The sequence below is a fragment of the Bombyx mori genome, chromosome 17, assembly GCF_030269925.1.
Source record: "Bombyx mori chromosome 17, ASM3026992v2".
NCBI lineage: Eukaryota > Metazoa > Arthropoda > Insecta > Lepidoptera > Bombycidae > Bombyx > Bombyx mori.
The window spans coordinates 3,810,593-3,882,681 of record NC_085123.1 but is presented as its reverse complement, the minus strand read 5'-3'; the positions used below and the strand labels follow the sequence as shown (position 1 = coordinate 3,882,681).

At 36.2% G+C, this 72,089-nt stretch overlaps 3 protein-coding genes and 2 long non-coding RNA genes across 6 annotated transcripts in view; 2 read left to right on the top strand and 3 right to left on the bottom strand.

Moving 5' to 3' along the window:
* LOC134200510 (uncharacterized) overlaps window positions 1–336 on the bottom strand; it is a 1,808-nt gene extending 1,472 nt beyond the window's left edge. Inside the window, exons 1-2 of the long non-coding RNA XR_009975467.1 lie at window positions 230–336; window positions 1–24 (exon numbers count right to left, since the gene is read on the bottom strand). The exon at window positions 1–24 is cut by the window's left edge and continues 166 nt beyond it. This is a non-coding gene — a long non-coding RNA (uncharacterized LOC134200510). The remainder of the gene's footprint in view (window positions 25–229) is intronic.
* Window positions 337–27,788: 27,452 nt separating this feature from the next.
* LOC110384726 (uncharacterized) lies at window positions 27,789–49,260 on the top strand. 2 transcript variants are annotated; one of them, XM_062673298.1, is made up of 17 exons: window positions 27,789–28,012; window positions 28,089–28,209; window positions 29,941–30,070; window positions 30,220–30,531; window positions 31,290–31,434; window positions 31,702–31,837; window positions 32,707–32,841; window positions 33,480–33,580; window positions 34,259–34,347; window positions 36,115–36,239; window positions 37,264–37,375; window positions 38,886–39,032; window positions 40,668–40,771; window positions 41,106–41,210; window positions 42,374–42,582; window positions 43,046–43,176; window positions 46,615–49,260. In XM_062673298.1, coding segments are annotated over exons 1-17 (2,610 nt in total). In that variant the 5' UTR covers window positions 27,789–28,010; the 3' UTR covers window positions 47,121–49,260. The 2 variants fall into 2 exon arrangements, with proteins under 2 accessions (XP_062529282.1, XP_062529281.1); XM_062673297.1 differs by having other exon boundaries at window positions 34,244–34,347.
* Window positions 49,261–49,622: 362 nt separating this feature from the next.
* LOC101740899 (uncharacterized) lies at window positions 49,623–53,268 on the bottom strand. Its single transcript, XM_012690380.4, has one exon. The coding sequence runs from the start codon at window positions 53,072–53,074 to the stop codon at window positions 51,755–51,757; it is 1,320 nt and encodes a 439-aa protein (XP_012545834.1). The 5' UTR covers window positions 53,075–53,268; the 3' UTR covers window positions 49,623–51,754.
* Window positions 53,269–58,099: 4,831 nt separating this feature from the next.
* Window positions 58,100–62,879, bottom strand: SOCS2-12 (protein; the record flags this gene model as incomplete). The annotated part of the gene is given in 3 exon segments (NM_001256992.1): window positions 58,100–58,425; window positions 60,412–60,557; window positions 62,578–62,879. Coding segments are annotated over 3 exon segments (774 nt in total), but the record flags the coding sequence as incomplete, so codon positions are not given.
* A 7,996-nt stretch (window positions 62,880–70,875) lies between these two features.
* LOC134200418 (uncharacterized) overlaps window positions 70,876–72,089 on the top strand; it is a 3,599-nt gene continuing 2,385 nt past the window's right edge. Inside the window, exon 1 of the long non-coding RNA XR_009975339.1 lies at window positions 70,876–71,786. This is a non-coding gene — a long non-coding RNA (uncharacterized LOC134200418). The remainder of the gene's footprint in view (window positions 71,787–72,089) is intronic.

Sequence of the window (72,089 nt, the reverse complement as noted above, 5' to 3'; positions counted from 1 at the left end):
AACGTTCTATTCAAACGAAAACGCCTGTAAATCACGCTAATATTAAATAAGAAACTTGCTGAATGTTCGCGTGTTTTTGTCATTCAATACCTTTATAAAACGGGCACGAGCCATTGTGGGCGCTGGTATGTAAGTGCTTGTTGCATTTCGAAAGGTGTTTTAGTTGAAATTTGTTATGAGATTTTGTGGTGAATTCTAATTCGACATTATTGTAATCGTAGAGTAATACCTTAATTAACAGTGTCCTTTAAATATAAGTGACCATAATGTCGGAAGAGGCAATCGTCACTGTCGCAATTAAAAAACCATCTTATCATATACTATAATAATTAAGTTGTAGTTGAACATAGTATTGACCTAACCTGTCAAACAGTTTTATTCTGTTTTCAAATTAATCAAAACAATTTCAATGCGATCGGAAACTTTTTATAAGCATTTTTTAATCCGTCTTTGCCCATGGAGTTGCCACTTAGTACACAAAAAGTTAAATCTGAGGCCACCCACTGAGGAAATCCGGCGAGAATTTATTTTTTATTGCCCGTGTAGGAAGACCTGACCGTCGCATGAGGTCCATGAGGACTTCAGCTATGCCAGGGGCAGAGCCAAGTCGCTGCCTACCAACGGACTGTGTCAGTGGTGTTACGTCGTAAGAAAATTTTTATATTTTGTTTTCGAAATTTCCAGGCACCTACGTTGTGATCGTTTCTTATCGGATGTTCCAGAAAGAAATTGATTTCCGGTACCAACGATTACCTTATATGGTCATTGAGAAGCTATTACTAGTTAAAGCGCGCGGTTTTCATTCATTGTAACAACCAGATATTTTGTTTGGTTGTGTGTAATTATTTTTGTATTAATTTTATATTTTAGAATTTTGTTACGAGGTAACAGTGGGTTAGTTCACACGTCCAACTCTTAATCGACGAATTCGACGTGAAAAGGAACTGAACACAATCCTACTTATTTAGCCACAATGACTCTATACAATCCAATTCAGATTTCGACCACATGTCTCAAGGTGGTAGAATTAATATCTCATTTAAAGGGTCCTGCGGTCACGTAACAATCTCTTACAATAATAACTTGTACAATAGTCAAGTGTGGCCAATTTTGAACCTGGAACACTATGTATAACAAACACGCCTACTTCTAAGCCGCGAACGAATACTGACCACAATAATAGCAAGATCTATAAAATTAAGTATAATAGAAGTTAGAAGTATATTTAACTAAATGATGTTTTTTTTTTATGTTCTTCAGAATCGGCATAACTTATCAGCAACGTCACAAATGTTATTCACATCACAACAGCGAACCTATTTAGTGGAACGAGATGTTTTTTAAACAAATATAATACGATTAAAGTTATTAAGATGTCGGATTAAAGCTGCGATGTTTTTGTACGCCTAAATCATTTTTGTGGTTTAACCGTTTGATGTTATACTATTTTAATAATGCTATGTTTAATTTATGGTTGTTTTTTTTTTTAAAACGCTTAAGTTACTCGAACAAACAGGTCATGGGATGTTAAACAAAAATTCCAATCAATGAAGTTATTTATCATCGATGAATAAAACGTATTAGCTGTTATATGTTAAGAGCCAAGTCGACGTACCAAAGAACTGCTGGTTGGAAGTATTGTGAGCCTGCACGGGTACATACCACAATTTGTCTTATTCTGGCGCGAAGCAATCACGCGGTCCTGCATGAAGACAGACGTGGGACAGTCGTTACACGATATAATCAAGACTTGAACCTCATTTCTCAGAATGATGACACTCACCAAGTGATGTCCATGGGCTGACTACTTAAGACAAAGTGACCGTGAGCTCGTTCACAATTTCAAGTCAAATCGCCAATTATGTAAAAAAATACTACCAATCAGACATTCCATAAATCAAAAATGTTTTTTGCCACGACCTTACTTACTTACTTGCTATTATTGCAATGCAATCGAAATTTCCTACAAAAAAAAAAACAAGTTCACACACATCTTAACAACAAATGCCTATCTAATTACGAATATCATCACAAATACCGAATTAACAGACACGTAATTATTTTTTGGAGGAAAAAAATTAATTCACCACCCTATTACACTAAATCACTGCGTTAAATTATTCGATATTAATTAAACACGTTGCTCGAAGTCAAACCGAAGAGAAATCGTCGCGTACCTACACGTATCTACTCATTAAGAAGACGCTTCAGAATTCATAATGACTCAACCGGGTATTCAATTAATTAATCGATTCACAGATTCTTTAACGATACTATAATTTTTTAATATCGATGGAGCATTTTTTTTTCAAACGACTTCAAATTTATAAAGCTTAATTAAGTAAGCATGTGGTGTTATATGGGTGTATCTGTCGTTGGCTACGGGCATGCGGAGTAAAATTAAATCATGATGTTTCAGAAGAAAGTTTATTCTAAAGAGTATCTGATAATTTTGTTCCAACTTAATTATATCCAAGTTCCCCTCTTCCGTCGAAAATACGGACACTCAATCAGCAACAAATGAAAGTTTCCATCTAGAACGTTCATTAACTACATTAAAGCAAAATTAGTGAAACCGGAATCTGGAGCCAGACAGCAGTAACTACCTTTAGTCTCCTTACACCTCGCAAATATAAGGAAAATTATGTAGGTATACTATAGGTACATTACTTGAGACGTAAATAAAATTAAGTAAAAGTCTAATTACATAAATCTGGTATTCATTTTTTTTTACGAAAACAAAGACCATGGCCTAAATGGCAATTTACAGTAGCATGATAATATTATCCCGGATTTTTTTTAAATAACCTCGCACGCACACACGCAAAGACGAACACGCGAACACGCAATAAAACTACTTTTGTCCCGGCAATAAAACATGCATCCAAAAGATTCTAACGTCTCTGTGACTTACAGATGATATCTTAATTGCCCGAGATGAAGCTTATTAGTTTAATGAGTGTTCTTGGCTATACCATTGATTTTGTACGTAAATGATTTGAGTTCAGATGCTCTTGAAGATAAGATGAATCATGGAATCGGGGTGTTAATCAGAAAATATAGGTTTGTAATCAATCTTCCACAAACTACCACTAGCTTTTTACTTAATTAACAAACTCTAATCAGAAGTGCTTGTATGCATCGCAAATTCGAATGATGTATGCTTGATTATGAGAGTCTGGAACAAATCAGTTTTGATTACGATCTCACTCTCAAAAGTCGGCCGCAGTGTTCGCGATAATGGCAACGGACTGCGGCAACATTAATTATTATAAAAGTATTTCATTTAGACTTTTCCTTGGACGTATCGTAAGCCCCCATGGGTATGTTAGTACCTACCACCATCCTACGTATTTCTGCCGTAACATATGAGCTACCTTTTTAGCAGTGGAGATTTCACCACAAAGTCTTAAAGTAGAAGGTGGTATTGACGTTGTGGTGTCTATGGACGCCAGTTGTCACTTTGTCCCATGGTGGCCCCGTCTGCCTATCATAGACAACAAAAATAAATATATTATTTTTCGGTAATCGGTTAAGATTGTCTCCGGTCGTTACCAAGTGCCGATGTTTAACGCTGTCGTAGAATGAATTAATTTTCTAACTAATCCTAAAAATATATCGTCCATAAATTATGTCAGATATTGCCGTGTGTCCGAAGCCCAAACCCTATCGTAGGGACGCACGTTTATTCTGATCATACAATTTTATCGATTTTATTACAAACTAAAAATCAAACCGCTTTGCTTGCCGATTATGTCAAACTCCACAGCATCACCCGCTAGGTCTATTTGAAGAATTCCTAAAAACTTCATTGAAATCGGTCCGTCCCTTTCGGAATCTGGAGCATACATACATACCTAAATAGGGGGACCTATTGTGTCATCAAGCTATTACCAACATGAGATTGTTTTTCAGAATATTTTTTTTCAAAATGTCACCTATCTGTCAATTGTTCGATTACAGTGACGTCATTGAAATAATGAAATCTAAAATTTCTCGTAATTTAAAGAAAGAAAGAAAGAAAGAAAGAAAGAAAGAAAATCTTTATTCGCCAGAAATATAGTTTACAAGATATAGGACATAGCTTCATATATTTCGCCTGTTTAGGCATGCGAAAATTTAATTTATTTTTATATTAATTATAACACAAAATTTACTAAATCTATCTATTTTTACATTCTATCACTTCTTATTCTAATATTTTATTATGTACAACACTTATCATTTAAAAATTCTTGCACACTATAATAAGCCTTGTCTATTAGCCATAAATATAATTTTCTTTTAAATTGAGTTAGTAGAAGATCTCTTATGCTGTTTGGTATCTTATTAAATATTCTGATAGTCATAGGATAACAGTTTGTATGGTAGTAACGAGTATTTATACTTGGTAACATTAGTTTAGTAGGGTATCTTGTATTAAATTGACAGTACTCGCCACACGATTTATATAATTGTGGGTGCTTTTTAACAAACAAACAACATTCTTGTATATATATGGATGGTACAGGAAACGGAAAAGGAAAACAAAAATATTCCAAAACTGTAAACTAAGAGGCAATTAAAGGAATCGTGTCTGATTCGCCTGGATTTGTACGCATTCAAAAAGTCACAGATGGTTTTAGGGTAGGCAGAAGGTTGGCTCTGCCTCTGGTATTGCTGATGACATCCAGTGGGCCGTATGCTCGTCTGTCTATAAGGGCAATAAAAAAAACGGTATTTTGATGCCCTAACTAGGTTTTGTAAAACGAATGTTGGCCCAAAGAGGGAATTAAAAACACAAATCTCAGCTCGGTTATAACTAGCGCTAATCATTACGCTACCCGGTCAGTCAAAATGTTGCTACATAGATATTTTTCAAAATTTTATCTAAGCCTCTACTAATGTGTGCTATCTATATATTAATACGTGAAGCAAAAACTTTGTATCCCTTTATACGAAAATTGCGCGGACGGAGGAGTATGAAATTTTCCACACTTATAGAGAATATAGAGAAGAAGTGCACAATGCTAATATTTTTTAAAATAATGCATAAAAGATACATTAAATCAATAAAGAAAACATTACACACACTACATGCCATGTATTTGACGCACACACGCATGCATACCTACTATTTATTGTCAAACTTTTGTTCTTGATGTCTATTGTCAAATTGAGAATAGATTAAATATTGTTTGACTTTGTTAATATTTTTATAGTGTAGTCTTAGCGAAATTTGTGATTATAGAAGTATAAAATACAATTATAGTGGTGTACAAACTTACAATTCCAATTAATTATAGTCGAATTTCGACTACTGCGGGACCTCTAGTGTATTATAATTGTGTATTATATTTAATTCAAAAAACACAGTTACAACATAAAATATAGTTCATATACACTTACTTCCATTTCGGAAGTTGTTCATACATTTATTTCGATTCCTAATCTAAAACAAACAACATTCAGATCGCGTGACATTTCACTGTATTGCGAAAAAAAATAATAGGTTTTTCCTTTTATGACCTATATTTTAGTTTTTTTCATTTGTACACGGTATCTGTTTTTATTGTCGTTACCTATATATTGTGTTTTCTTTTGTTTATTTATCCAAAAACAATACTAATTAGGCGTAGTGACTAGTGATATTGTATAACGTAAGAAATCTTAAAGCACAGCGTTGTGTTGATTGAGAAGACTAAAAAACTTAATTGATAAATTGGTTGAAAATTTTTCACAAAATAAAATGCCTATATCTCCGATTTTTTAAAGCCAAAGAAAGGAATAGGTATTTAATAATAATATGTATAATATATAAAATAATATGTATAATTTTCCAAATAAACGAAAATACTATAATAATATACTTTATCGATATACTATAGTGACCATCCCTTAACGGGACGAATGAGACGTTTGTGTAGATTAAAATTTATGTCTTTCAATAAGACTACAGGGACCTACTACATGATAAATACACGTTTATTTTTTCTCCTACAGAATTAAACCACTTTCTCGGTTTAAATGACTCGAATTTTTATGTTCTTAACTATGTTTTACTAGTTTTGGTGAATGTATTGTACTTAATCCGGTATCCGAATGGAGGATTGATTGCAGTCAAACATATTATTATGTTCGAATCCGCGAACGCTATGTTCGTTAGATATTTATCAAACGAGTTCTTGGCCCGCCTGGATTAAGTTATTATTCAGCTTATATATGTTTTATCTTAAGTTAATGCCTTAAGATGCATCCGAGACTAAAAGATTTTAAATACCTTTTGTACTCATGTAGGATGACGTTCATAAACAATTAATTCATATGGATTTTGTCAATTTCTTTTCTCAACTGAATGTGCAAATTAGTACTACCATGCAACATATTGGCATGGACATTGAAAATTTTAAATCTGACTTGTGTCTTTACCGAATGGTATATCACTACCATGAATTCAAAGCACTTAACTATTTAAATAGGTATGTTTATAATAGTATTTCAGTGAGCATATCTTCGGTTTGTATGTACGATTTTGATTTCGATTGAACCGGGAATCCTCATTTAGAGCCAATTTATTTATTAATTAATCATTGATTTATCCGATCAATATATTTTTTTATGTAATAACACTTTTACGATAACTTACGTTCAGTTCGTTACAAGTCAATCCGATGCAACGTGTTCGTATTAATTTGATAAGCCGTTACGAATATAATTTAAAGGCGATCGCTATAAACGTCTCTGTTATCTGTGTCTCCGAAATAAACAGAAAATCCTTGTTTTATTGTACCTACTTTCTAGAAATTCGCAAACTATAAAATTCCGATACAGTAACGCAAATATGTATTATCTACTTTAATGTTATTTACGACGTTTTACCGCTGACTTATGAAACTAATCCGATTTAAGTTCATTAAAATAATAACGTTTAATTCAAATATTAAAATAACACCATCTACTCCATTTCCATACAACCAAACAACTAATAAATTATGTTGGTTAATATTTATGAAATGTAGGTAATGGAATTTTTATTAAGAAAACATACGGTATTTAAAATTTTAACACACAAGCAAAGCAGGAGTAGTAGTTTTGTTACACGATCGGTGTAGCTTCGTATGCAATTTGACCAAAGCAAATAATAATATATTTAGTTAAAAATACCTTTCAATAGTCGGTAACCGTACTCGTCGAACTCGACAAAGAGTTCGCCGTGCAACCTAACCCATGAATCAGCTCGCTGAGTTTCTCACCGGATCTTCTCAGCGGGTCGCGATTCCGATCCGGTAGTAGATTCATTCGCGAAGCAGCTGCTCTTGAGTTGTTAGGTCTCCTTCGGAGGCGCTCGAGTAGCTGTTAGCAAATCCCACCCCTTCTGGCTGAGCCTTTGCTCGCCCACCTGTCCTGGTGAAACTGGAAAGGCCTTCGGGCCACCAGTAATCCTTCAAAAAAAAATATCTTTCAATAGCAAAGCAAAGTAACAATGAAATTCGTCTTTTTTAACCTATTGATACAGTTCGGAAAATTGTGGCAAAATATTATTATTTTTTTTATCGATTTTTAATGGGTGTGGAAATTATCACGTAGGTAGTACTGATCATAGATACCTACACTTAATATTTAAGATATCGGACGTTACGACTCTTCGAAAAGTACGTTCCAAGATTGCGTTAGATGCAAAAAAAAAACATGCATATCAAACCTAGCTAATAAAAACATGATAACACTGTGTTATTCTTATTTTGTTTCACTCGATCACTGTTTTAATACACTTTAACTATTAATGCAAAAAAGGGACTACGACTAGTTTATAAACCACATCACTGTTTATAACTTTCTTAAAAAAAAACCAATTATAATTCTCCGGTCTATTTTCAATTTATCTACGACATTTTCTTCTGTATCGCGATACATTCACAACTTATATCTAATAAAGGTGTTTTCTGTCCCGAATAGCCGCTGGCAATGCAAGCCTGTTGTTATTCCTAAAACTTCCTTTGCCTATAGGTATAACTGGGATGGTGGCAAGCTCTGGTATTTTTATGAACATTTTTTAAATTATAAAAATAAATAATAATAAATAAATTATAAATAATTTATAATTAAATACGTTAAATTTATACTGTTTAATTAATAGCTATTTACTAATATTTATATTAAAACTTCTAATAGACTTAAGAACATAAACACAACGAAGTCGAATATATTAAGTGTATAATCTATGCAACGAAGCTCAAAACATTCACTACCGGTAAAATGGGGCGATTAGGGATTGAAAGGCGAATCGGGAAAAAACCGGGAAAATCTTTCGACGCTCAATATAAGTTTTAAATTCGTTGCAAAATCTTCCATTTTTTTGTAGTTTAATAGTAGAATGTTGAAAGTTCACAAAACAACTCTGAATATGCATGATAATAGCTGCTAACTTATAAAAAATCGCGTTTCAAATTAACTTCCTGTGGTGGTAATTATTTTAGTGCTAACTTTGCTCTCTTTTATTTATTTGATAATAATAGAAGACGACTATGATTTATAAACGTTATTTAGTGTTTGAACCAGCATATATATTAAAGGTAAGTCTCAGTTGTTATTGGTTTTAATGTATTTGATTAAATAAAAATACATGTAAAAATCTGTTGTTTTTGGGGATATTGGGGACGAGTTAGGTACAAATAACAACGAAAAAGGGGTCAATTGGGATGAGAATACGTGAAATGGAAACGACCTAAGTATAAATAGGTACAGGTTTGTAGGGTTGTCTATGTAGTTATAACAATATTTTTTAAATTTGTTGGTAAAAATCTGGTTTATTGAAGCGAAATTGGGAATAAGTCTTTAGTTGAAATAGATAAGCAATTTAATATAAGTAAGTCGATTTTGCAGAGACATGTAACAAGATCAATGAAATCTCAAGGTGGACAAAAATGTCTAAGTAATACATAATAAAATATTTAATATTTGTTCAAAGTGGAGGTATTCATCTGATTAATCCATGGAATAACCGACACACCTAATCTCTTAACCCAGATAGAAATATCAGCCCCTAAGTACTTACCAAGAACGGAGAAATATAAACCGTTTCTAAGAAAGCCCACTATATATGTATAAATATATATATATATATATATATATTGTTGTTACTGCACTGTCGATTGCACCTATAATTGAGGTGATGTCTGCCATGTACTTTTGTCAGTTTTTCAAATTTTTTTATTGATGATCACTTTGTTGGTGCAACTAAATAAATAAATAAATTAAAACTATATATAACAATAAAAGTAGTGCCAACCCTAGCAAATTTCTCATTTCGTCCCAATTAACCGCAATTTTCGGGTAAATAGGGATTACACCTATTTTTGCATTTTTTGCTTAAACTGGAATGCTAGTTGCATAATTTTAAATTAGACAACAAAGATGCCCCCAAGACTCAATCATTTTGATCCTGATATAGCATTATATACATCAACAACTACCTTAAAATTGCTCATAAAGTTGGAATTTGTCCCTAATCGCCCCATTTTACGGTACATTTCTGTCAAAAAAACTGTCAAGCAATGAACATTTTGGCGGGAACACGAAAAGCAAAGAGGTTTTGTTTTAAAAGAAACAAAATCGCTAGGCGTGACTTTACGGGTTCTCGCAAAAAGGCCGCCGAAGTCTCAGTAAATTCCCACCATTTTACTCGTATTTCATATCGTTTGTTTTATTTCATTTTATCTCGTCTCGTCTCGTCCGATCGCGTCACGTCTCGGCTCAACCTTCGTTTCATTCAATTTCATCCCAATTCAGATAAATTAAATTCATTTCATTACTAAGATCAAATTTTGTGAGCTAAATTAAAAACACTTTCTCTCATTCCGATGGGAGACAAATACAGACTATAACTTTTTAAAGGTTACATTAGTTTCAATGATAAGTATGAGCTGAAAGAAGACTCATAGTCGAATATAAATAGAGAGAGTCCTTGGATTTGGATTAATTATACTTTCAATAAATGTCGACAAAGGTATTCAATTTATGATACTTCCAAAGTATAAGATCTCTCCTGGAAAACTAAGTAGGATATCCCTTAAAATTCTATACAATATTTGTAGGAAACAAACGGAAAACAATAAAGTCAAAGAGCCACATGATCAAAACACGCCCTACTCTATTCTATGTTCGGTTAATTGAGCAATATAATTTGACACCTCACGGCGTAGTGAATAGCCAATTATTAATATGGGCCCTTGATTAATTGTGATATCAGCATTTAATTTTCGTGTTAACACTCACGCGGCGCGCGGCATACCCCGGCCATTGTGCGTTGCGCGCCTTTGTGCTCCGTGACGTTTCAATTTTGAATAAATTAAATTTCGAACGCTTCGTTTTTATTCTTTATTTTTTGTTCGAAATGAACTCACGGCCTGTACTAGATAGCCTCAATAAATTATTATTGTCCTTTTATGAACAGAATTTAATTGTTTGTGAAGTTGTTTACTTTTATATTTCATAGGTTTTTTTTTCATAGATCGAATTTATTATAACGACATTAGTAGTTTAAAAATACACTGACTTTGTTCGATGCTATTACGATCTAGCTTAAACAATATTCAGGAATTTTATCATGACAATTACTATGTAGGTAATGTTTTTGTCGTGTAACCACTTAATTTTATTGACTTTAATATTTTTCGTGTAGAACTGGCGTATCATTATTAACACTTATTTGTCACATATTTTATAATAAATATAATATCCGGCTCGGAAAATATGGGCATGGGGCATCGTTATCGACTACATGCCTCGATGTGTATCTATTATGAGTAGTACTTACTATCAATACCCCGGTTATTGTTAGGTTGATTCTAATAATTAAAATAAACGGAATAGTACGAACATATTTTTTTTTAATCTAGCAAAATAAAAATAAACTCTTAATGTCGGATTCCAATCGAAAACTAAATACTTTTTACAGCCCCAACTTATAATAAAGCTACCAACACGAAAAATCAATAAAAATATAATTAAACAATTTGTTTCACTGAACCAATGAGGTGAACCAATTATCGCTTTTATGGCGGCAATTTGGAAGATGGCCGCGCTCGTTTCAAATTTCGAAAATTCGAAACTCGCATTGGAACCAATGAGTTCCATCCTAATTTTATTATGGCCGCCGTTTAGAGAACAGTTTGTGAATTAATAAAATAACACAATTATTATTGTTCTCTTTCATTTATTGACACGTTTTTATTAATTATATTTATGTAATGAAATCTTTCAGAGTAATTATCAATTTCATGACATATAATGAATTCGGAAACATACACCGATGATAGCACAGTAATTTCTATACTTTGTTACTATATAGTGGATTAGTTACATTACAAATTAACAGAGTTATATAATTTTCTTATTAAGGATAATTAATGACCTTCAGACCAGAGGATCTTATATGATAATAGTCTATTAATCTTTACTGTTGTGGGACCCCGGCACAATACTTCTGGAGTAACAATTCTCTACTCCTATCACAAATTTGAACACACCGACCACCCTCCTGCTGAATTCGGCTCCAAATAGGTGCTTTGTTCTAGTAGTAATAGCAATATTTCAATGGAACTTCAATTTCTAATTTTATATACGAAGGATCGGAAAAACAAAGTAATTTTCGGCGAAGTATCTTTTTTTTGCATAGATGGGTGGACGAGCTCACAGCCCACCTGGTGTTACGTGGTTACCGAAGCCCATAGACATCTACAACGTAAACGCCGCCATACTTTGAGAGATGAGTTCTAAGGTCTTAGTATAGTTGTTACAACGGCTGCCACACCCTTCAAATCGAAACGCATTACTGCTTCACGGCAGAAATAGGCAGGGTGGTGCTACCTACCCGTGCGAACTCACAAGACGTCCTACCACCAGTAATAATCGCGACCCGCTAAGAAGACCTACTGAGGAAGTCAGTGGTTAATAATATGTTTGTAACAACAATTTTAGTCGAAGCTTATTCATGAACTGATGTTACAAATTCAACTGGTGTTGGAACAAGTTTTTCGTAAGTTAAGTACTATTTTTTATGTTTTGTTTATTTAGGAAATGTGAAATATTTACGTGTGCCAGTTAGTACTTACATAATTCGTTAACTGTTGTTTATGCTTAAGTTAACGAAATATGAGTACATTATTATATAGCTTTCCACTTTTTGCCTATAAATGACCAAAGATTCATTAGGTATATCTTCGTAATAAATAAACTCGGACATTACAATGCATAATTACACTACTGCCAGTAGTCCGGTAAATAATTCTTCAATTACCAACCACGGCAAGCTGAACGTTTTAAAAATACCCACCTCGTTTACTGGCAACACTTACACAATCAACATGTCACCTACATAACATCAACGGAATTATACAATGGTTTACAAGTTAACAGAGTCACAACACAACGAATCAATTTCATTCACGCGAGCCGATCATTAAAGTTGAATTAACGCTGCTCTGTGCGCTTCGTGAGAACTCATCTCATTCGTTCGCTCTTACGTTCGCTCACGATCTGCTAATAGGGTGTGCATAAATGGTTTGCACCGTAGTTATAGTACGCGGAAAACTTAAATGAGCTTCGAGTGAATTCAGTAGCTAAACATCGACCAGCTACGCTTCAGTCTTTTTTTCTTGAACGACTTCTATAAACATATTAAGCTGCTTATACTTTTTAGGGCGTTAGTATAAATTTGTATGTTTTGATATTTAATCTTCTATCGAACTAGAATTTTTATTCTTTGTTGATGATGGAAATCCGCAGATACCACAATTTGAATGAAATTAACTTTTGAGATATTCCATCGATATTAAGCTTTGATGAATCAGCTGTAAAATGCATAATCGATTTTCGAGTTTTCTTAAACCCTCATAATTAGTCCGTGAAAGGTTTTTAGAGTAACAAGAAAAAATGAGCCATCTCGAGAAGACTGGCAGATGTGAAACATTGATATCATTTTGTACAGGTATAGAAGCATAAAAGGATAGTTTACGACAGGAAATTCATGTGGTATAATGAAAAATAAAATATTAATATTAAGAAACAGTCGCTTGCGTATGACAAGGCGTCGCCACACCGCACTGACTACTACATATAGACTGTATATATACATACTATAATATAGCGCGGCGATGCGATGCCACGGCATGCGTCGCCATGCTAGCAATCGGATTTACGTGCGGCTAATATGCATACCGCCAAGAGAACAAACAAATCTGTCCTCGAGCAACTTCGTATAGAGACGAGACTGTCGACCAGACCATTTGCTACCAGAAGGTTCTTGGTTACTTTGGTCACATTGCTCGGCGGCCACCAGACAACCTTGAAAGATTGATTGTGGTGGGTAAGGTAGAAGGGAAAAGACCCGCCGGCCACCAAACCGTTGGTCGGATCAGATAACTGCGCTCACTGGACTCTCTGTTGCGAACGCTCTGCGAGAATCCGAACACCGAAGCAAATGGAAGCTGACGGTACAAAGAGCCACGAAGGGCTTTCAGGGACACGGCCTTCAGCAATGAAGTATTCGACTAAGAAGAAGAAGGATATACATAATAATATGTTTCACATCAAAAACTAAGTTGAGCACCACATTGATAAACATACAAATTCACAGAACAATTAATTAAAAATATTTTGCAATGCACTTATTCTGTTATCTGTTATTAATATTTAAATTTAAAACCAAAACTAGAATCTTTCGATTTCCGAAAACCCATGGTTACCGCATCATATCCTCAAATGTCAATCGTTTGAGACGTTCCCATATTAATTCAGCGGTCTATGTCACGTCACTGACAGCTCGTAATGCGAACGATTTGTCCACACGACTGTACATGTCGTTACACTATTCTTAACGTCTCTTAGCGTACAATGTGGAGTGAAAACTGACACTCGTTTAACATAGAGATGTTTCAATTTAGAAAGTACCTTTTTTTGAGTTAAGTTTCAGGAACTTGATTGCTTGAATGTTCTCGTATTCCAAGAAATTCGTTGACTATGCGTCCTTCAATCAAATGAAATTGTGAAACCGCTAAAATGTTAAAGAGTAATATTAAATGAAATTACTGTGTGGTGTCAGTATCAACACCACATCTCTCCTGTGGACGTTCGTAAAGGATGACTAAGAGATTATTTATTTCGGTAAAGCTATCAGAGTATTATACCGCCGTACCGTGATCACTAACCAGCATTTACTGGTAGCGGTATAAACCAGTAGGCATTACCTTTTTGTCTATTTCAGCCAGGATGCAGTCACGCATTTCGGTTTGAAACGTGGAATCTGTTATACTATAATATATATTTGAGACTGAGAGAAATTGTCTCAAGGTATGCGAAGACAATTACTGCTAAATACTTAACACTAGATGGAGCATAAGCTAGTTCACCTATCCATGGAGTAAAAAAATTACAACGAAACTCACCCAACAAAACACGTACTTTTTAATTACCTACCTCAAGTAAAATGAATATGCAGCTTATTAATTTTTCCAGTAGCAATCCAAAGACAATAATGCCATAAACAATCTTGTCTTTCCACATCAATAACCAAACAACGGGCGTTAACAGTTCAATAGACAAAACAATAGGATTTTTGTTCGTCTCCCGCGCTTCGTCGGTCGTTCTCTCTCGCTCTGACGCGCGTAAATTTGAGTGCGTGCCTCTCGCTCGTATTGACATGTTAATAAAGCTTTGATGGCCGTCCACGCCCCTGTACATATTTCTTGCGGTTCCCGCCATTTACGTTTCCCTATTATCGCTTACCCGCAAGAACCTGCGACTGTCGAATGGGTTTTCATGCAAAAGTAATTTTAAAGTCCGCAAATATATTACGACGAGAATGATGCATGTCCTTATTTTGGTTTGTTTTCAAATGGTTTTCTGTACGATTTATAATATATCGAAACTGTTATTGATATCTCGTTCTAAGTCTGAACAGATTAATTTAGTGATTTCCTACGAATTCTTTGATTCAATCGGTTTAATGAACTGTTCTGACTTTTTGGCGGGAACACGAGGAGCGAAGTGTACGATTTTGTTGTTTGTTAATTTAGATTTTCTTCAGGTTCATGTAATAATGGCGGTTTATTACTGTCACACTTATGCGAAGCAGCATTGCGTTTTCTTCACGAAGACAGGACCGGACCTGTCGCTGGCGACTGTCGTGGATACGATGCTCGGCCGCACCGTCCACCATCTCGCAGAAGGTGGCGGAGGAATGGGAGAAGGAGAGCTCTTCTTCCCTCTCAGCACCGTACCGCCGCCGCCGAGCCGGGGTTCAGAAGAGGGCCCGCGGACATAAGACTTCTTCAAGAAGGGCGTTGAAACATCACCGCAGGCAGAGATGCATCTATACCTACCTACCTACCATCGGTATGTATTTTGACTGATAGAAATAAAAATTCACTTTAACTTTTTATATACTAAACGGCAATTTCGTGGGTAAAGAAAGACCTAATATCATCACATGTAGTTTAAGTATTTAATTTTTTTATAACAATATTATAGTCATATGCAAATAAAGTCAATACTCTAAGTTTAGAACATACTAAAATGTTTTATTAATCAGTATAATTATATAAACATTTAGAATAAAAAATGGAACACCGATTATCGTAATTAGTGCTTCGTTCGCATTTCACATCAAACCTTTAAGTATGTATCACAAAAAAAAAAAACTAAGCAGTTGAGTTGGTAATCAACGCGCAATCAATCACATAACCCTGCAGGTAGCCGTATGAAAACGTGCGAATATCAAGTACTTTATTAATGTAATCATGCGATACATTTCTATTAGACATTAATCTGAGCAGAGGCGTCGGACAGGACCCTAACTACGTTTTAATTACCGACCACGAGCGAAACAAGCTGAATGCTTGTAATAATTACAAGGACCGCGCCGCGCCGTGCTTCCTTTACATCTAATCGTCAAATAAAATCCCGATTTAGGCAAGCTCATAAAATTTCGTTCTGGTATTTACCTGTGTGTAGTAAATACTATCACTGTCTCGGTCCTGACATATATTAGCAAATCTCCAGTCGGGTACAGGGGAAAGTTACAACGCGATAAAAATATATTGCATTTTAAATCAACTTGCATATGTGGCACCACGCATCTTCACTAAAGCCCAGATTTAGCTGTTGGTTGGTGTTTTGGGGTTATTAATTGAGATTATGCTATTTTATAGTATGTACTAGTCAAACCCGGCCTTGCTGTCCGATCTTTGATATGACGTTCAACCGATTGCTTTGAAAATTTCCTAAAAATCTAATTAAAAGTCGTTTTGAAGTCTATATGAAACATACACATACACACAATATAAATACTTTTATACTATAGATTTGTCAGCTAAAGTTTTGTCGTGGATGCCGTCAGTTCAATTCCAGCCAATCGAGTGTTGCCGTTGTTCAAATACCGCAAGGAATTTATGATTTTTTTTTAATTTGATTTTAAGAAATCCTAATGAAATTAAATACTTAACACATATTCACGATGAAGAAATAAAATCGTTCCATAACAATGAAATCATTTAGAATAATTATAATTTGTGTAGTTACTTTTTTTATTGCTTTCGATAGGCAGACGAGCTTACGGCTCATCTGATGGGAAATGATAACCGTCGCCCATAGACATCCAAACTACATCAGTGACTCAGATGCGCTGCCTATCCTGGCCTGGATGGGCAGCCTTATGTATGTTACACCGGCTACCCTGTCCTTCAGATCGGAACTCAGTATTACTGTTTTGCGGCAGAAATAGACAGGACGGTGGTACCAACCCGGGCGGGCTTCTACACAGAACCCTACCACTAGTTAAACTGGTGGTAATGCGTCTTATGAGTCCCCATGAGTAGGCATCATAACCCCGCCTATTTCTGCCTTAAATCAGTAATGCATTCCGGTATTAGGGTTGAGAAAATACAATCAAACACTAAATTAATGATAACTCGAAATGTTTTTTGCTAAAATTAAAAAGTATACTTACTTTAAGTATTTAATATAGTTGTAAAAGGAACTAAACACTTACACGGGAGAGTGAGATTCGGATCAAGAAATGCAAACGCAGCACAACAGAGGCGGATTGACGCTTCCACGAGCTAGCCATACGATTTCTGGTCAAGTTATAACAGTAATTAGAGACGAAATTAGCCCTCGGGTGATGTTCGAGTCTGTTTAATAAGTAATTAAACAACGGGAAATATAACACATCATGGCTACGAGTTAATTGCGTGTGTTGTTTGTAGTTTTGTGTCACTACTTATTAACATTCTTGTACCGCGGCTTTTGAGTACCCAATCAATATACACGGGCTTCAATAGCTCGGCTGTTTAGCACTGTTAATGAGATTGACTGAGAATTGACTGCGGCTACTTAGATATATTAAAAACATGTGTATAGAATTTCTTTTTTTTTTATTATGCCAATAAACCATCTATCACAAACATCAAATTAAAAGACGTTCACTAAATGCCGAAAAAATGTGTTTTAAATTCTAATAATACTGATAAAATGATATCAAATTAAAATACCCAAAAAATAAATATAGTAAATACTTCAAATAAATAATTCAAATACCTTTTAGCACAAACAATCTCTAATAGTTTGCTCAAGATTATAAGCAAATCAAAATAATAACCTCAAAAAGGTTAATTAGATGAGTCTTTGATAATGCCAAACTACACAACTGTATTTGCAACTTCGTGAGAACTCATCGATCTATTTATTCAAACACATAAAACGTTTTCGAAAAAGAGTATTGAGTCGTTAAATTTTAATTTTTTGTTTCTTTAACACATTCACTGCCGTGTAGTTCACCGGTGCCCTACGCGGTGCACTGAAGTAATTATGTCGATTTCTGTTACTAAGCGCCTGGATTGCCTAACTCCCGGTCACCGTCCTCGTCGAACCCGTCGCTTGCGACGAAGGGCTCGACGAGCGAATTAACCCATAGACACAGCCCACTGAGTTTCTCGCCGGATTTTCTCAGTGGGTCGCGTTTCCGATCCGGTGGTAGATTCTGCGAAGCACTGCTCTTGCTAGGGTCAGTGTTAGCAACACTCCAGTTTGAGCCCCGTGAGCTCACCTAAACACATTAGGGCGAAGCTGAAATAGCCTCTCAAGGCTATCAGACATTTTTTTTATTGTTTAGATGGGTGGACGAGCTCACAGCCCACCTGGTGTTAAGTGGTTACTGGAGCCCATAGACATCTACAACGTAAATGCCCACCTTGAGATATAAGTTGTAAGGTCTCAAGTATAGTTACAACGGCTGCCCCACCCTTCAAACCGAAACGCATTACTGGTTCACGGCAGAAATAGGCAGGGTGGTGGCATCTACCCGTGCGGCGTCCCAAGAGGTCCTACCACCAGTACACGGCAGTCAATGTGTTAAGATTCTCATACATCATATTTTCTGGTTCACGTCACAAATAGCTGTCTCTTTCTTCTTCTTCCTAGCATTTTCCTGATCTAGTGCCCGGGTCCGCCTTCCAATTTAAGCTCCTCCGCTTTGCTCGCTCTTGAGCAAAGCTGTCTCCTGCTGAACGAATTTTAACTTTGTCCCATAACAAGTCAATTTACCATGTATTACAAGTTTTAAGCGAAAAATGCGTAATTTACATGTCTGAATTCACTTATGGAAAAACCAGGACCCTGAAACAGCGATACTTTAAGATCATTATTTTTTTGTATTAAAACTATAGACATCTTGTAGCGGATGCCCCTAAACTTATACGTTGTTAAAGTTAAGGCATTTAATTATTGTGTAGCCAAACAGTGAAAATAAAAAAAAATACAAGTCTTTATTTGTTAGAGACAAAATTATTAAATTTTAGCTATTTGTGGTTTTTACAAGATCCTTTATTCAAAATAAAATATAGGATAGTTATTGTTACTGCCGTCTACAGGAGCAATGAAAAACTAATCGAAGTGAAGCCATCTAGTGACCGACGCCCGTAGACATTTTTGTGTAGTGCTTGAGTTGCTTACCTATAACTAATTTATGTGTATTATCTATGGGACAAACAATTAAATCCGGCTGTATGTTTTGACATAAGATGCAACGACTGTGCGATTCACATAAGAATGTGCAGCAAACTTCTCTTAATACACTCGCGACAAACATTTACTGGTGGTATAGTACCACCGCATTAGCACCACAATTCTTAGATCTTAGACCTTCAAACCAAAAACGCGTTGGAGCTTGGTACAGCCATTATAAAGTACAATTGACACGTCGACCTATCGTCTTATGACGGATGAAGAAATCACTTTGCGATTTCTGTGAGCTCCGAAGACTAGTTACTTAAATAGGTCTTTCTATTCACATAAATATATTTAAAAAAAACCTAATTTTCTGTGCACATTACTCAGAGCATTCAAAGCGGCGAACGTTATCACGGGCGGTTTATCGTTTGAGATTGTGTCTAAAGCACCTTTAATACCGCGGCGAATGACCATGAATTATCAAATAAGTCCAAACGTTGAACGGCCGTAATGTGGCCGGCAATTTGCCCGTTCAACTAATAACAACTAGACTATATCAATAAACAGTTTTAGATTCAAATTATCATTCATATTCAAATTATCCGATATTATCTCGGGACGAGATAAACAGGGCCCTGAAACTGCGATACTTTAAGACAAATATTTTTGTTGTATGGAAACTAGCGATGAAGCAACTCAGGCACTCAACAAAAATGTTTACGGGCGTCGGCCACTAGATGGCGTCGCTTCTATTAGTTTCTCATTGCTTCTGTGGATGGCAGTAACATATTACCTATCCCATATTTTATTTTTAACTAGCGACCCGCCCTCGCTTCGCTTCGGAAACTGTAATTTATTATTGACTTCTCCACTATTTAATGGATGTTATTATACATATATACCTTCCACTTCAATCACTCTATCTATTAAAAAACCGCTTCAAAATCCGTTGCGTAGTTTTAAAGATTTAAGCATACATAGAGACAGACAGACAGATATAGGGACAGAAAAAGCGACTTTGTTTTATACTATGTAGTGATGAAGGATTTTGTAAATTTTTACTACAAATAGACTTGTATGATTTATAATTTTTTTAATTTTCTGTGTTTAGTTAAACAATAATTAAATGCCTTAACTTTAATAGCATATAAGTTTAGGGGTATCCGCTACAAGATATCGCTAGTTTAGATACAAAAAAATGTTTGTCTTAAAGTATTGAAGTTTCAGGGTCTTGACAACAACGACTACATCTCTAAACTACAAAATACAGTCCGGTTCGTTTACACGGCTGTAGTTTTCCCTCGCTCACTAATTGCTCGTCCGACCGTGAATCCAATTAGCTTTGCGCCCGTCCTGAATTTATTATGTTGTTCTTGTTTAGTTCGCGAACTTTTATAATTGAAACATAGTTCGAAACTTGCCTCTCTAATGATCAACACCTCAACATTATTTTCACTAATCGGTCTATATTCAAGGGCTTATAAATATTAACTTGTCTATTATCTAAACTCTAAGAAATTTAATGTTAGTGGACTTTTTGAGACTTTTTGTATATAGTAATGGCTTTATTTTGTTCATTTAGTGTTTCATCTGGTTTTAGTGTGGTGCTTATTAACTACTTAGCACCTATGAACAAATATGGGAAAAATAAACAGAGTCTGGACATAGCTTCTCGGGCTTTTCCAAAAACCACAATTTTACACCAATTACACCATCGTTTAAGTCTCAAATTAATCAACTTCATTTCATTTCGCTTCATCTAATTTTTCATGCTATAACAAAATATATGAGGAAAATGTAAGACTTGGCTTAAAGGACTCGTAACCAGCCCATAAAATCTTAAAAAACTAGAATGTTTGTAAACTACAATATAGTAGTACTCTTCTTCATTGCGTTCATTCATTAGAGCGTAATGTTCATTTGATTTACTTATTGTCAAATTATAACATTTTACACAGAGCTTTTTATTTTATTTTATATCACCAGAAAAAAAGCTACGGCTTGTGTGATTGATACCGCGCGTACTGTTAAGAGACTGACTCCGTCTATATTAAAAAAAAAAAAAACCGGGCGCCCTCGCACCGTCCACCCTGCCAGCGCTGAGGAGCCAAAGAGGGGTCCCATTTTCGCGCTCCTCAGCCTCACGAAGTGCCATAACCAAGTCGCAGAACCCGGCCATAGCCTCACACGAACTCCAGTCCTCTACCGTACGGGCGACGACAGCCCGCAAGGAGAGGTCCTGCCCCAGCACCGCAACGAGGCTTTGCCGCGTGTGCTCCCACCGTGGGCACGTTTCTAGCGCATGCCGAGCGTCTCCGAAAGAGACCTAACAACTCAAGAGCAACTGCTTCGAGAATGAATCTACTACCGGATCGGAATCTCGACCCGCTGAGAAGACCCGGCGAGAAACTCAGCGAGCTGATGCATAGGTTAGGTTGCACATCGAACTCTTTATAGAGTTTGAGGAGTACGGTTACCGGGGTTCCTAAGCCTGCTCCTAGTGTTAGAGCTGAAGGCGTCTAATGCAAAGGTTATTGGATCTGATGGATCCGTAAGGTCGTGTCTAGGGCGTTGACGGTGACTGGCTCCTGCGTGATCAGGAAGCCCGGATGTGGCTCCCTTCCGTAGACTCTCCACAGATACCTGCCGAAGCATTGCGGGGCTCAGCCTGGCAAATGCTAACACTGGTCCTAACAAGAGCAGTGTTTCGCGGAATCTACAACCGGATCGGAATCGCGATCGGAATCGGAAGATCCGTCGAGAAACTCAGTGGGCTGTCACTTACCTTAAACAAATTTTAGGTCACGTTTTGCACAAAAATTCAATATTTTTCTTTGTTTTTTTTTTTTGAAAGTACGGGTTACTGCTCTTGGCGCCGAGGCCTTTCCAGTTTCTCCGCGACAAAAGGGCGAGCAAAGGCTCAGCCAGGAAGGAATTTTCTTTAGACAATTTTATTATAGTTCCCCGTTATAGGTCCGCATTTACAATACAAACCTAAACAGTTCCAATGTACTAGACATGTTTACGTTGCGTATTCAAATTCTAGCTGGTCAAGGTTCATCGTGCTTTGGAGTATTTACTAATGATTGCAAAAAGAATGAAAATTCAGGGAAAGGTTTCAGGTTTTACTTGTTCACTCAGAAACTTGTTGTACTGTAAAAACTGAAACCTTAGAACTCATATCTCAAGGTAAGTGGTGGCATTTACGTTGTAAATGTCTATGGGTAACTACTTAACACCAGGTGGACCGTGAGCTCGTCCACCCAACTAAGCAATAAAAAGGAAAATGCTTTTTGAACATAGCTCAAAACAGTCTTCTGTCATAATCACATTCATAGAGACTTATAGAGATGGGTTGATTTATTTTTCATAGTCCTAGCCGTAGCCTTCATATTTACAATAGAATCCCAGTATTATTATTACTAAATACCGTCTCTAAGTGTTGGTTGGTTGACACAGCATAAAATGATAATAAGTACAGAAATCGCTTTGCTCGTACAATCCTAAAATCTGTAGTTATAATAATTAAATTTACTTAGAAGAGCCCATAGATTATACACTTAATATATTTGAGAGAAGAGCCTCTTTAGTGAGTAGCGGCTTTGCTGTGCCCATGGTATCACTGTCGTCAATGAGAGACCATGGTGAGACGTAGCCTTGTCCATAGATAACACACATAAATTAGTTATAGATAAGCAACTCAAGCACTCAACAAAAATGTTTACGGGCGTTGGCCACTAGATGGCTTCGCTTCAATTAGTTTCTCATTGCTCCTGTAGATGGCAGTAGCATATTATTTTATTTTATTCTATATTTTATTTATAAAGAAGGTTTTGTAAATTTTCAGCAAACACAAATTGGTAAAATTTAATAAATTTGTTTTTAACAAATAAAGACTTCTATGATTTACTATTTTTTTTATTTTCGGTAATTTTATATTTGTCTTAAAGTATCGTATTCAGGGCCCTGGCCTTGTCTGTCTACAGTGACTATAATAAAAAGTCTAAATATGTCGTTGCAGTAGTTATAAAAATAATGGACCACTTGGTGGGCACATTTTTATTATCTTACACATTGTCATAGTCTTGTAAACAAGTAAGCGAGTTGCACCTACCTATAATGTTCTTTGCAAACTCCGCGTAATGTTTCAATAAGTTGAATTCACTTACGACGCGACATCTATGGTTGAATAGAATTTCTGGTTGAGTTTTGACATTCAAGTTCAAGTAGACAATTTTTCGCCGGTAGAGGGCAGATATTCACAAAAGAGTGTTCCGAACTCCTATTACAAAACGAAAAAAATTTATGCTCCAAAAAATCATGAACCGAGCAAAAAAGTGATAACGATAGAGACTAGAATTCCTATGTATGTAAAAATTCCAAATCAAATTTCCTTGATTCTCGTGTGATCAACGTAGTATTTTAAGATTCAGAGCCTTTAGAGCCTTTAGATCCAGATTCAGGGCCTATTAAGTTTGCTACTCTATGAAATAATCATAAAAATTACAAAATAAAATCGTAGTGTCCCGTTGTAGACTGAAAAAAATTAAAATACTACAGAGGCCACACAAAGAAACAAACAAAACTGAGCCGTTGTATCCGAATTTTAACTGTAGCACAGTTATTGTTTTGTGCAATTGTGAGAATGAAATGTCTACTAAACTTACTGCATGGTGAGAAAGTTATACCTTTTTTCCTAGATCGCAAATTAAATTTTTTTCAATGTGTTTCCATCTTAGTAATGTAATACTTTTATTTATATTATATTTATAATATTTTTGATCAAGTAAAAAATAAAAAATGTGTGCGTGTACTAGTGTACACACGTAAGAAGTGAAACTTATTTATGGCCTTATTTTTCGAAAAATGATCTACATGCAACTTTCTAGAAATTGGTTAAATAAAGTTAAATTAGATAAAGTTTAAACAAAAGGATTTTATTATCATAGACATGAATACAAAAAAGATGGCGCGTAACGGAAAAATGTGACGCGTAACCGAAAAATGTGACGGTAAATTTTTTTCCAACGCCGATAAAGAAGTTTCACTTCAATAACGAACATTTTTTTTAAAAGCCACACTTTTACTATTATTGTAATCTGTCCATAGAGTTAGTATTTTACTTACTAACTCCATGCATTATGTGTATAATCTATGCTCCATGCGGCACGCTATGATGGCCGTTTTGACTTGACATAATATTACAATAGTAATGTGAAATGTCAATTTATTCTCGAAAAAAATATAATGAAATCTATGAGTTTTTATTGCAAGTAGGTAGTACCTGATAAAAAAGGTTTAATAAAACAAAAAGATAAACGCTTACTTAATATATTTGAACGATCTAAATATTGGAATGAAAATGAATATAAATACTTTGTATGCCCATGTTATATGCAATCCTGTGACGATCGTATCAAATTTCATTTTTGTTAATTTTGAATTTCAAAAAACAAATGCCGACTTGTGTGGTAATTATCAATAATTATAATATTAAAAAAAATAAAAAATATATGTTCTCGGGAGCCTAATATATATAGTTTAGAAAACAATGTAATAATTAAAATTTGTGTCCTAAAATAATATATTCGATAAATTTTATAACTAACTGCACGTCACTATTGACAATAAAGAACAGCAATTGAAATTCAAATGTTTTTATTAGTCGTATTACTATTAATACGAAACTTCATGAGTAGGCAAACGTCAAAACGGCCATCTTAGCGTGCCGGTAGTATAGTCATCTGAGTATTTCATTAACCACTAAGTGAATTTTTTTTTTATTTTTTTTTTTTTTTTTTTTCCTACCTAAGCTGATAACCCTAGCGGCTATTTCAGCGTAACCCTAACTTTAGTAGGTGAGCTCACGGGGCTCAAACCTGACGATGTTGCTAACACGAACCCTAGCAAGAGTCGTGCTTCGCAGAATCTACCACCGGATCGGAAACGCGACCCGCTGAGAAGATCCGGCGAGAAACTCAGTGGGCTGTGTCTGAGAGTTAATTTACTCGTCGAGCCCTTCGTCGCAAGCGACGGGTTCGACGAGAACGGTGACCGGTGCTTGAAGTACCTAAAAGCACCGTTAGTGGATCGGGAGGATCCGAGATGACGTGTTTTGGGCGACGTCGACTGCTTTCCATTCTGTCCGCAGGATCGGGAATGTAGTTACCGGCGGCCACGATGAGAGGGTTCTCGTGTCGTGCCGCTTTATCGAAGCGGCGCATGGACGCCGACTGAAGATACTTACTGATGGACTCTAAGTCCAGGTCGTCATGGAGGTCGACGTTCCTGACGAACCACGGGGCTCCGACGGCTATCCTGCAAAAACGGGATTGAATAATTTGAAAGGATTTTAAGTGTATGCGGGCCGCGTGAGCGAACACTACACTTGCATAGGTCATGACGGGGCGTATGCAAGTTTTGTAGAGTGTCACCTTATTTCTAAGGGACATTTTACTTCGCCTACATATCATCGGGTAGAGACGTCCTAGGATGAAGGCGGCACGATCGCGTACCGTCTTGATGTGGGGGCGGAATGTCATCCTACTGTCGAGGGTGACGCCTAAATATTTGACCTTCGGGGCCCACGGTATGGGCTGGTCGTACATCGTGATTGGGCGAACGGCGGGGGCGGGGGTGTTGACGCGCCTAGTCGGGAGAGGGATGCTCAGCGTGGTGTTCGGAGGGCGACCCCTTTTGAAGAGCACCGCTGTGCTTTTCGTGGGGTTAATGTCGATGCGCCACTTCCGGAACCACTGTCCCATGGTGGTAGCTGCGGTCTGAAGTCGTCGATGAAGCAACGCCTTCTTCCTACACGAGTAGTAGATGGCGGTGTCATCGGCGAAGAGCGCCAGATGGGTCTCCGGAGACCGGGGTATATCGTTGATATACAAACTGAATAGTAACGGGGAGAGGGCGGAGCCTTGCGGGACTCCGGCTGTGACGTGACGGGGCCGGGAACGCGTTCCCTCGACTCGATATCGGAACGAACGGTTCGACAAGTAGTCTCGTATGATGAGCACGAGTCTGTCTGGCACTCCCATGTTATACAGTTTGTATATCAAACCGTTGTGCCAGACTTTGTCGAACGCCTTCGCTATATCGAAGAAGAGGGCTCCTGTCGGAATGGGTTTCCGCCTGTTCAGCCCTAGTAAGATGTGCTCCGTGAGGCGGTGCACTTGATGGACGCACGAGTGTCTGGCGCGGAATCCAAACTGCTCGTCTATAAGAATTTTGTGAATTAATGAATGAATTAATTAATTATTTATCTATGTATCCACCCACTCAAAGTAGAATCTTGACCGAAAGGTCCTAGTTACCAGGTCATATAATCCCTTATAAAATAGTACGGCAATACTCAATACCTACCTTATAACGGGGTGATTAGGGATTGTAAGGTGAATGGGGAACAACCAGGAAAATCTTTCGACGCTCAATATTAGTTCTAAGTTCGTTGCAAAACTTCCATTTTTATCATGTAGTAGTAGAATGTTGAAAGTTCACAAAGCAATTATGAATATTCAGTGTGGTTTTTAGAGTAAATGGGGACGTGTAAGGCACAAATAACAACGAAAGAGAGGTCAATTGGGATGAGAACAAGTTGAATGGGAGCGACTTATGTATAAATAGGTACTGTTTGTAGGGTTATCTATGTAGTTATAACAATATTTTTTAATTGTGTTCGTAAGAATCTGATTTATTCATGATGTTTTTGTCTAAAACTTTTATTTAATTATTAATGCAGTGTTATATTATTTTTTGGCAAATATTTATATTATCAGTTATGTATTGTTTTACTATTTTTAGATATGCCTCACGTGTACATATCAGAGTGCAAAGCCTTATATGATATCTGATCCCTTAATATCAAAAAGAGCAATAGAAGCATGAAATCGGGAATAAGTCTTTATTTGAAATAGCTAATCAATTTAATATAAGTAAGTCGGTTTTGCGCAGACATGTAACAAGAACAATGAAATCTCAAGGTTTACAAAAATATCTAAGTGAAGAAGCACAAAAATACATAATAAAATATATTAATATTTGTTCAGAGTGAGGGTATCCACTTGATTCTTATGACTTACCCATAATAATAAAGGGTTATTTAGACCGAATTGGCGTAAAAATATTTAAAAATTTAAATTTTATTCGGAATATCGGAACTTTATTATTTATTTCACAATTTAGAATGCTCTTAATTTATAATGCTCTCGTACGCAGTACCTTAGAATATTGCTGCATTGTGTGGAATCGTTAATCCTTATGATGAGATATACAAAAAACGATTGGAAAATGTCCAGAAACGGTTTCTATGGAACTTTTCTTACAGCTAGAATCTGGGTTGGAAGTTACCCAGCTATGGAGACATACTTTGCTGCTTTAATCTAGACTCTCTTCTTAATCGGAGGATATTAATGGGTGGTATATGTCTATACAAACAAATCCATGGAATAACAGACACACCTAATCTCTTAATACAAATTAAAAAAAAAGGTCACTATGTTGGTGCAACTAAATAAAGAAATAAATTATTTAATTAAAACCCAGTGGTGCCAGCCTTAGCAAATTTCTCTATTGACGCCAGTTTCGTTCCCATTAACCCCAATTTCCGGTGAATAAGAATATCACCAATTTTTGCTTCTTTTGCTTAAACTAAAATTCTAATTGCTTAATTTTATATTGAATAACAAAGATACCCCCAAGACTCAGTCATTTTGTTTGATCCTGCTAAAGTTAATACTGCATTAAATAAATACCAATTGTTCATCAATTTGGGATTTATCCCTAATCACCCCGTTTTACCGATACCTACATTTAGCATGGTGTGATGAACTGTGATGGTATAGTTTTCAAAACTTTCAAAGTTTCAACACATAGCCGCCTTTGAACTTTTATTATCCAAGATTTGCTAGAAGTATTACATACATCATACATGATATGAAAATAATGCTGACTTATCATTAATTTTTAGCCGAATAACATTATATCGAGAAAGTTTTTTGTTACACCGCCAATAGACGACGAAGATGTGAGTATACATCCGAATGATTTTAATTTTAAATTTTATTGCCTTATATATTAAATTATTTTCTATTACACTTTAGGAGTTACGTTGATTTGGCTACGTTAACTATGCACCGTAGAAACGAATTAGAAGGTAGAATAAATATGTTCCTAGAAAAATGTGATCATGCAATCAACGATATAAAAAAAATGAAGACGAAGGTATGTTTATTTTAAATACTTCACTTAACGCTTGTTAAATTCAACAATCAATCAACAAATCAAAGTAGTATTTAGTACCGTTATAATATTTACTCATACAAGAGAATATTCCTTTTTTTTTTCAATTAATTTCTTTAAATAACTATTTTTAAGTGAGGAAAATATTCTTCCTCATGCTCATGTGTGAATCATTATCGCTCCTAGAAGTGAAGTCTATCTGGCTGGTCACTTTTCGTTTAAATTAAATATAGTAATTGTGAATGTGATTTTATTTGTTTATTAAACTTTCACATTTCATTAACTGCATACACATTGTCGGGTACACAGAAAAATTTTTTAGTATCTTTCAAACAAAAAAAAATATTGATTCTGTGGAATTGTTTTTTTCCACATTAACTTAAGATGAAGTTATGTTTTGAACAGCTTGTAAAGAAATAAATCAAGGGGGAGTAATAGAACTAATGTAAAATTTCCTCGATCTTGGACACTAACTATAAGGGTAATCCTAAAGAAAACTTTAAATAGCAATGACATTCATGAGGAAATTGTCGAGGACGACTATGAATTACTATTTTTTCCTATGAATTTTTTTAGACCAATCATAGCTTTTTTATTTCTTATGATTGCAAATGCTCTATGTAGAAATATTCCATTATTAATATTTTATTTGTAATTAAACAACTTATGTGAGCTCAAATAGAGATCATTTTTAAATTATAAAATGTTTGAAATTGGGAAAAATAAATGTCTGCAATCTAAAAAAAAGATGACCTTAAACAGCTATTTAAATTCTTCACAATTCTGATGTATCACAATAACAAGATGTAGGTAGGTTGATGGTAGGGTTAAAAACCTTACACCTTACTTGTTGTATGATCAAATATCTGAGAAAGTAATCTACACCTATAATCATATCATAATTTAAATTATTACACCCATTATTTTTCTTAAATGGGGGAAAACAGCCTTATTAGTAATTTTTGTTAATTAGCAATTTCTAATTTAGTTCCATTTCATCTATACTTTCAACAAACTCGAACTCATCACACTATGTGATACAATGTTCTGCTCTACATCACCTAAAATATACATCTACTGCTCCAAATTTACGCATACCAATTATACATATTATATACAAATGATTTGATGAAAACGCTCATAACCTACATATATTATAATTATTACACATAAAATTCAATTAACAATTTACAGATTAATATCAAATTAAAGCAATACTCAAACTGCTTAATAACCACAAACTGATCTATTATGTAAATTGTGAATATTATGTGTTGTATATCCAAAAACATCAATCTTACAAAACTTGAACTTTGAATTGAATAAAATACTTTTACAATCATCATCAATACAGACAGACATCATTACATTTGACACAGCAGATATTGACATAGCTAATTTGAAAAAATATACAGCTAGAAAAACACTAAAGCGTATATGAGATTGATATGGTACAAACGCAAAAACATCTGAGCAAGTAAGACTTTAATTTTGTGCTTATAATTCAAGTTTTCAACTAGGTGTATATTTTCAGTTAATATCAGTTTGCAAGGTAATATTTGGTGAGGAAGTCTGTGTGTTGAGATCTTCGTTAATAATGCGAACTCAATCAAATAATAATAAAAATTTAAAAGGACTGAACCCATAAATATGTATATATACCAATTAAATAAGTTTCGAAACCAAAGTAGTTTTTATTCTGATATATTTCAGGCTCAAGGATTTGTTCTACAACTCAACTGTGACCCGGCGGAGCTGAAGGAACGATTCTTGAAATCCATGAAACTACTTGACGAGTTTACATATCTCATAACAGACTTCAATCTAGCTACTGGCCAAATAGGTAATGTTTAACAATCTGATCAGAAATCAAATGCATGATATACATATATATATATGTATTTACGTTTGAAATTATATAAATCATTATTAATCTTTGTTTGATTAGCAGTTCATAACCAGAATATAATTTTAACTGTTTTTGTTATACAGAAGACTTAGGCAGCTCAGAATACACACCAGTGCCTGATACAACACCGAAGTTACTTCCAACACCTCAATTACCAACGCTTAACTTATTAGATGCATTAAGTGAACCAACTCCTTCTACGTCACAAGCTAGCATGAAAGTGACCCACACGAAAAAACCTAAAAGATTAAAAAGCATTAAAGACGATCAAACATTGATCACATTCTCGAGTTCATCTTGCTCATCGGAAAGTGTTCCTTTAGTGAAGACTGAGGTTGTAAGCAAGGAAGTGCAGTGTGAAATTGTTTATGAATTGGAAAAGTTAGACATTGAAGGTACATTATCACTAAGATAATCATTGTAACAATTTTTTTTACTTTACATTTGTTGTTTACATTTGTTGATAGTTATTTATTCATGAGTTTTCCCTATTCTAAATTGATCACTACCTTCATTAATCTACATTATGATGCAAGTTATAAAAATAGATCTAAATAAAAGATAGTGAGTTCAATTTAAATTTATAAAGTCTGTTTCTTCTCTTTCTCTTCTCTTTTATTTTGGATAAACTACTAACTTATTTATGCATTTGATCTGCTATAATTATGGGAGTGAGCGAAACCTGCTGCAGGCAAATCCGCAATTTGGTGGTGAGGAACTGATAGCAATGCCATCTACATATATCCAGTATTGATTCTGATAGGTTAGGCAGCGGCTTGGCTTTGCCCCTGGTATTGCTGAAGTCCATGGGCGACGGTAACCACTCACCATCAGGTGGGCCGTATGCTCGTCTGCCTACAAGGGCAATAAAAAAAAAAGGTAGTTCTACACACTGCTGATGGTAAGCCTAGGTACCACCCTGCCTATTTCAGCCGTAAAGCAGTAGTGCATTTCGGTTTGTAGGGTCGGGCAACTTTTGTACTATAAAACTGATACTTAAAATCATATCTCAAGGTGCGTGGCGGCTTTTATGTTGTTTATATCTATGGGCCCCAGCAACCACTTAACACCAGGTGGTATGCTCTTCTAACCATCTAATCAACGAGAAAAAAGACTGATCATGACAGAACCTTATTGCATGTTATGTTAACAGATAATCAATCACAAGTATCCCAAGAATCCTGCAAGTTGCCAGCTCAGTCGATGTTAGAAGTTGATAATACCTACTCTGGGACAATCATGCACGTAGATGGATCTTCTTTTTGGATTATAACCGAAGACACTGATATAGTTTACAGGTTAAGATTTTAAATATTTTACTTCCATACAATTCCCACATAGGTACTCATACTATTTTTAAGATATGATATAACGCACTAAATGAATTTTGTGACTAATCTTATTTTCTTGTTTGTAAAGTAATTGATTCTGGATTCCAATTATAGTCATTAGTATAAATAAAGAGTCGATTAAAGTTCCCAGCTATTAAAAGAAAAAAATCCCAAATTAATTCTAAAAATCAATAGATTTATATATTATAATGTTTTTATAATGTTTTTTTACAGATTAATGTTAGAAATGACAGAATATTATACTAAGAATTACAGGAAAATGAATCTAAAAGAAGTGAAAATATTAGCGTATTGTGCTGTGTACGATGGAGATTGTTATTATAGAGGGCTTTTTCTAAATTTGATTGAGGTAATTTTAAAAGGAAGTTATATAAAAATCTGTTGTGAGTATATAAAATTCAACCGAATCTTGTTTTACTGCAGGGAAAACCAATTCCGTTTAATTTCCTGTCCTGTTTCTGTTTAATATGGTTCCATTTAATGTGATAAAACAAATGTGATTCAAATAAATATGTTAATAGTTATATAAAAAAACCATATGGGAAAAATTTGAAAATTTCCTGTGCGCTCATTATTTCCATAGCTATTGATTATTTAAATTAAGATAAAACTGGGCCAAACCATTCTACAGGTTTTTTAATTAACACAAATTGAACGGAATTAAATTTCTGAAACATAAAAAACGTGCATACACATTTTATTTGAACTATGAAAAATCAGATTTATGTATTCAAAAACGATAATATCAAAACATTGACCAATATGGATACTAGACCACAAAATCATAGCAATACATAGAAAAAATAAAAAAGATTGTGTGGTTTTATGAAACCACAGTAAAAGTGAATTTTTTTTTAAATTATAGACATTTAACTCTGACAAACAATATTTATATTAAAAACTGACAAAAACAAAAACAAAATAGCGTGGAGCACTGGCACAAATGAGTAATAGTTTATACACTACATGGTCAGCTGCTGCGAACTATAGGCGCCGCCATATTGGCCTTGGCTGCTCTGACGAGCGTCTTTCACTTTATCCCTACTCCGCGGCCGACCGTCACGCGACATGCAACACACAAACGAAAAAGTTTGAGACGATGTAATAAAAGCTTATTAACCAAAAAACAAACTTCCATTTGCAAAACTTCAATAGAGTAGTAGTAGTAGAGTAGCAATAGAGATCTGTAAAATGTATTTCATATAATTCCCCTTCCAGGACGGTACGAACACTGCAGAGGTGTACATAGTGGACACGGGAGAGACGCGGTGCTTCCACATAGATAGTCTTCAGCCACTGGTATTGCAGTTCTGTGATTCGCCTCCGTATGCACGGTGCTGTCATTTAGCTGGGGTAAATATTCATGGCTTATACACTACACGGCATGGTGGCCGTCTTCTGAGTCGGTCTCTTCATTGTTGAAGGTCATGTCTAATTTGAATGTGGACCACTCGATGCACAATGCTTCCCCACGTCTTCCTCGGCGGTCTTTATAGCCTCGGTTATTATAATTTAAATTTTGCGGATTTGTCTTTTATTACGCGATGTTATTCCTTCACCGGAAGTCAATCGTGAGCATTTGTCAAGTATGTATTTCATTAGAAAAATTGGTACCCGCCTGCGGGATTCGAACACCGTTGCATCGCTAGATATGAATGCACCGGACGTCTTATCCTTTAGGACTTCCTGATTCTTCATATTATTATTGTATGCCCCGGTGGTAGAGCAGGTTGCGGCACACGGATTGTTATTACCATCCTGCCTAAATCTGTATTAAACCAGTTCTGTGAACTAGAGTGAACCGGCTTGAATCGATGTGAGTGACGGCATTCGCCTTTTGATCTCTATGGACACTTATAAACACCTAATACCAGATAGGATGTGACAGCTTCTCTGTATGCTGTTAAAAAATAATAATATTACATTGCCTTCAAATTGTGGTTTAATGTTGTACGTAATACGATTTTGTTAATTTTTTTCATTCATTACAGGTGGATCCAATTAACTATAACGATATGCATCTCGTCGAGAAACTTGAAGAGTGCATGAGAAATTACATAGGAACATTATGTAAAATTGAAATTGATGACAAGTTAGTAGTTATAATATATTTTAATGTAGGTACTACTGTATCGGCGGATAGCTTTGCTAAATTTAGACGTTTCCAATTATCTCAAATCTCGAAATCCATAAACTAATTTGAATAAATTAAAAAGTCTATGTAAGCTCGTATCTGACTGCATCAGTGGCTAAGAGCATAGTACAAACATTATTACATTCAATCAATTTAAAGGAAGTAAAGAAAAAAAAAAAAAAAATACGTTAGTTCGCTGCTGTAACCAAGGATTATATGGTGAGACATCTATACATATAAATAAAATTGGAGTGTCTGTTTGTAATATTGAAATAACCGCTTTTTACTACATGCATATGAATATACAGTAAAATATATTAATTAACTAGCTGACCCGGCAGACTTCGTAGTGCCTCAATCGATAAATAAAAGACCTTAGCTTTTGTATAAAATAAACTTAAAACAAACAAAAGGAATCCGTCCGACGGGGGGACATCAAAGGAAAAACAAAATTATTATTTTTATTTAATTCCGAGCATTTACAAATTTATCTACCTTTTAAACCTTCTCTGGACTTTCACAAATAATTCAAGATCAAAATTATCCAAATCGGTCCAGCCGTTCTCGAGTTTTAGCGAAACTAACGAACAGCAATTCATTTTTATATATATAGATAGATAGTCATTCTGTTCACAGCTCGTCGGAGTCGCTCGGCGTGTACGTCATACTGCCGGACAACCAGACACTCAACCAAATAATCGTACAACAGGAATTTGCTAACGCCAGTAAATATTGTTTTTTAAAATATATTTAGTAAATGCTTAGAAACTTCTAGAGACAATTATATCAGTTTGCCTTATTCAAAATTGATTGATGTTGCCGGGTGACGATTGAGTTGTGAATGTTTCATGTGGATAATTTTTGACAAGAACTTTCGTGGACATAACTATGGAGGGTCTAAAGTAAGTAGTACCATCTTGTATAGGGGATAAGTTGAGAAAGTGTCCCCCTGTAAAATCAAGTTATTGTTGGAAGACTCACTGAAATAGCACTAGTGTAAGAAGTAGAAATTATATGAATATAGCAGTTTTAAACAGTGTAGTGTGCTGGATTTAAGTGAAGTGTGGTAGTTTATGATTCTGTTTTTTTTAATCTTTCCACTTGCTACTGTGGCGCCACCTTCATTGGTTCCTTTTCGGTGAAAACTTTTTAGTACACTGTGATTGTATGCTGTGGCGCCACCTTGCTTGGTTCCCTTTTAGTGGATACTTTTTAATACACTGTGATGGTACTCCTTATTTCTACCCTTGATAGACGAAACGAAGGCGCCTTTCGAGTCTTCGTGCTGGTAGCCTATAAATAAATTGACGTTAACTTTCATGATATTCAAAATTATCGCGAGATTTACAGCTCAAAACGCGAGAATGAGAGACTATAGCAATATACGTAGGTAGGTATCACCGCCCTGCCTATTTTTGCTGTGAAGCAGTCATCTATTTCAATTTAAAGGGTGTGGCAGCCTTTGTTCATTATTGGTATCTATGAGCTTTGATAACCACTTCACACCATGCGTCCGAACTCTTCCACTCATCTGGGCAATAAAAAAGAACATCCCACCGCCGACCTCTCACAGACGCCGCCACACTCCTCACCTGCGATGCAGTAGGCAGATAAAATATAATCGGTTAATAATAATAAGTAGTCTCCTGTGAGAAATTGGGGGGTGGAGGACCTCGGTCCTTTTCTTCTCCCCTTCTTCCTCTCAGGAGGCGCCGGAGTCGACATAATCCGGTCCGTTAGTTACTCCCCTCGACCGGGTATTAGACATGTGTAAGTAATGCGAGTGATATTACTCCGGTAATATTACTCTACGATGTAATGCAACATCACACTATCACCCAACATGTTTCTTTCTTTGTCGTGTAATGTTGCTTAATACACGAACGGAACCGAGCGAGCGAGACAGACCGATCGACGCTGCAACGCGAGGGCTTGACGTGGTGCTACAGCACTACGCAAAATAAATGAGCAAGCGACACGGAATTATTCCTAGTGATTTTGAATCGTATGCCCTGGCCGCTAGGTACATTTTTATACCTATGGTACGTCTGAATTTTAGACCGCGCCGTAACAATGCGTCTACTGCTCTCGTATATTGACATTATCGTCCAGCTCAATTTGCAGTCTAAGTCGCCATATGAAATCCCACAATAAATTATATTAAGTAAAAAATAAAATTATTATATTATTAAGTAAGTCAATCTCTGTCAAGTAATATAACAGTGTATTCCAATATTAAGTATGAACACATCACTTAGGTAATGATTCGGGTGTATAGATACAATGTATTCGTCACAGTATCTATTGAACGCACCGAGTAATGTTAAGAGTGATGTGTAATGTTTTCGAGTAATATCACCTGTCTGTAAAAGTGATGTCATATCACATTACATTGGGAAGTGATGTTTTGCGCAAGTCTACTGGGTATCCGTAAATGGATAGAAAGGCAGCAAAAATTTGAAATGCTAATTTAAAACTTTTTATTTGATCAGTCAACAGGCCAGTTTCTCCCGCGAAGCAAGCGCCCGCGGTCCACTGCCCGCCCGAGCTGGTGAACGACAGTTCCTTAGACATCACGCACTGTCCTGAATATGAGGACCCCGTTGAAGCAGTCACGGTACGATTATCTATATTTTAATGCGTGAAGCAAAAAAATTGTATCCCTTTTTACGAAAATTGCGCGGACGGAGGAGTATGAAATTTTCCACACTTATAGAGAATATAGAGAAGAAGTGCACAATGCTAATACTTTTTTTAAAATAATGCATAAAAGATACATTAAATCAAAAAAAGAAAACATTACACACACTACATACCATGTATTTGACGCACACACGCATGCATACTATTTATTGTCAAACTTTTGTTCTTGACGTCTGTTGTCAAATTGAGAATAGATTAAATATTGTTTGTCTTTGTTAATATTTTTTATAATGTACTATAAAATACAATCATAATAGTGTACAGACCTACAATTCCAATTAATTATAGTCGAATTTCGACTACTTCCCGCAGTAGTATTAGTACCTCTAGTACCTCTAGTATTATTTAATCTGCGTTACAGTGTGTCGCCTATAGATATAATAACAAAAAAAAGTACTTAATTCAAATATTTCAAATTAAATTGAATATATAGTAACATAGGATTCTGAACTATGTGTACGGAAGCTGAAGTTTGCGTTTTTTTCCTATATATACTGAAGACTTTGATAAGCTATATCAGCGTTACTCTAGCGTGTAGGTGAGCTCACGGGGCTCAAACCTGACGACGTTGCTAACACGAACCCTAGCAAGAAGCTTCGCAGAATCTACCACCGGATCGGAAACGCGATCCACTGAAAAGATCCGGCCAGAACTCAGTGGGCTGTGTCTGTGGGTTAATTTCATTGGCGAGCCCTTCGTCGCAAGCGACGGTTTCGACGAGAACGATGACTGGTGTCAGCCGCTTGCCTATAGATGCAATAACAAAAAAAATGTACTTACCTAATTCAAATAAGTATCTGAAATTAAACTTAATATATAGAAAAATACGAAATCTAAACTATGTATACGGAAGTTGACGTTCAGGTACTACTATATAGGGGCCGCAATATATATATCTTTAAATAGTGTGTCATAGGTTTTTTTTTGTTTCGTGCCAGGGTTATCACAATCGCGACGAAGCGGACATATGCAAACACTACAAAGGCGGTCCGAGCGCGACCTGCTTCAAAGGAGCGAAATGCAAAAAGAAACACATCGTCAAACATCCAGGTACGTTCCCGGAACCAGTTTATTTTATGGCTACGTGGAATACGTATTAAATGAATGCAAACAGCGCAGGACCGATCTTTGTGGCGAGGATTGGGGGAACCCTATGCCCAGCAGTGGACGTCTGTGGGCTGATACAGAGAGAGCTCAACGTGTTCATTGCTCTCGTCCATCCATTCGACTTTATCAGGTAATAAAAGGTATGTGGGAGGCTTAAACGACGGAGGGAAGATCTTCCACCGAGCGGGTGATATTGCTCGGTGGACCGACGGTCCGAATATTGTTCGGAACTTGTATATTATATGCAAGCCTATCTTGATAATGTCGTAAGCGAGATTCATGCATCTCTCAAATATCTTGCGTTGTATGATGGCTACCGGTCACAGGTATAAATGTAGATTAAATATTATATTTATATTTTTGATATTTGATATATATATATATATAACGAATCACGCACTGTCATTATTCCCTAAATTAGGATTCCTTGTGTTATGGGTACCAGAAACTGACAAAAATACACTTGTATATGTTTTACATAGATAATAAATATCCTTTTTTATTTTATTGCTTAGATGGGTGGACGAGCTCACAGCCCACCTGATGTTAAGTGGTTACTGGAGCCCATGGGCATCTACAACGTAAATGCGCCACCCACCTTGAGATATAAGTTCTAAGATCTCAGTATAGTTACAACGGCTGCCCCACCCTTCAAACCGAAACGCATTACTGCTTCACGGCAGAAATAGGCAGGACGGTGGTACCTAACCGCGCGGACTCACAAGAGGTCCTACCACCAGTAAATAATCCTGACGAGCCAATCAAACATGTTCATCACACGAATGTTGATCCGGTGTGGAGTCGCACCTACGACCCTCGGAGCAAGACTGAGGGGCGTTATCTGTTGCGCTACCCAGTCAGTGTTAATTTTACGATACCGACAAGATGTTTCGTAGATGAAAAACGAGTTTGTCAAATGAAAATTGTGTAGTGAAGATACGTAATAATTTGTGGTAGATAAAGTAATTTGTTAACAACACAGTATCTTACGGCCAACGAGGGAACTGGAACTAATAGAACTAGTAAACTAATAATATAATTATATATATTTACTAACGATCGCGCCACGTTAACTGGTCCCGTGCTAAGTTCGTAAAGAACTTGTGTTACAGGTACCAGGTAACGGAAATAAATGTAACATTTTTATTATACACATACATATATATAATATACATCCATAATCCTTGAAAATACATTTTATATTTATCATACAAACATCTTCCCTTGGCGGAATTCGAACCCGCGACCCTTTTGTGTAGTGACCGTTTTGATGATTGATGATACGCTCCACTCTCAATACTTCAGTCCACGTTGCTATCCACACAGTTGAGGGTAGGCAGGAATGGCGCAGGATAATTCAGGAGGAAGTTGTTTGAGAAGGCCACGACCTTCAGCCTTGAGGATTATCGACGCAAGAAGGAGGAGGCTTGACGATGACCAAATTTTCTTCCAGACGGTTGGACGCTCGACCGTGTGGAGGTGGTCGGTAAATGCAAGTCAATCCCTCTACCGGAGCCCGGCACCTGGCACAAGGTCCTGGTCACGTGCGTCTGTCACTACGACCGGGTCTACTTTCAGATCATCGATAACAAGGAACCGGGTAAGTTTTTTTAAAATCTATACTTCTATACTACAGTGTGCGTGGAAGCGCTAGTCACCTCCTGAGGTATGTGGCGGGCTGAGACTGGGAAGGGCGTGATTGACAAGAAGCACACGATATTATATTTAAGTGCAGATAAATCTCAGGATAACATTTTAGAATTAATGTAATGGGTACCAATTGTAATATTGTATTTTTCTATTTCCTGGTTAATAAACAAAAAATGCATATTCAAAAGTGTTTATTATATTTTATTATTTACGATACAAAACAATTTTAAAACCATATTAATATTTCGTTATAAGTGAATAAAAAAACAGTATTTATTTATCAATTTTGATTTTTTTATCAAAAAAAACTGATGAATTTTGTAACACCCCCGTGTCCAAATCATCAATGTGGATTCTCTTTTTTATTTCTTTAGGTTTTCGTGGAGAGCTAAATTTTGGTTTTTCCAACAATTCCCTACAATTCTCATTACGCTCTGAGAAAAAAACTTTTTTTTATTATTTTTTTATTGCTTAGATGTGTGGACGAGCTCACAGCCCATCTGGTGTTAAGTGGTTACTGGAGCCCATAGACATCTACAACGTAAATGCGCCACACACCTTGAGATACAGTTCTAAGGTCTCAGTATAGTCACAACGGCTGCCCCACCCTTCAAACCGAAACGCATTACTGCTTCACGGCAGAAATAGGCGGGGCGGTGGTACCTACCCGTGCGGACTCACAATAGGTCCTACCACCAGTGATTACGCAAAGGTTTGATTTTTATTGCACGATGTTATTCCTTCACCGTGGAAGTCAATCGTGAACATTTGTTGAGTATGTATTTCATTAGAAAAATTGGTAACCTTCTTAACCGCTTGCGAGATTCGAACACCGGTACATCGCTCGATACGAATGCACCGGACGTCTTATCCTTTAGGCCACGACGATTTCAATATATAAGCAAATTGCTTCCACTACATCCATTCTCAATCAATGTTGATGCCAGACTCTCGCGCGTACATATTCTGTCATGTGAACGCTTCCATTGCGCGGTACCGCGCGATCATATAAACTTAGCCTAAATGCCGCCACCCAATTTGAGATATGAGTTCTAAGGTCTCATTATAGTTACAACGGCTGCCCCATCCCTTAAATTGAAACGCATTACTGCTTCACGGCAGAAATAGGCAGGGTGGTGGTACCTACCCGTGCGAATTCACAAGACGTCCTACCACCAGTAAAAATTATTTCCATGATAATTTTACCCGATCTTCTCTTATACTCCCAAACATTACTTTTTACTGGTGGTATTTATGTTGTAGATGTCGATGGGCTCCAGTAACTACTTAACACCAGATGGGCCGTAAGCTCGTCTACAAATAAAACTAGCAGTGTATAGTTTCAACATGGAAATTCGTAAAATTTATAGAACATACCCCCCGAGACTGTACCGTGAATTTGGTTAATAATTTCATTTCCATTAAGAAGTCTTCCAGTTTCACCAGGACAGGTGGGCGAGCAAAGGCTCAGCCAGGATGGGTGGGATTTGCTAATAGCTGCCCGAGCGCCTCCGAAGAACTACCTAACAACTCAAGAGCAACTGCTTCGCGAATGAGTAATGGGATATATTTGATTTGTTTACAGAGCAGATACCTGATTTCGGTGTGGTGCTGCCCCCCGCGACGCTGGAGAGCCTCGTGCGTGACATGAATAGCCCCGCCGCGCGCATCACATATAAACCTTTGAAGGTATACTTTGAACGGTTTTATTTTTTGCGTTTTACTCCTTGAGACTCGAAGTGAATGTTTCAAGAGGTTTTAACGGGAACGCTCAAGTGCTGATTGGTGTCAGCCTAGATTTTTTTTCTTACCTAAGCTGATAACCTTGAGAGGCTATTTCAGCATAACCTTAACTAGTAGGTGAACTCACGGGGCTCAAACCTGACGACGTTGCTAACCCGAACCCTAGCAAGAGCCGTGCTTCCCAGAATCTACCACCGGATCGAAAACGTGACTCACTGATTAGATGCGGCGAGAAACTCAGTGGGCTGGGTACGTTAACAAATCGAATGTTGTTCTATAGCTAACCCCTGCTCCGGGAGAGATGGTGGCTGCATTGTACCCGCTGGACGACAACTGGTATCGAGCCAGAGTGCTCTCACTCACCCGACCCGACCAGAGCGTGGAGGTATGTTTTTTTTTTTAATTACCCTTGTAGGCAGACGAGCATACGGCCCACCTGATGGTGAGTGGTCACCGTCGCCCATGGACTTCAGCAATGCCAGGGGCAGAACCAAGCCGCTGCCTACCGTTGAGTACTCTCCACAAGCCTCGTTTGAAGACATCTCATAGCGCTGTTTCATTTATAAACTGTTATCCTGAAGTGGCCGGTTATATTATGCCTTCAGCCATTGGTCCCTCAGTAGTCGTAATTCGACTATAATTAATTATAATTATAAGTTTGTACACTATTATGATTCTATTGTCAAAGACTTCTATAATCACAGAATTCGCCAAGACTACACTTTAGACAAAATATATTAATAAATAGAAACAATATTTAGTCTATTCTCAATTTGACCACAGACTTTACGCAATAAGAAAAGCTTGACAATAAACAAATAGTATGCGTGCGTGTGTGTGTCAAATACATGGTAGTGTGTGTAATGTTTTTATTTTTATTGATTTAATGTATTTTTATGCATAATTTAAAAAAATATTAACATTCTGCATTCCTTCTCTATATTCTTCATAAATTTGGCTAATTTTATACTCCTCCGTCTGCGCAATTTTCATAAAATGGAGTACAAAGTTTTTGCTCACGTATTAATATATAGATTACTCCAAACAGATCTGACGTGAAACAATGCACGGAGGATACACAATGACGACTTTTATTACTTGTATTGGTTAGGTCAATTTTATAAAAGCGCAATATTTGAAAATAATAACACGCACTTATAAAAAAGTAACTAACTAACAATAATAATTATCGTCACTGGCCAGTACAATCGTCAGGCGATATGACGTAGGCGTCGTACGATGTGGAACTCATTTCTAGAACTTTATTTAATTTGTAGTCTCCTTGTTATTGAGGAATTTAAACAACAACATTAGTACATTACTGTTCAATCCATTTGTCTAAAATTTGATATAGAATAGTTTTCATGGTTACACGGTTACATAGTCTTCATGGTAGCGGCATATCTCAAGGTAGGTAGCGCATTTACGTCGTAGATGTCTATGGGCTCCAGTAACCACTTAACACCAGGTGGGCTATGAGCTCGTCCACCCATCTAAGCAATAAAAAAAAACCTATTTTCTAACGAGTTGCTTAATGTATGATCGCAGGTGATGTACGTAGACTACGGCACCGTTCTGTGGGTGAAGGAGGACCAGATCCGCCACCTGGAGGCCCGGTACACGTTCCTGCCGATGCAGGCGGTGCGGTGCGTGCTGGCGGGCGTGACGTGCCCGTCGCACGACTCGCAGCACTGGGCCGCCGCCAAGCGGGTGCTCGGCGAACTAACCCAGGACAAGCTGCTCGACGCCCATATCATGTTAGTGCATCTATACTAATATATAATAAATCTGCAGTGATTTTTACGGATGTTCCGTTATAACTACTGAACCGTGTATCCGATTGACTTGAAACTTGGTATCCATGTAGAAAATACATGTACTTAATTGATAGGCTAATAATTATATGAGTATTGGACTCCCTACACCAGTTTCCGGGGGCGTTAATGATGAGAATCTTTATGGGGGTGAGAAATAATAATGTTAATTTTAAAGGCCCAGCGAAGCGGACGGGTACAGCTAGTATTTTATAAATTTGTAAAATCTAGTCGGAGACTGTGAGAATGAGAATTTGTGACTTTGAATACAATCCCGTTGCCCGAAACCCCTTAGAAAAAATTCAACCTACAAATTATCCATCGCCCCCATGATTGTAGTGAGCAAAACCGGTAATGTGCAATAAAAAAAAATGTAAAAAAAAAATATATGTATTATATTCCACAGATCTCGGGACTACGACGAAGTAGCAGTCGAATTGTTCAACAGCGACGGCTACAGCATCGCGGAGCAACTTGCAGCTCGAGACATGGTCGACCTGGTAGAATACTCTGTGGTCGACGACACGAAAACGCAATGTAAGGTTGTCGCACCTTGACCTTTATGTACTGTGGCGTCTGTAGTCGTTAGACCTCGATATTTTTATACAGATAATGACATACATGATTCAAACCTGACTCATAGTAAGGTAGCTTAGAACTATTTTTAATCTAGATTTTTTTTAGTATTAATGCCTAGGAAATATATTAAGGCTTTTGTAATTAGTTCAATTCAGTCAAACTTTGAGCGTCAAAAACGGATGGTGCACACCCATGTTTAGATTATCAATAAGAATGTATTGTTTTTTTAGTTTATTTTCTTCATAACCTATAAAGTTTTTAATCTTGTTTTAATGATTCATTTGAAATAAGATGCGGGTTATATTGCAATGTCTAGACAGAACTCTGCAATAGGCTAGAATGTGTATATTTTTTAATTTTCTAGTTGCATTTCGGATTCAAATAAAAATCCTATTGTATTGTAATAAAATGATAAAATATGTTTTTAATAATAGTATGAATACAATCGCGTATACGTAATTTAATATTGTATGTGCAAATTAGGAATACGATGTCTCAAATTGCACCAGATTAAGCTTGAAAAATTGGTCGAATTGGGTAATTGGTGGCGGTAGGGCTTATTGTGTGCCCGCGCGGGTAGGTATAATAGCCGGCAAACTTCTTGAGCATTTGTTGACGTAGTGGGGGTAAGTTTGCGCATGGTACACTCACGCGCAAAAACATTATTTACTGTGCGTCATAATGCAATTAAATTATTAAAATCAACATATGTATTTATTTATATATTTATGAGAACATCAACAAAAAATATAGGTTAATAATGTAATAATTTAATCTTGGGGTAAAATAAATATTCCTTCTATTAAGTCAAAACTAGAGCTGTTGCCAGGCCTTGGTTAAGTTGAAGCGAAGCTGGTATTTGTATTTTTTTTTTCGTTATCATAATCTTGACCATCATCATCACTGTTTTTATCACCCGAGTTGCTATCATCGTGATGAGTCGACATAGGGATCATCGGTGTAGTTTACAACTCGGTCGGTTCGGTCTACTTTTTTGTCTATAATTAATTATTTTTTGAAGATATTCGATTCGTAGTAATCGAATGTAACTTTTTTCAATTACCACTTCCGATTATTTTCTGTTTTTTTCCATCTGAAGCCTAGCTCTTTCATAATTCGTCGTAAACTTCATACCGAGCCATTAAAATTTATATCTTCTTTAATTTTTCGAAGCCTTTCTACGGTACGGAGTTTCGCTGCTTGTTATGTAGTTATTATGATTACATCTTTTTATTACAGATTTTTTTTGAATTGAATTGAATTGTCGCGGCATAGTGTATTTTTATAAAAAATCAACAAACACTCAACAAATAGCAATGGCAACAAAGTCAACCAACAATTATAACAAATAACTTAACGATTAATAACGATAGATTTTTCACTGTACGCAAGCGTACTTTTGGGAGCAAGCGGAACGAGGGCGCGGTGCGGGGCGCAAGGTTCGACTGATCTACCAATAACGCGCTCGATACGATTTCCCCTGCCGTCGCGCCTCACCCTCACCACCAAAGTGATCTAAAATTCGGTTCTGCGCAGTCAAGGTCATTTGCTCAAGAAGTTTGCCGGTTACTATACCACTATCCTGTTTCTAACGTGAAGCAGTCGTGGCTTAAATAATGAGACACTCGTTGCACAATCTATTGGAAAATTCGACCTCATGTCTCAAACCCCCCGTCCCTGCCTCAAAGGTCCGCTCAACTTCAGATAGATTGTGAACTTTGTCTTAATAGTGATTATGCAAACGATAGTTCGTGACAATGTAAGAGCTCTGGAAAGAGACCGCTCAGAGACTACAGCTTTCCGTCTCTTTCATTTACTGACATGTGACGTTTCCAAATGTCACGAAATGTGTAATATATTCATTACCCACGATTATGTATTTAGTAATAAATTACACGATTGTCCAATTCTATAATGAAACATTTTTACATGGTAAAGTATAAAATTATCAAACGCGGTGCATTTCGACATAATGAATTACAGTTCAAAATATCTTAGCGATTCTGAATTATTAATTTGCAATATATTCAAGATCAACAAAATATGTACCTGACGAATATAAAATTAAGAAGTTGTAATAGCAACATAAAAATGCTTTTAATAAAATATTAGTTTGAAAATGTTTGAAAAGAAATTGCAATATATTTAAAAAAAAATATCGACGGGTGGATAGGCTATTTGGTTTTAGCGACATTTTTGCAACTTTACAGGAGATCCATTTAAAGTTTAAAATTTGAAATATCTCACAATAAACTTAATTCAGCTATTTGAAAAGAGTAAACTTAATTGAGAATCAATCAAAGACATCGAACTGTTGATGCTAATACCAAATAAAACCTTTGATTACAAGACAAATGTCGCGTATTAATTAAGCGAAATGTCGCTCTCCGAAACCAATCTGTGGGTTTTGAGTTTTTTTGCCACGGCAACACTGGACGCCGATTGACGCGGGCATTTGTCACATCTCAGTTAGCAAGATAGATTCGCGGGTCGACCGCGCCGCTACGCCGATCTCATCAGCACCTACTCTCCCTACCACATCCTCACCCTGAAACCTACTATTCTAAGGCGCGATACTACGAGGTCATCGGTTCGTGGTGAGTGATAAGCTAATAATATATTAAGAAAATACATTACAGCACCGCGCGATCGCGGCACGTGTTTGACAGGCCCCTCGTGCTGGTCTCCGGAGCTCACCAAGGGGGCTGGATTCGGATCGAACAATCGCTTCAACCAAATTGCCTTTCACCCCTCAATATTAAGATTGTGTAATCTTGATAGGGCGTCTCAGCTGCGTGACCGGTTGGGGGCGGTGTACGGCTATCTGACATTGTTGCGATGGGGTCCGAAGTGGAGAATGAAGTGATTCATGCCATCGGCCTTGACGTGGACCAGTGTCAGGAGTACGCTGACTCCATTCTTCTGTGGGTGGCCGATATTAAGAAGCAGTCGTCTTCGGGTGGTGATGGAGGTTCGGGATCTTTGTCAGGGGTCATATCACGTCCCCCCTCCATCGACCTGTTGATCTTGAACGAGTGGGTCGGCTTTATAAATTTATTTGACAGCCTGGTCCACGATCGGTCGGACCTGACTGCCTCTTACAATATGGCTCACCTTCAGAGGGCTCTGCGGGGTGAACCTAGAGAATTGGTGGCACACTTGCCTATCACCAATGTAGCTATGCACTCACACGCCAGATCTTATTCGACCGATACCAAAATAATCGACGGATTGTAGACGCTCAGCTGGCCAGGCTGTTTACAATACCCAAGCTATCTCGGGCTTCCAATATTAGAACCGAGGTTTTGAATCCCGTTACGGTGGCCACTAAGGCCTTGGGCAACTTGGGTCTACCGGTAGACTAATGCTCATACCTGCTATTCTACATTGTTGCAGGCAGGCTGCCGGTGAAGGCGCTCGCCCGGCTCGCGCAGCAAAGCCGTACAGGTAGAAACGATCTACCTACCCTGGCCAATCTGTTGTCGTTCCTGGAGGCCGAGAGCCGTGGGTACAAAAATATGCCGTCGCCCTCCTCTGGGTCGCGTAGACCGGGTTCAGGCCACGCCCTTTCGAGTACTCAGAGGGGAGGGGGGAAGGGCAAGAAAGGACGATCTCGCCGTCTGTCCGCGCTCATGGCAGTGGCGGAAAGCCCGCAGTGTAGCTTCTGCCATGAAAGCGGGCATGACGTATCATCGTGTCCAAAGTTCCGGTCGACGCGCATCAAGGGCAGACGCAACATCGTTGCCCAGCGACGATGGTGTTTTTTTTGTTTCGGGCCGCACACGGCAAGCGTCTGCACACACCAGCAGCTGTGCCCGAACTGCAACGGTCGGCACCATGCCCTGTTGTGCCTGGAAAATTCGGTCATACGGGCGCAGCCAGCCAGCCTCGCCGACCGGTGAGGGTACCGATCGTGACTCTCGCCAATGTAGAGGCCTGGGTGGTCGGGAGGTGGTTTCGGTGGAGCCAGACTTCGGCCGGCCGGCCGAACCAGGGTCGCCAGCCGGGACTTCAATGGGAGGATCTAGCACTTGAAGCATCGGGGAGAGGCGCCTGGAGAGTGGTGCTGCGGGCCGGTACTAGCCAGGTTTTGGATTCGGATGGCAACACTGTGCTGGCTCGAGCTCTGTTATTATATTCCGGTGCGCAGGGCAGTATTGTCGAGCGATCTTGCAGTACGGTTGGGCAATCCTATTTACAATTATTCTCATTTTATTCGTAGGGTGGGCAATGTTAAAATTTCGGACGTTACCGGTCAGTCTTTGTTTATTTTCTCACCGAATCCTAACCCTCGCTTACGGTTTAATGTCTCGGCTTTGGTGATGCCTGAGGTCGTCACCCTCCGGTAAAGTTGAGGGGCTAGCGGACCCCAAGTTTGACACATCGGGGCCAGTAGATATTCTACTTGGGGCAAATGGGCAGCTCGAGGAAGGCAGCGGGGACTCGACACTTCTCAATAGAGCGACGCATGAAGCATGACTCGGTATTCCGGCAGAAGTATGTGGAGTCTATGCGGCAGTATGAATCCTTAGGTCACATGTCTGTTTCTAAGGTAGACTGGAGTGCTACGGAGCACTGTTTCCTCCCGCACCATGCTGTTTTGAGAACTCCTAACAGTAAAATTAGGGTTATGTTTTACGGTTCGGCCGCGACCTCCGGCGTCTCGTGGGCCTGTCGTACACGGCACTGCGATCGCACGGTCCTTCGTGCTGGTTTCCGGAGCCCTAGGCTCACCGAGGGGGCTGGATTCGGATCGAACAGTCGCTTCAACCAAATAGCCTTTCACTCCTCGATATTAAGTTTTTTTTTTTCTTTTACTTTTTTTTTATTTCCCTTGTAGGCAGACGAGCATACGGCCCACCTGATGGTGCGTGGTTACCGTCGCCCATGGACTTTAGCAATGCCAGGGGCAGAGCCAAGCCGCTGCCTACCGAACTTAATCTCTGCTGTTTATCAATGTATAAACCATATAAATAGAATGTTACACATTAAAGCCATGAATAATGCTGTAGTCTTACTTAATATAATTAAGAAGACTTGCAAGCGCATTTATGTATCTAAAATCGGAAGTTTTCTTATAATTTCAATAGCTCTCAGAATTTTCTCGTTTTACATCGGAAAGGATGAAAGTGATATTTTTTACAAATTGAACAAGTGTACATAGACTGATATATAATTGACATATTAATATTGTTTCATGAACACCATATCGTTATATAGTTTAATATGTTATGTAATATTAAATAAAATAACTATCATACAAGAGTATAAGGGGACAGTTTGATCCATATTCGATCCAGACATTTGCATCGTGTAGATCTAGTCTTCGTAACTTCAAAAAGTAGAAAATTACTAATTTCCTTTTAACTGGTAGATACAATGCCTAATCTGTACTATGCTGGTCTGGAAAGAGTACTCTTCGGGGTGGTTTCATAGCACCATGACTGTCTTTCTTCATCATGAAGAGTCATGTGCTGCGAATAGCGGTTTGCTTGTGTCCCCAATATAATGTCTATGGGCGATGACGGTAACCATTCACTACTGGGTGAGCGATATGCTCATCAGCTTTTCGTGAGGAAAAAAAATACCTCAATTGAAGATGGTAACTTTGAGACTGTACTGCTAGTTCAGTCTCCTAATTGAAGCCAGTTCTCGCTAATCGCTAAAGCCAGTGTGACAGATGTCACTTTTCATGACAATGAAGAAAGTTAAAATAGTGTTTTTTCTATCTACCTCACATAGCTCTTTCTCTAGTTATCAGTCATTTTGATATTAAAAAAGTCAATTCAAAGGCTGAAATAGACGTTGTTGTAACTATGAAAAAAGTTGTAATGTTGTTATTGAGATTTAGAATTTTAAGTATGTACAATAATAATATTAGGTATAATGAAACCAAATAATTGTAATAAATTTAAATATAAGGAGAATATTCGCCGTCAGTATGCAACGCACACTGACTTTGTGAATAATAAATACAAAAAAATATTTTTATACTGAAGTCATGTTTTGTATTTTGTTATCAAATAAAAAGATATAAATCTGTTTTTTTTTTTGACAATAAAACCACAAAGAGTTATAATATCGTTTGTGAAACTGATGAAAAGAAAATTGAATCTAGTTACTATAAATTTCATTAAATTGACAAATATTTATTATGTGAATCAATTAGTAAGCTAATTTCTCAGGGAGTTGCAGAAGATGACAGGACATTTAAAAAAGTTCATTTTGTAATCATAATGTCTTAAAAATAGTATTTATTAACAATGGACTATTACAGTTTACCTGTTGTTAAGTTATTGTTAACTTGATATTAAAATATATCAATGATTGTTAAGATACATTTCCTCCATACATGCAAATTACTTGGTTAAATTTTAATGAAAATTATTAAAAACAATAGAAAATTATATTCTCGATAACTTTATTTTGAAGCAAATAAAATACATGTTTTTAGGGTTACAATAACTTTATACTACTTAAACTAATAGTAATTAATACCTATACATATTATAAATGTGAGCTTGCACGGTTGTACGTAATCACGCAATAATTCCTAAATAGATTTGGATTTAATTTCACACAAAGATTGTTTTTAACTGGATTTAAAGCATACTTTTTTGATAATAAATGAAATAAATATCCAGGACAACGACGTTATCCGCTAAAATAAACGACTCTTTATGACTGCTTTATGCATCAGAATGTTATTTACTTCTCTCAAAACGGAATATGTGTAATTATTTCTGAATTAAAATTTTAACGCGGGTGAAACCGCGGAGCACGTTCCACATATATCTAATTTAAGGCACCGCTAATTACATTTAGCACTGAAAATGTTCACATACAAAAATTCGAAAACTAATAATGTAGCACTAGCTTAAATATTTTAAAATTTGTTACTAAACAACTCAACATTAATTAGGTTTAACACATTTAACTAGGTACAATGCTGAGTATTATAATAAAACAATGAGTTTATGATTAGTGAAGTCTGAGCCTGATTTGTTCAGGTCCAGTTGATTTTAGAGAATAGTTATAATTTATACATATATCTAAAATACTGCTCATTTTATTAACGCTCGAACATGCATATTAGATGGGCAGAGGTGATGAGTAGTAAAAATGACATTACCTAATGTGGATAAAGACAAATATGAGATAGGGGGTAATGGTAGATGATACTGGGACTCGTCAAGCCAATATAAAGCTTATGCCTGGAATAATGTAAACTAAAAGGAGCATTACTGAATATTTTGCGGTAGGCAGCGGCTTGGCTCTGCCCCTAGCATTGCTGAAGTCCATGGGCGACGGTAACCACTCACCATCAGGTGGGCTAGAAGGGCAATATTTTTTTTTAAATATCGATGCAAACGAGTAGTGTTCATTGGAGGCATTGATATATACATCAAAATACAATTTCATTGTATTCAACATAGACTACAGGCCTTTTTTGCTATATGTACAAAATGTGCAGAAACATAACTAATTATTAACTACACATTTGGTTAGTCTTTTATGCAGTTTTCTACACCAGTCTCGAACTATGTGCATAGCAGTGGCCACTGGTGGATGACGGGGTAATGCCCTGGTTCATCAAATTCATAATCTCAAGCATTCAACAAACTAAGGAAGCTGGTGGACTCTTTTATGAACTAGGTTAATGATTACAAATATTTATGGAGAGAGAACAAGAAAGGCATACAAAGACCATCGAGTCTTAAAAGGTTTTTACACCCACCCACAGGATAACAACCATTCACAACTGGCAACCCTTCAAACCAAAATACATGATTTGCTTCACATAAAAAATAGGTTGAACAGTAGTAACAACCCATGCTGACTCCCCACACAACCTAACCAGTAAAAACTTAGTATTTAACTATTAGTGCTAAACATTGAACACACAGGCAAGAAAACCACTAATAATAATTAAAATTAATGACTAGTCTTAGAAATATCTGGTGCCATATAATTTACGGCGAACATTTGGCATTCACATCTAATATCCAAAAGATTATGATTACATATCGGCTACAAACAGTTTTGGTAATTCAGATTCTAACCTAATTACTCTAACAACAGAAGTTAAGTGCCAAGAATCATTTGGGTTTGAATTTTTTGCATTATTTGATTCAGGTGCTGCAAATGTGCTATAATAAGATATTAACTCGTGTGAGTGATCACTGTCCAGATCAGCAATCATTAATGATTGTTCTTGATATTCTAAGTCTGGCTGACATAGTGGTAACTGTGAATTTTTGTCTACCGGCCCACGTAGACATATCTGCACTAGATCAGTTTGACTCACATTCACATTGTGTGTCTGTAATCTATCAAAAGAGACTAACACAATTCTCTCAGATATATCATAGACTGTAAAGTTAGGGTACCTAACAAATGATGTTATTGAGTCAACATTTACTGCTGGTCGGTAATAAAACGCTTCATATGGATCCTTAGGGCTCTGGTTCTGTATATTGTATCTTATTTCTTTGGCTTTCAGTGCACTACTTGCTAAGTGTGCACTATTCCACTGTCATAATTTCAATACAAAACCTCGTATAGAATTGGCGAAAGCAAAAGTACTTGGTTTCATTGCAAACACATAATTTGCTGTGTACTCCCAGCTGACTGTACTGCTGCCGTTTCTGTCCAGCAATAAAGTTAAATTCACTTTACATGAATCAGGGCATTCTCCAGAATTTTCAACAATTAGTTTGCCTGGACCGTTTGAATATAGAACACGGGTATTTCCAATACTTTTCTTAAAATTGATGTTAACTTTTTTATTAATTGGCTTCGCATGCTTAGTATGATTTGCATGCTCAACGGTCACCAGTTTTTTATACAACACTGAATATTCTTTGTCCCTTACAGCTTCTGTAGCACCATTCTTGCAAATATATGAGATTGTTTCAGAGACTGAAATCAATTTAACTGTCAAGCAATCATTCATTACAAGAGGTTCTCCAATGATGTTACCTGTTGCACCTGATATGACTAGTAGTGAATTATGATTAGTATTTGGGTAAACAGTAGCAACTGTAAGCAGATCGCTCACATTATCTTTATCCATATCTTTCATTACAATCGGGAAATCAATTGCAGCTATATTGCTAAGTACTTTACCTTGTTTATGCATGTACCAATAGTAAGTACCTGCAAGAGGGCTAATAGCAGCAAGTAAACCTTCTGAACCAGAGACAATACAATCTTTAATCTTGTCATTGTTTACATCAATCAAATGGCAGTTGATTTCAGTTGGTATTCTACTCTCACGAGTGTACCATCCCACTTTACCTGTGTTTCCAACAATCAACAATACTCCATTCACATTATCATCATTAGGTGAATCCTTTCTCATGTGGTTCCCACGATAAATAAAAATTAAGTTTTTAGTAAACGGGATTGCACCGTCAACGACCTGCACCGCTCCTGACAATTCAACTTCATCGTAAGGAAACTCCCAGCTAGTTGTTTTGTCCTGCCACTCAGCACCTGGGCAGCTACCGAAATCAGAACAAGGTATACCCCACAAGAACACGATTATGACAATAATACACAGAAGAATTGAAGTGATGAACGCGAATCTTCGTGGTGTTGATAATTTGCTGGACATATCGGATTGTAGGAAGCTTACATTATCCATGGTGCTCTCCATAGTGTTAAGGTTGCTGTTAAAATCGTCCATGTCACTCATACTATTCCTAGATACCAACAGACCGGTGTTGAAATCCATATTTCTTCCGTCGCCGGCTTGAACTGCATTTTCCAACTTGTTGTCATCTTCTGACTCTGATTCCGATAGTATTTGCTTGAGGGGTGCGTAGTTGGCACTATTCCCATTCGTAGTCATGGCGCACTTTTATATTAAATAGCTTGTGTTCTATTTAGTTACATGGTTGTTGATTAGTGCTTGGTTTTTATCTATTGTTAACTCGTTCAGTTTTAATTGATAAATAAGTAGAAATCAATAATTCTCTGACAGTCGAATATGTTGCTTAACATGACACTGACAGTCTGACACTTGAGACCAGCGTGACCAGATTTCATTTGACGAATCTACTGCTTGTGGAGGTTAAAAGCTACTGAATTGTACCAATAGAGAACGAGAAAATACTAAAAAAAACTATTATACTTTTTTGCTGTCGTGTTATGACGTAAAAACACGAATGTTTCCTTGATTAAACGATAAAATAATAAAATTAAGAAAGAAACCGTCATTAATTACTACTGTATTGCATTATTGCAGCAACATTCTTATTACTATATCGATTTCGATCTTGATTTTTAATCCTATTAATATTGGAATTTATTCTTTCTATTTTGGCGTTTGACAAAAGTAGTATCATCATTTGCTTCACAAATCAGGACAAATTGCCGTACTTTGGTTTGCTAATCGCGTCACAGATTTGGCTTACTCCATTCCAAAATTTATTCACCATAAAAGCTTCAGACGTCGAACTAGAAGTTGACAATAAATTAGAAGACAAGAAACATAAATATATTTGTGTTGTGTTTCACGACACGAATGGTAATGTTTTTTTTTTTTTTATTGCTTAGATGGGTGGACGAGCTCACAGTCCATCTGGTGTTAAGTGGTTACTGGAGCCCATAGACATCTACAACGCAAATGCCGCCACCCACCATAAGACATGAGTTCTAAGGTCTTAGTATAGTTACAAGGGCTGCCCCACCCTTCAAACGGAAACGCATTACTGCTTCACGGCAGAAACAGGCAGAGTGGTGGTACCTACCCGTGCGGACTCACGCGAGGTCCTACCACCAGTAAAAAGAAAGAAAATTAAATAGTTACAATCCATTCGATAAAAGGGGAAATACCTCAAATTTATCTTATATGCCAAAAAGTACTAGAATAACGGAAAAGCGTGAATTCTACTAAAATACACCAAATAATTTTTACATACTATATTCTGTTGCCAGTACCTAAAAATCTACCATAAAAGTAGAAATGTACTAAATCTGGTCATGCTGCTTGAGTCTTTTTTGTTTTTTTTAAGGGATGTTATGGCCTGGTAACTAAGACCTTTAGGTCAAGTCTTATTTTAATTTTAATGAAAACTTTTTTACATGAAAGATGATATTATGAAATAAAATGAAGTTGATTAATATGAAACATGGCATGAAATGAAATGAGATGGTATGGAATGAAATATAATCTCAGTAAAATGGTGATCATTTACTTAGAATTTTTCAGCAGAAAAATTTTTGGAGGATCCCAAGAAGCTACGTTCAGCGGCTTTGTTTCATTTTGCACATTTGTGCACTTTCACAGATACTAAACAGCTAATAAACCACTGTTATTACACATTTAAACCTGAAGAAACACTAAATAGACAAAATAAAACAAATCACAGAACTTCACTCCTCGCGTTCCCGCCAAAAAGTCCACTTTTTTACTTAACAGATGACTAAAATAGATCAAAGATGAAAGTAAAGCGAAGGTTATTTCTGCTTTAAAGATCGTATTGTTTTCAGAGATACAATCATCCAGCCTATTTACCCTGTTACAAAATCATGCGAACGGTTTTAGAGGGTGGGATAGTCGTTATAGCGATATATCTCTCTAGGAGCCGGGCTTTTTGGTCGTTCGCCAAAGCTGCAGAAGGAAACTTTTGCAGGCCTAGTCTCCCACCACTGCGCAAGTTCGATGACAGTCTGGCCCATAGTGCGAAAGAGAAGGCTGAACTTCTAGTCAAACTCTTCACCTCGAACTCGATTGTGGACGACGGGGGTGCCACACCACTGAACATCCCCCGGTGTAATAGCTACCTGCCGGAGATCTGCTTCACACAGTGTGCAGTCAGGCGGGAGCTCCGACTCCTAGACGTCCATAAGTCGAGTGGGCCAGACTGCTCCTGACATTGCTAAAGTCCATAGGCAACAGTAACCACTCACCATCAGGTGGGCCGTATGCTCGTCTGCCTACAAGGGCACTATAAAAAACTGCATTCCCGTAGTGGTTTTGAAAATGTGCGCCCCTGAGCTGACACCTGCGATATCGCGTTTGTATCGCCTCTATTATTGCACTAACAGGGTTCCGTCTTCATGGAAGACCGACCACGTCCTCTATCCCCAAGAAGGATAACCAGTCGGACCCATCGAGCTGTAGGCCTACCACAATAACTTCCTTGCTTTACAAGGTGATGGAGCGAATAATAAATACGCAACTCTTGAGGTATCTTTAGGATCGCCAGCTGATCAGTGACCGACATTACGGTTTCCGTCACAGCTGGCGATTTTCTTGTATACCTTATTTACAGGTGGACTGAAGCCTTGGAGAGGAAGGGCGAAGCTCTCGCTGTGAGCTTTGATATCGCGAAGGGCTTCGACAGGGTCTGGCATAGGGCACTTCTGTCAAAGCTACCATCTTACAGAATCCCCGAGGGACTCTGCAAGTGTGTTGCAAGCTTTTGGATGGGTGTAGCATCACGGTCGTTCTAGACGTTGACTATTCCGATACCATGACCATTAACGCTGGCGTTCCACAAAGTTCGGTGCTCTCCCCCACGCTTTTTATCCTGTATATCAATGACATGCTGTCTATTGATGGCATGCATTGCTATTCGGATGATCGGCCATCAGAGTCTCTCTCGGAGCGTGGTGAGAGACGATCAAAACTTGTGTCCGAAGTGGAGAGGTTTCTGGGGCGAGTCTCCGACTGAATGAACTCAATGAACACAGTCAATGTATAAGCGGATCACTGGTACTTATCCCAAAAGTGAATGTCACGGGTTAAGGATGCCTAATACCGAGAATGATTCTCCCTTAGCGGAAGAATACCTTTTTTTTAAAACGAAAAACTGCCTGTGTTGTAATAAATAATGGGTGTTATTTCTTTTTATAGCTTTATCGTAACAATGGGTAATAATAAATAGTGAAAAATTAAAATACAAATTTAAGACGTAATTTTATATTATTATTTTTCGTATATAAATATTTTGCAGTTCTCTCGACACAGATTAGTCTGTAAATCTCTACATAAGTTTGTTCTACTATTATGTCCCACTTATTTAATTGGAGAGTTTCCCTTCCCTTACAAAATGTTACAAAAATAACAAGGATTCAGCGAGCATAGGATATTATAAATATAGATTATAAGCTATACTTTACTTTTTTAAGGCCGAGCTTTAAGGATCATGGTACTATTTGGTACTTATTATGCAATCCGTCTTATACTGTACATAAAAGCAGAGTTAGCAGATTCAAAATAGAAAGTAGAATTAAATAATAATGGAAGCTAAAAATATTTATGAAAGCTGTCAATGTCACTTGTGTCAAAAATAACAAGTGAAAATGTTTTAAAAGATTTTAGGATTACAGCTCATCATCATTATTATATGAGATTATACAAAGATTATTCAATATAATTTATAAGCCATCCTCTACAAACAACATGATAATATTTATTACTGGCCAATACTCCCCCCACCTAACAAAAATAAACTATGCCCCTAGTCTAATTTTTATACAAAATTAGTAAAACAAACTTTCTGTTTTTGCACACATTTTTTAATAAATAAATTATTGGTTTGTGAACCAAATAAGATAAATGTATAAATTATATCCATATTTTAATCAAGTATATGATTATTAAATAAATAGATATCTTTTTTCTACATATTCAGCCTCAAAAAACAGTTGCATGCATTCATTTAAATATATTGTTATTTTTTTATTTAACGAATGGCACTTTTATTTCTAACTTGTATTTATGTAAGGATTATCACACATTGAACTTTTTCGCATGACAATTTTATTTAGATTGATATTACCACCCAAAATATGTTAAGTAGACATTCTGAGCAAACCAGCATGTTGGTTCTTTGATATTCTAATTTAATCATAATAAAATCATTTCCGTGCAAAGGAAACTGATTTTATTAGTATTGATAATATAAATGAAAACTGTCTTGATTGTTTTCCTACAATGTTGGTTATACTTCAAACAAAATTGTTTAATGAGTGAAAACGCTTACATCAATATAATTTCACAGACTACAAGTTTATTTGTTCTCAAACAAGAGACATGTTGAGATAAAAAAATTTGAATCCAATAATGAAAAGGACAGACAGACCACACATATAGGAACAAAGAACTAAAAAGGTTGAAACTAACTTAAATATTAAACGAGAAATAAATAATTATAAATTGATATACTAATTTACTATAAATGTGATGATCGCTTAAGACAATGGACAAGATAAGGCATTAGTGAACAATTTGCTAAAATAATAATATCAGCAGAAGGTCTAATGATTCGATTTTTTTATTGTTACATTATTTATGTAACATAACGCATGACTATCTTGCACAGTTTGAAGAAAAACAAATGATATACATACCTCATTTCTTAAATTGCAATTATATTACAAATTGTTTTTTTAATGTATAATTAACTAAATACTTTTTTAATACTATAGCTTCAATCGCCACAAGTACAAGACGGTCATACGGTTTATAAGATGCTCAAATTATTTACAGGACTAACTAATCTAGACGAGAAGTGAGTCAAGATCTTCCAATAGACTTGAAAGGCATCAGTCTTGCGCTAACATCCTCTAAACAACACTATATACAGACACAGAATTGGCTTAAAAATTGCGTAAAATTTCACTAAATACCATAGTTGAGTCCCATATTCAATACTTATTTTTATTACATTAAATCACTAATATAAATTATAATGTTAATCGATATAATTATAATAGGAGCCGGCCCTTTCTAGCAACCTGTACTAGATATAAGATTTATTTTGTACAAAACAAAGAAATTAAATTAAATAATATTATGATAGTTATTCGGTGCGCGTTACATACGCTTGTAGGATTTAGGGTTGTCAATGTTAGACGAAGCGTTAGATCGAGTACGGATATTCGCCTAGGTAGTCTATTAGAGTGGAGGGGAGAGGGAGGAGCCTGTGTTTAGGAGCGCACCAGAGCTTGGGAGTGAGGGGGTTGGAGTCGAGGGCTTTGTGTACAGCGAGACGGGCCGCGTGCATGAGAGATGGGGGGCTCTTCCTTAGTGGATGGGTGAGTAACACCGGCGAATGCGGACACCCCTCGCGGTCCACCCACACCGTACCGGCCGCACCGCGTTGTCCCGCCCGTCTGTACTGCTGCACCATTTCCACCACGCATCTGAACCGGGGCATGTACCTAGCCAACGGTCTGTCACAATCTAACCTAAAATAGAAAATATTACGCAACTTATTTGTCAGTTTTTTTTTAAATCGTAACCAGTGTGCTTAGTGTGAGTTTTTTAACGTTATCGATAGCGTAAAAGTGAACATTTATAAAGAGTTGAAACGTTTGCCTAAGTTTGCCGCTAAGGGCCAGGTTCTAAAAGCATACAAATTTCAGTTAACATTTAGGCTATAGAGAACGTTCAAAAACTCGCACTAAGCACAATATACACTGTATATACAATGGCTTAATGTGTACGCTGTCTCGTTTGAAGCACGAGGTGAAAGTCTGAGTTTGTGTTATGAAACAATCGTCCCACTATTCACGTTATAATGCATGATTGCTTCACAGCAAACATAGACAAGATGGAGGATTAATACCGTGCGTTCTGACATTAATCCCTGCAATCGGTATTGACGCAAACTTATAAACTTTTCGTTTTGATTTTTATTATAAAAGTCATCGTCGTCGAATAGGTTTCTCAGTACGTGTTAGTTAAATATACTTATGAAATATTATAACTGCCTTAAATATTTGAACCGTAGTCGTACCAAAGCCACATATTATGGTAGTTGATACGTCTTTATCTCGAAACATTCTATATCGGGATTTGTTACGTATTTAACGTTAAAAAAAACCTAGATAGAAGAATCTTAATGTTCGCTGGCACTCATTATTGAAGTGATAAATATTTTTTCTGTTATTTTTTTTTGTTATTTGGGTTTTTGTAATTTATGCGGTTTCAATAAAGTTTTGTATTCTAATCTATGTTAACTCTTTTTTTTATTGCTTAGATGGGTGGACGAGCTCACAGCCCACCTGGTGTTAAGTGGTCACTGGAGCCAATGGACATCTACAACGTAAATGCGCCACCCACCTTGAGATATTAGTTCTAAGATCTTCCTTCAAACCGAAACGCATTACTGCTTCACGGCAAAAATAGGCAGGGCGGTGGTACCCACCCGCGCGGACTCACAAGAGGTCCTACCACCAGTAAACTCATATTTATCTTAATCTATCTCTGAAATTGCGATTAATAACGAATGTTTCTATCATATTAAAATATAAGTAATCTACACGCGGATGTTGTTTCTCAAACGAGATGTCTGCAAAATTTTACTTAACCAATCGAAGAGGAAAATTTTGCCTAACGAACAGTCAATGAACATGATAACTGCGTGTGTGACATTAAAATATTTGCCTGCTCTGTCTGTAATTTACTCAATCGGGAAACCTTCGGCCGGAATTTTTCGTGATCAGCAATTGAATGAGTCCGCTACCGAATGACGCGCAGGTTTCGGGAAGTATTGACGTAACATTATATTACGCAACAAAAGTAATTTAATGTTATTTAATGGTGTTATTTCCTTTTGTTAACGCCCGAAAGTTATGTTTGAAATATATTTTTCTCAATTTTCTTGTTTAGATACAGTTATCTGCTGATAAGAGTTTTCAGTGCGAAGCTATTTATAGGATTAGTAAACTTTTCGTGTGCGACTTTAAATCGATTATAGTTAGTTCGACATAGATAGTTTTAAAATAGTAGGTGAATAACATTTTTTTTTTTTTTTAATATTTTACGCTAATGAAAACCGACCAAAATTCGCTGAAACAATCGCGATATATTATGAAATAAACGCGTCTTTAAAGGAAACACATTTGTCAGTACTCAACTTCTGCGAATACGCATCTGCCGTAAAATATTTTCGCACATTTAACCCGCACGGGTAGGTACCACCACCCCGCCCATTTCTGTCGTGAAGCAGTAACGCGCTACGGTTTGAAGAGTCGGGCGGCCGTTGTAACTATACCGAGACCTTAGAACTTATACCTCTCGGTGGGTGGCGCATTTACGTTGCAGATGTCTATGGGCTCCAGCAACCACTTAACGCTAGTGGGCTGTGAGCATCTAAGCAATAAAAAATAAAAAAACATATGTATAACAAAATCAACATCTCTAACATAATGGTGACATATGAAAATTACCTGAAGAATCCTTGTTCGTAGTGAAGCCTCACGGATGTAGGGCCCCTTTCCGTTTGCACCGATAGTGAGAATATAAAGTTTCTATCTCCAGAGTCTCTCACGACAAAAGCTCCGACACTGGCGTCTTTTAACAATGTTCTCGCTCCCTGAGGAAAATGAGTAAATATTGAAATAAGTATCTATATCGCATTAACACAAAGCAGTTTTCTTGGAAAACGGGATTTGGTTTCAACATCTAACGTCTTAAGAAACTCGAAAAGCGTCTACCGTACTTTACGTGAGTTCACTAGTTTATGATACCCCGGTAACCGTACTCGTCGAACTCGACAAAGAGGTCGACGTGCAAGCTAACCCATGCATCAGCCCGCTGAGTTTCTCGCCGGATCTTCTCAGCGGGTCGCGATTCCGATCCGGTAGTAGATTCATTCGCGAAACAATTGCTCTTGAGTTGTTAGGTCTCCTTCGGAGGCGCTCGGGCAGTTGTTAGCAAATCCCACCCCTCTTGGCTGAGCCTTTGCTCGCCCACCTGTCCTGGTGAAACTGGAAAGGCCTTCGGGCCACCAGTAAACTTTCAATCATAAAAAAAAAAAAAAAATAGTTTATGATAAAATAAAAAAATGTGATTTTAATTTTTATTGCAGTGTAAATAAGGTTTATGTTCGGCTTGCGTTTATTCGTTTTATAAGCTTTATTCTGTTGGTTTCAAACTAGCAACATTCAGCGCTGCTTCAGAGAACAGTGTGCTTAGTGCGAGTTTTTTAACGTTCTCGATAGCGTAAAAGTTAACTCGTTTTTGTATGGAATGGGATTTTGTATGGAATGGATGGGTTTGTCTACGTTTGCCGTTAGGGGCGCTGTTCCAACTACATACAAAAATTTAGTTAACTTTTACGCTATCGAGAACGTTAAAAAACTCACACTAAGCACACTGTTTACGTTTTGCTCGAAAACGATTGCGTTACGTTATAGGCCTTCAAATGATTCTACAACAGTACATCGGTAATGTGTTTAAATACACTGTTGCCTAATATTGTGCGTGATTCGATACGATTCAAGACATTGAATTTAAAAACGTTTTAGTAAATCTTTTAGTTTTCTCTATAATATTACGCCACGAGGTTGGCTCGATGGAAATAGTTATTGCCTTATTCAAGTTTGGTGTCAGTAATGTTTCCCCGCGCAATGAATAATATCTACACCTAAATCTTATACCTTTAAACGAGCAACTCTTGTATATTAATATATATATATATATATAATCTGAATCTCGGAAACGGCTCCAACGATTTTCATAAAATTTAGTATACAGGGGATTTCGGGGGCGATAAATCGATCTAGCTACGATTTATTTTCAGAAAATGTTGTTTTATTCGTATTTTCAATAATCAACCTCTTCCCGACATCTATTGGCGAATAATAATACTATTTTTCTTAATTGAGGGCAACTAACCGCTTTAAAGACGCAACAAGATGGCGTTATCAAAAAAAAAGTCATCTAGTATGATATTAATTGGGCAAGATTCGAAGACACAATTTTTGTTTAAATTTCCAAATACTTTTCTACGATTTAGTAACGAAAAATAAAATTATATATCATTTACATAATATCCATAGATAGACGCCGTTGCATAATGATTCTATTTGGAATAAATGAAGACATTTTAAATTCGAAATTCGAAAAATAATTTCAAGTTCCACACCTGTGTTGAAATTTATATTTAAAAAAAAAACTCAAATGATCTTTCATTACGTGAGAGCAATATATTTATGTGAGGATTTTTATCAGATAAAGACGTCATTGAAGAATCTTAGGATCTGTATACTCTATGTATCTAAAAAAAGATTCCATTGTTTATATAGCATTATGTGTTTGCAAATAACATTATTTGCAAAGTCATACGATTTTAGTGATACCAAAAACTAAACATTTCCTAAGTTTTCAGATGATATATATATATATATAAAGAAAACCATTTGAATCTTGCTATAACTTCACTCACCCACTAATTAATTTGACTTTATTAAGTTTATCTTAGAATTTCTGAATGAGTGCTAAGTAAGTGTCTTTGATCTTATCATAACCTTAGGCGGACCGTGAGTTCGGACTACCCAAAAGTATAATACAGTGAAAAAAAAAAGTTCATAGGCAAAATATTTCAAACATACCTGCCAATTCAAAGTATCGTAGTACCACCCAGAGAGCCTAAGCGCACTGAGGGTATCAGCAAGCCGCTTCAGTTCATCATTGTAAGGCGCCGGAACGATCGGTGATGGCGGCGCGTACAAAGGCGAATGTGGCCAATACGTTGGGGGGACGGTGAAAGGCGGCGTGTGCGGCGACGGCAAAGCGTGACACTTGCCCGACGCCGGCGCGAGTGATACTCGCAATTGGTGCCTGCAATTCGGACAGCATGCCACACCTGACGACCAGCCACCCAGAGGCACACCTACTTCCAAGCACGCATCTGCAAAGAAGAAATTCCACTATTGAAATGCATTTTTTACTACGGATGCGGTCTCATGAATTACAGCTGTGCTAGGGTATACGGGTTGTCAAACTGATATGTACCAGTTAGGCCTTTTTTTAAAAGTTGATTTGTATAATAGGCAATTTGTAAATGAAATTACCTCAAAAATATCACAGACCGTGAAAAATATATACTAATAATAATTTAATAGCAATCAATGATTTTTTTAAATGTTATATCAAACAACAGTCATCACAGTTAAGGAAGGGACGAAACCTTTACAGAAAAACACTTGTTCCACTATAATGTAATAGTATTAAGTTGTAGCTAAAAAATAACCTACATATTATGGAGAGAATATTAACCATCTTTGGAGGAAAATTTATATAGATCACGAAGAAGTTATTTATTTTGCCTGCGCACAACATTATTAAGCATAAACTTTTCAGTGTGACTACAATACAAAGACAGACTTCAATTACAACTCATTATCTTTAATTTTTTTTGTGAATTATTATAATATGACTTTTTTTACATTAAATATTTATCAACACAGGTAAGGTGAATGAACAAAATACCTGATAAAATCAAGACATAATAAGCTGTTGTTATCAATAATATCTTAGTTATATAATTATCAATATTATTAAGTGACATAATAATGCATTTATAAGTGGCCACCTAATGTAAATATGATCAAGTAAGTGTAAGGTTGTCTAATGGTGATTATTTTTATTGATTGTTTCAATAACGGCAACTTAAGGTTTCCAATATTGATTCACTTCATAAGGCCAATTTAATATTACTATACTATGTATTATTATCAGAGATTCACACACTTGTTTATTTATTTCATTGTCAACTTCTATGATAGTAAAACAATTGATTGGAATTGATCCACCTTCAATCAGTCTCCTTTAAAAATCATAAAGCAAACCACTTCTAGGGAAATTACTTGTTTTATGATATTCTTATTATTATAATATTAAAAAAAAAAACAAACAATTAAACCTTCTAAGTGATATCAAGGAATAGTATTTAATTTTTACTTATATATGAAATGGAAGTGAAATTTCATATTCATGCATTTTTGAAGAGTAATATTTTTATTTGAAAAAAAAATCACTGATTTAACTATTTAATTATGAAGTAATACATTTATTCACCATTCAAAAAGACAAGAGAAATAACATATCAAGAGACTTGTAAATAACATAACTATCAACAACAACATAACAAGCAACATAGACCCTAGAAGAGGTATCCACAATACTTCTCAATTATGACTTCCCCCTAGATCAATGGAGAAATTTAAGAAAAAGCTCATTTAAATCAACGATATAATTTTATGACTCTAGATGTCGAGACCTTTGTTTGACCAAAGACAAGAACTAGTCACAAAATTTTTGTCATTTGTTATGAAAAATCTTTATGCTTTCCTTCAAATACACTTTTTTATTTATTTCATGATCTCCTTTTGGACTTTTCGTAAATTTTTCATATTATTATAGTATGCTTATCAGCTGTCAACACATGGTGTGCATGTTTGCCTTCATATCACACTATAATATCATAATGTGAACGCTGATAACAAGTTTCACTCGAATTTGCTAATTATTTTTTAGATTTAGTAAAAGGCATTTATTATTTACTCAAAAATATTTTATTAATTATATAGATCTATGAAATAGTCATAGAAATCCATATAATATAAATATTTTTTTTTTTTTTCAAAATATTCTTGTTAATTAAAATGTCAAAATAATTTACCCTATTTAAATAACGTTGAAACTTACTTTGTGGGGTAATTCGCGCTGCAAGAGTCATATTTAATGGGCTTATTGTTGTCTCTCGCCTTTTAATTAAGCACATTTGCTTTTTCTCCGGTGGACAGTTGTCTGATCCACCCACCTTATTCCCAGAGGCCACGGCTCACACTGTTTATTCCATGTAAAAATAACACAGCACTGTACGTTTAAAGCATGAACATTCACTGAATTCCTCTGTTTTTACTTTTTCAACTATTTACATTCCACAATGAACATTTTATGTAATTATTTTTGTTTTTAAAATGAAAGTTATTGTTTGTATTAAAATTCAAAAAGTAGACACTACGTTAGGTTACTTGAGAACTAGGGATGCACTGTTCCGACTGTCACGCACCGAGTATTTGGTAGTATCACTGACGCAAAATTTGTAATAGGTACCTCGATAACGAGGACACGAGTTGTTCTCGTAACGATATGAAACGGAATGAACAGAAAACACGACGCGACGCGCTAGTTATTACAATTTTATAACAAACAAGCGAGACGAGCGCGCAGCACGACTCTGCCATTATAAAGAAAATATGAACGGAATAGATAGAGTACGCTCTGCGGAGGTGGCGGGGGCCAGTTGCGGTGTGCGGGGGCTACCGCTCAGCGCTCTCCATGGCACGGTACCTATCATGTAGTCACATCTCACAGTGTTGTTCAACCTACCAGATAGCGTGCTATGGACTCATTTATTATCTGTATCTTTTAGCAATTTTTGCAATGTTAAAATATAATAAGATTGGTGAATTTGTCTCGGTTCAACATAATATCGTAGAAAGAAAGGCAAAAAAGATTATATATTTTGATAACGTAACTGAAGAGAGTTTTGGCATGATTTTTGGAATGTAATAATAATTTATTACATACGACATTTTTAATACATAATTTCGCCATACATAATTTTTAGATTTTATGATAATGCATAAAACCGAAAAATTCCTATTGCTATATTCGGACAATCGAACTAAGTTTAAATTTCGTATTGAGTCACATTAATTCTTGGAGTGTAGTATACATAATATAGTTTGGTGTGGATTTTGACTTTGAAGTAATACATAATTGGTGCTAATTTCCATGGTACAAGATTTTATTTTAAGTTGTAAATTTTCTCTCATTTTCCTACTTACTTTTTTCCGCTTTTTAGTGGAAACTTCTAGTTTCCTAAAAAAGTCCTAAAAACAGATTTTGGTGAAATAATTTTGACTCAGTTTATTTCTTTTTATTAGTTTAAAATTTCGAATTTATTGTTATTGTATTCATTAAACTAAAAATTTCATTAAATGCCATCAACATGTTCATTTAAAATATCAGAATTGTGTTTTTTAACGTGAATATACAGTTATATAATTTTTTCACATAAAAATTTTCAACATTAAAGTTTTTGAACAGAAAACCTAGGTGTGCATAAAATACCACTATTCTTTATGTTCACTTACTCTGTTCTTTGATTTGAAATTTTGTGAACTTAAATCAGGTATACTGACGATTAACTTACCGAACATACTTCTTTTCCACAAATACAAAAAATAGTGCGTTAGTTATGTATAATTAGTTATTAAGTAATATGGTATAATTAGTTAATAACGATTAATTACGTTTACTAATAACTTACGGGCAACGCACCGTTTACTCAGCTTGATCGACAAGACAGACTCAAAATAGTCCAACAATTGACCTTATGCCTTTTAAACTAATAATCCACAACGTGATAATCTTCAATTCGAACACCGTTGATCACAGCCATTGATAATCACCGTTGTTCACCACAGCAGTTTTGAGTGTTCCCTGACTTCTATTAATCGATCAGTCATAGGTTGCCACTTATCTACAAATCTTCTATTTTGTTGAAGATTGTTGATTGTTTCAAATGGTAGTTGAAATGTATTTGCCCTCTTTTAATTACTTTCAACCAAGCCCACGTGGATCTCCTAAGACATTAAGACAAAGTTTGTTTATAAGAACAATTCGTAATTACTGCTATAATAGATAATATTTAAATAAGTAATAAAGTACATCTTTTAAAGCATTGACACATTTTTTCTTTAATTTAACATTGTTTTTTACTTCGTCTTCGTAGTAAGATAATGCAAATCATTCTAGGAACGAAAGTATCAACTAAAATTGCATGTGCTCGTGACCACCGGTGCCGCAAAGAATACTAAACAGACAATACAAAAGTTATTAATGCTAATGAAACTTTAAAACACACAAGCGCCACCAGGGATGTGTCCGTTCTATTGTTGAATATTCGAGTATGTTTAGATAATCTGCAGTGATTATTGCGTATTGCACATCACTAGTAATAATAAAAGCATTGTCTGCGGAATATTAAAAGTTTTGCATAAAGTTAAAACTTAATTTCACCATTACGTACTTAATGTTCATAGCGGTTTTTTAATTATGATTATCTTTTATATTTAAATGTTTGTAGATAAGGTAGGTACAACATAAGTCATTCTAAATGTAGGTATATTGTAAAGCATTGTTCAAATAGCGAATAGCGAGAAACTATTAAGCGACAATTTCACGTTTAAATGTTTCGTGATAAATGAACAAATATATGTCATCGTTCCTACAAACTTCAATTTACATTACCCGTCACAGTCTTTGTGGAGTTAGTTATTCATTTGAATTCTTGGTAGCTAACTATTTTTAACAACAATAGTAAATTTACATTGTTGACATATTTAATTAATGTAGATAAATTACATGTATAAAAAAAATTAAAATTGACTTAAAGTTGCAATGTGACTGATAATTTAGTCGACAAATAGTTGAAGTACGTATAGTAGCGCTTTCTATTCATATTAACAAATTGATATCAGGCATGTGGTGGATGGAGTTGGTGCAGATGTGCTTAGTGCGATTTTATTAACGTTCTCGATAGCGTAAAAGTTAACTCTTAATTTGTTTGCAATTGGAACAGCGCCCCTAGCGACAAACGTACACAAACGATCCAACTCCATACAAATTTGAGTTAATTTTTACGCTATCCGGTCACCGTCACCGACGAATGGCTTGACGAGCAAATTAACCCATAGACACAGCCCACTGAGTTTCTCAGCGGATCTTCTCAGTGGGTCGCGTTTCCGATCCGGTGGTAGATTCCGCGAAGCACTGCTTTTGCTAGGGTCAGTATTAGCATCACTCCGGTTTGAGCCCCGTGAGCTCACCTACTAGTTAAAGGTTACGCTGTATTAGCCTCTCAAGGCTATCATCAGCTTAGGTAGGAACAATCTACTTTTTTACGCTACCGAGAACGTTATAAAACTCGCACTAAGCACACAGATGTCCGATTCACATTCGATTTGATTCGAGCGTATGACATAGCCATAGAGAGCGATTCCCCGTAGCGCGATTATATTTGGCGTTCTCGGAATCCGTTACCTGCGGGCGCGCAGCTTTCACGACCATCTGCCCGCTGTCATTGGCACACACGCACTGCAGCTGCCCCGCTCACAATGCCGGCTTAATATCGAAATGATTTATTTGTGTCGTTGAATCGTTGTAATTAAGACTTGTTAGGTCACTTGTGCTGGCTCTAGGGCGTGTTACGAGCTGTTAGCCACCTGCTTCAAAGCAATCCGGTTTATATATTTGAAGAAGATAATAATCGGAGACAATTATATCAATGAAACTGTAGTGCTGTGCCCTTGTATCCTCCCTAGTATCAGTATCAGTATCAGTTGGATTTAGTGTTATTCTGCTTATTTACCCCAATAAAAAGGACAACCTATTTTAATTATAGTTATAATACAGCTGCGGGTATGATTCGGGGACAGTTATTTATTATTGTTCGGGGGACAGCTGGTTCATGTATCGGTCTCACGGGGTTACGTAATACTAAACAGGGCGATGTGTTTCGTAGTAACGTACCTATTTGGTTGTAATGTAAATACAACTGTAATATTAATCATAGCTAACCTCAAACCGACCTAAAAACTATTTATTTAGCATTAGCTTTGTAAAGTTTTGTTTTGTTTTAAATAACATATTATAAGCGTAGGTACTTAAATATTATCATATTCTAATTCGGTACCTATTATATTATCGTCGTTTTTTTGTAAAGCGTTGTTATACTTCATACAATACGACGATCGGCAGCAGCGATCCAAGTATATAATTCTCTACGTAAGAATTCGAGAAAATCGATGCCGACGCTCATGTAGGCATCGAAGTAACATGTACTATCGTATTTAGGGGGGTCACGAACTCTGGCGGCGTCGCTTCCCCGAACTAGCTGGCACACTCCGATTTCGACTTCACACCACACCGTTCGTTCCCAGTACTTCTTACAGCGTGCGACAAGCAGAAAGCAAATATTCGCAGAATTCGTACCGATAGTGATTTATCACTTTTGTGCGAGACAATACTTTCTAGTTTCCATTTACAGTTGTCTGCGTAACACTATGTACCTGTGTTATAACGGTTTATCTGTTCGGATGGTTAGATACGTAATGTAATATCAGGAGCAGTCGACGTCATTAGATTGTACATATCAAATTCACGAAGCTAGCCATTAGTTAATTCAGTTGAGAATGTAGTTGCATTTTGAGGTGTTTCTAAGCGACAGCAATAGATACTAAAAATATTTAAATACATTTTAAGCAAGTTATTTAAAAAATTAGTTCACGAAATATGTTAAGGAACTCGTGAATTTTTTTATCACAAACTTTTATCGCAACCCAGAATATTAACGCGAAATCGAACGTGTAATTGATGAACTCGATATCAGGTTGATCTGCCTTAATCCGGATTATGTAGATTTTTATTGTAGATATACATTAAATTATTATCGTTTTGTGTCTGAGGTGCTATATAACACTGGTATCTATTAAAATATTCAATAGTATACAAAAATATATTTAAAAAAAAAATTCATATACATATTTTATGTTAAATAGATATATCGATAGGTATACGAATACTAGTATTATTTTAAATGTACATTACTACACGGTGGCTTTGATTTATCTGAATTATGAATAAGTATGAAAATGAAACCAAAGTTTTTCATAAAAGAGTACGCCGTGTGGGCAGATTTAAAATGTTAAAAGCTTTTTGAAAGCATCATAAAACGTTGAGCTCTATTGTATCTGTTATAACATCTTCGTGGAACATTTTCAATTAAATGTGTTTAAGATGTTCTCGGTAAAGGAGAAAGCAGACACCGATGTTTATCTCAAAATTATCAATGTAATTAACATTGTTTTTAATTAACTTTTGCTTCCATTTTAAGTATATGTTATTTTTTTTAATAATATATATCGGCCTCCTTTCGAATGAAAGTAATCACATTTGTGTGGTTAATATTGATTTTTACCACCCTGACGTTAATTTAAAAACATGAGATAATAAAACTTTCTCTGCTACAATCTCTGCGGATGAATATTAGAACTAGATTTTTTTATCAACCGTGGAATAAAATTTTAGCCAAGTCCGTTTCTAGTACACTCATAATTGAACCCACTTAGAAGAATAGTTTTAAATATTTTTTTAATTAAATCATTTTCCAAATATGCATATCCTTTGCATTTAATTAATAATAAAAAACTAAACCTTTTTTTATTTCTATGCCATTGAATTAAATTATTAATAAAAAAAATGAAAATCAATGGAGTTTTAAACAATAATATACAGTGTAGGAATCGTTTTTAAATAAAATGATCGTATCCATGTGCCAACTGCCAACAGCGTTAGCGAATAATCTATGTCAAGCAACATTAGCGTGTAATCTATGCCAACTAACATGGATGTTGTTATGGCTTATGGTCGTTCAGCTGCGTAATTGTCGAGTTTCTCAGAAACGACGACTATTTGTCTGCGAATTAAATTGTGATATAACAACTGTGTAAATTATACGTGTTTGCTCAGCCGCATTAGAAACTTTAATTATAGCATCTGTGAAATGTTAATTTTTTTTTATTTTCTAGTGTATTTTCTTGGATGCTAATCAGCCATTGTGAAACTTTATGTGTACATTGTATATTATAAAGTAGTTATTTGAAGATACTAAAGCCGTGTTTCGCTTTTTACAACGGAAATTTTTTATTTCATATTTTATAATTGTTTTTCTTAAACAGTAAGCAAATATTTAAAAATTAAGTGATAATGAAGTCTATTGTATGTACCTAAATGTGTCTATCTAAATTCCAACGTAAACTTTACTACAACAACACAACAATACAAAACGAAACATTACTTTTCTTGAATTTATTACATATATTTTATAGAAAGAGCCATATGGTTGCTTAACATAAAGGTACAGAGAATTGCGTAAGCCATAAAAGGAGGTTCTATTCAATACTTTGTCTGCGCTGTGAGATCTCTTCGCTTTGTTAGTGAGAAATATTTCTATGATTCGTGCTGTATGACAATAATTTTCTTGGAATAGGATTCGCTATATCAGTAAATTGACATGCTGTATTTATAAGAAGTATAAAAAAAAATAGATTCTATTAGATACGCACTAGATTAGATTACGTTAATGTGGTTCAGTAGTCAAATACTAAAATATATATTCAGTATATTTCTGTATTAATACAATTTAGTTTTTTCATTATGTAGGTAACGCTAATAAATCAATTTTAATATAATTAAAAACCTTAATAGCCAACATAGCGTTTTCAATAATATAATATATAAATCCATATTATTCGAAAACAAGGAAATTTTTCAGTATGGCATGGATTCGAAGAGTTCGAAAAGTTTTAGAACAGATACAATATAAGCGTATACCATATATGTATATACAACATACATGTGCCTAGAAATATAATATTACCTTTATGTATACTCTGGATCACACATAACCTAAACTATGATAATCCCGCAGTTGTGCCTGTGGAAAATTATCCGCCGGACCATGGACCCAATGTCCAAAACATTGGCTGTTTAAGAATTTACTTAATATGGAAAAAAAAATTAGCTACACAATTATTTTCTCAAAATTCCTAATCTATCCTACGTAAACATTTTATCATTGTTCCATTGAAGCAATAATGATTAATGTTACGAGTCCACGACTAACAATGATTCATTTGGACGATGCCCCAGCTTATTATGAATTCATCCAAACATGACTATAAATGTAAGTAGAATACAGTACTTCATATTTTTCTCTAAATTCACAAAGTTATTTAGTTTAAAAGTCCGCCATCTTGAATATCGATTAAATAGCCGTCATGTTTTCTGCTTTTCACTTTTATTACTAATCTCGAATTAAATTATTAAAAAATCCATTAGAGATTCTATATGAAACTGTGTTGTGTTAATAAATCTATATATTAATACGTGAAGCAACTTTGTACCCATTTTTATGAAAATTGCGCGGACGGAGTATGGATATTTGAGTCGACTAGTATCAAAGCCGGCAATGTGACTTTTGGACAAT

Coding starts and splice junctions, on each gene's coding strand:
- LOC110384726 (XM_062673297.1), top strand. Junction 33,581..34,243: donor AAAATTGAAATTGATGACAA/GTTAGTAGTTAT, acceptor ATAGATAGATAG/TCATTCTGTTCACAGCTCGT. Junction 36,240..37,263: donor ACCCCGTTGAAGCAGTCACG/GTACGATTATCT, acceptor GTTTCGTGCCAG/GGTTATCACAATCGCGACGA.
- LOC101740899 (XM_012690380.4), bottom strand. CDS start 53,074: ATGACTACGAATGGGAATAGTGCCAACTACGCACCCCTCAAGCAAATA.